Source organism: Hylobates moloch, unplaced genomic scaffold (assembly GCF_009828535.3).
Source record: "Hylobates moloch isolate HMO894 unplaced genomic scaffold, HMol_V3 SCAFFOLD_10, whole genome shotgun sequence".
NCBI classification, from domain to species: domain Eukaryota; kingdom Metazoa; phylum Chordata; class Mammalia; order Primates; family Hylobatidae; genus Hylobates; species Hylobates moloch.
Window position 1 is genome coordinate 93,644,098 of NW_026652285.1, and position 72,089 is coordinate 93,716,186.

Consider the following 72,089-nt stretch of genomic DNA (forward strand, 5'->3'; position numbering starts at 1 on the left):
CAAGGCTATGCTACAAGCAGGCACGGCCAGGTTAGTGGCCCCAGGAGAGGCCAGCAGACAGGGAGACACTCAGATCAGACTGGCCCCATATCATAGGCAAGATCACCTTGCTTGGTCCAGGTCCAACAGCCACCCTAAGGCTAAAGTCTCATGAAGGAAAATGGTGAGCCTTGGGAATTGGCATCCCTTCCCATGCTCCACTGCAGACATTCCCACATCAAACCCTCTGGGCTTCACACATCCTGGAGTCCTGTTCCTACTACCTCTCTAAGCAGTACTCCTTGTCAGCTCAAGTGTCCATGGGGGTCATGGGATCTCAGGCTGCCAGGATACTGGAGGTCTGTGGTAAGAGTGGGCCACTTCTCACCTGTTCAACTCACCCCTTCCCCAGGAGTCACTAGGGGCCAGGAATGAGTGCTGGTGCTCAGTAGCACCATGCAGGGTTCCCAGCTTCCCCTCCTTTCAACCCAGCATCCATGTCTTCCCTCTGTCCACTCTCAGTGTCTTCCCTCTGAAAATCTGCTTGGAGTGTGCCAGTCTTCCCAATGTCCTGGTGTCTCAGTGGCAGATGTTACTCCTGGCTGTGTCTAGTTGGCCATCTTTGTTCCTACACTGCTACTGATTTTTGTATGTTGATTTTATATCTTCAACAAGGACTTACTACTCCCATTTTGTTGTTTATTTTCTAGCTATTTTTTGGTCTTCTCTTCCTTCCTTCCTTCCTTCCTGTATTCCTTTTTTCTCTGGTGGTGTTTTAATTTCTTCCTTTTTATTTTTTGTATATCTGTTATAGGGTTTTTGGTTTGTTTGTTTGTTTTCTGTTGCCCTGGCTGGAGGGCAGTGGTGCGATCTCAGCTCACTGCAACCTCCACCTCCTGGGTTCAAGCAGTTCTCCTGCCTCAGCCTCCTAAGTAGCTGGGACTACAGGCATGTGCCACCACGCCTGGCTGATTTTTGTATTTCTAGTAGAGACAGGGTTTCACCATGTTGGCCAGGCTGATCTCAAACTCCTGACCTCAAGTAATCTGCCCATCTCGGCCTCCCAAAGTTGTAGGTTTTTGATTTGAGGTTACCATGAGGCTTGCAGATAACATCTTATAACCCAGTGTTTTAAACTGGTGACAACACTAAGTTCAAAAACAAACACACTAACAAACAAGCAAAGAGAAAACTAATAAAACCTTTAAACTTTAACTTCATCCTCTTGCTTTTTAACATTTTGTTGTTTTTATTTATATCTTGCTATATGCTATGTCTTGAAAATTTGCTGTAATTATTATTATTTTTGATAGGTTCATCTTTTCGTCTTTCTATTCAAGATATGAATAGTTTATATACCATAGTTACAGTGTTATAATATTCTGTGTTTTTCAGCATACCTACTATTACCAGTGAGTTTTGTATCGTCACATGATTTCTTATTGCTTGTTAACATCCTTTTCTTTCAGATTGAAGAACTCCCCTTAGCATTTCTTGTAGGACATGACTGGTGTTGATGAAATCCTTCAGCTTGGTTTGTCTGGAAAAGTCTTTATTTATCCTTCTTGTTTGAAGGATATTTTTGCCGGATATAGTTTTTTTGTTGTTTTTTTGTTTTTTTTTTTTTGGAGGCACAGCCTCACTCTTGTCACCCAAGCTGGAGTGCGGTGCTGTAATCTTGGCTCACTGCAACCTCTGCCTCCTGGGTTTAAGCGATTCTCCTACCTCAGCCTCCAGAGTAGCTGGGATTATAGGTGTGCACCACCATGCCCATCTAATTTTTGTATTTTTAGTAGAGACGGGGTTTCACCATGTTGGCCAGGCTGGTCTCAGACTCCTGACCCAAGTGATCCGCCCTCCTCAGCCTCCCAAAGTGTTGGAATTACAGGCGTGAGCCACTGCGCCTGGCTTGGATATACTATTCTAATATAATTTTTTTTTCTTTTTGGCACTGTAAATATGTCATGACACTCTCTCCTTGCCTATAAGGTTTCCACTGAAAAGTCTGCTGCTAGATATATTGCAGCTCCTTTGTATGTTATTTCTTCTCTCTTGCAGCTTGCTTGATCCTTGCTTTATCCTTGACTTTTGGGAGTTTGATTATTAAATGTCTTGAGGTAGTCTTATTTGGGTTGAATCTGCTTGGTGTTCAATAACCTTCCTGTACATGAATGTTGATATCTTTCACCAGGTTTGGAAAGTTCTCTGTTATTGTCCCTTTGAATAAACTTTCTACCCTTATCTCTCTCTGTACCTCCTCTTTAAGGCCAGCAACTCTTAGATTTGCCTTTTTGAGGCTATTTTCTAGATCTTGTAGGCGTGCTTTATTTTTTTACATTCTTTTTTCTTTTGTCTCTTCTGACTGTGTATTTTCCAATAGCCTGTCTTCAAGCTCACTCATTATTCTTCTGCTTAATCAATTCTGCTGTTGTGGGCCTCTGATGCATACTTCAGTATGTCAATTAAATTTTTCAGCTCCAGAATTTCTGCTTGATTTTTCAAAATTATTTTAATGTCTTTGTTAAAGTTATCTGACAGGATTATGAATTCCTTCTCTGCGATATTTTGAATTTCATTGAGCTTCCTCAAAGCAGCTATTTTGAATTCTCTGAAAGGTCACATATCTCTGTTACTCTGAGTTTGGTCACTGGTACCTTATTTAGTTCATTTGGGAGGTCATGTTTTCCTAGATAGTCTTGATGCTTATGGATGTTTGTCAATGTCTGGGCATTGAAGAGTTAGGTGCTTACTACAGCCTTTGCAGTTTGAGCTTGTTTGTACCCTTCCACCTTGCGAAGGCTTTCCACGTATTCAAAGGGAATTGGATATTGTTATCTAAGTCTTTGGTTACTGCAGCTGTATCTGCGTTAGGGGTCACCCTAAGCCTAGGAAAGTAACACCATGATGCTTGCAGACTCGTAGTTATACCATCTTGGTGGTCTTGCATAAGTCTGAGAGAATTTCCTGGATTACCTGGCAGAGACTCTTGTTCTCTTCCCTTACTTTCCCCCGAACAAATGCAGTCTCTCTGTCCATGCTAAGCTGCCTAGAGCTGGCGTAGGGGTGACACAAGCACCCCTGTGTCCACCACCGCTGAGACTACACTGGGTCAGAACTGAAGCCAGCACAACACTGGGTCTCACCCAAGGCCCGCAGCAACCACTGCCTTACTACTTGCCATTGTTCACTCAAGGCCCAAGGGCTGTTCAGTCAGCAGGTGGTAAATCCAACCAGGTTTGTGTCCCCCTCTTCATGGCAGTGAGCTTCCCTCCCCAGCACAGGGAGGGCCCACAAATGCTATCTGGAAGCCAGGGCCTGGAGTTGGGAACCTTAGGAATCTACTTGATACTCTATTCTACTGTGGCTGAGCTGGTACCCAAGCCACAAGACAAAGTCCTTCTTTCTCTTCCCTTTCCTTTCCTCAAGTAGGAGTCTCTGCCTATGGTCATCACCATCTCCGGCCCATGGCAAGTACTTCCTGGCTACCACTGATGTTCAATCAAGGCTGAAGGTCTCTTCAGTCAGCTTGTGGTGAATGTTGCCATGCCTGGGTCTCTCCTTTAAGGGCAATAGGCTCCCCTGTGGCCGAGGACATGTCCAGAAGTGCCATCCAGAAGCCAAGGCCTGGAATTGGGGCTGCCAGGAGCCCACTTCGTGCTCTAACCCACCATGGTCAAGCTGGTACCCAAGCTGCAAAACAAAGCCTCCTTTAGTCTTCCCTCTCCTTTTCTCAAGCAAAAGGAGTCTCTCCCCATGGCCATGGCAGCTGGGAATGTGCTGGGTCACACCTGAAGCCAACACTGTAATGGAGCTTACTTAAGGCCCGTGTGGAGTACTGCCTGGCTACAGCTGATGTTTATTCAAAAACCCAAAACTCTGAAAACTAAGGCAAATGAAAATTAAAACCACTATAATATACCACTACACACCTAGTAGAATGGCTGAAATTAAGAACACTAACCATACTAAGTGTTGGTGAAGATGCAGAAAACTAGACCTCTCATAAGCTCTTGGTGGGAATGTAAAATGACACCACTATTTTGGAAAAAAGTTTGACAGTCTCTTAAGTTAAGCATACACTTGCCATGTGACCTGGCAGTTCCACTCCTAGGTATTTATCTGAGGGAAATGGAAGCTTATGTCCCTAAAAAGACCCATACGTGATTATTCATACTTGCTTTATCAGTAATAGCCAAAAAGTGGTAACAGCCCAAATGTTTAGGTGAATGATTAAACAAATTATGGTATAACCAGACAGTGGAATAATACTGAGTAATAAAAAGGAATGAAGTACTGATACATGCTACAACATAATTAAACCCCAAAATGATTATTCTTTGAAAGAAGCCAGGCAAAAAAAGAGCACATATGGCATGATTCTTTTTATATAAAATTCTCAAAATATCCACATAGGAAGGAAGTCAAAAAATAAAATACAATTCTTAAAATGTAAAACATGTAAACTATATAGTGCACATTTTTATGTTTTGGCTGCCCAGAATCTGAACACCCTTTTAAAGGAGGAATCCTAAATTTGAGAGGCAGCAGTATCCTTCTGTCCAGAATGGAAGTTGAAATAGAAATTTTCTCTTCCCACGTCTTGCAGCTAAAACATGGGCACATGACCCAAATTACCTGGCATGCTAAGGCCATGCTAATAAGATGGTACTACCCAGGACTATGTAAACTACCTGAGACTTTGACCCTTAAGGGGGTTCAGTTTGGGGTTATTTGAAATGGAGTCAAGGATTAACATTACAGCGGATGTTTCCAAGAGTATGGAGGTCAGTAGTGAGATATTGAGTGTCAGGGTGATGGGGTCAGAGTTGGTGTTCAAACAGATTATTCCTATGGCAGGATCTTATCTGTGCATTTCCTCCCTCAGATCCTATTTCTCTCTCTGCAACTATTTGTAAACACTGTGAGCCACTTCCTACTGTTCTGTAGTAGACATTACTATTACTCACCACTATCCAGTTCTCTCTTCCTTCCTAGCCCTTGGTAGACTCCACTTACTAGCCCTCTTGGACTTGGGGAGGTGCATGTGATAAGTCCAGTTGAGGCACTGAAGAGCCTCTGCGTGATCCTCTAGTGTCTCTCCTGACATGGCGACCAGCAGCATTCCAGATAGTGGGCCTTCCATCATTCTGGGTCCCCAAATGACAATATGGAACAGACTTCCTGCCCCCAACCTTCACTGGCTCTGTAGGATGAGTAAGAAACTTTTCTTATGTGTGTTAGGCCACTAATATTTGGGAGTTTAATATTCTGATCCAATATCCAAGAATTTACCCATTCCATAAATTCTTTCTGTTTAGATGAATCAGGATTGGTTTCTGTGCCCTGACAAATTCAGTTGTTGGTACTATAGTGAGAATTGTAGGCAGCATAGAGATAGGAGTAATCTAGAATTGGTTATCAGGCCTTGTTTGGAGATAAAGGCAATTAAAAAATCATACTAGGAGCAAAGTCACGAAAATGGCAAAGAAGAAACAATCTGGCTTTACTGTCCCCCACAGAAAACCAAAAACAATATCCATTGCCAAGATTATCACTAGCAATATCTCAGAACTCAAAGTTGAGGCTTAGACAATCCGCAGGGCCACAGGGAAGTGAAAAACTTCGAGTATACTGTAAGAGAAATAGGCTTCTCCATCCGTGATACCCCTCCCACAGTCTACCATGCACCAGGTATAGAAAGTTCTTCCCAGACTCATGGTTTCTGCACTGGAAAAAGTGAGATTGAAGCCGGCAGCCAGCTTCACCATCACATTGGGTTCCCTTACAGGAAAATCATTCCTACCTCATCTTACGGGAAGCATTGCGAGTGCCTTTAGGGAGAAAAACTCCTGAGGGCAGCTAGAAACAGAGAGCAGGCAGGAGTACTAACCCCAGCCCTCAAAATTCTGCTCTTTATCTCAGTCAAAGGAGATGCCAAATCAGAGTTGCTTTTCAGCAGCACCACACTGTGGGAGGCACATGCTCCACAGGTCTTCTGGGCATGAACCCCTAGCCAGCCTTCCCACACATCTAGGGTATTCCCTTTAGAACTCTTTGCTCAATCTAGGACCAGCAGTGCTGTCTTAGTCTGTTTGTGTTGCTATAAACGAATACCCAAGGCTGAGTAATTTATAGAGAAAAGAGGTTTATTTGGCTCATGGTTCTACAGGCTGTATAAGCAGCATGGCACTGGCATCTGCCTCTGGTGAGGGCCTCAGCTACCACTCATAGCAGAAGGAGAAGGGGAACTGATGGGTGCAGAAATTACATGGCAAGAGAGGAGGCAAGAGAGAGAGGTAGGGAGGGGCCAGGTTCTTTTTAACAACTGGCTTTATAGCTTTCAAAGGAATTAACAGAGCAAGAAATCACTCATTACTATGAGGACCACACCAAAACATTCATGAGGGTTTTGCCTCCATGACCAAAACACCCCCAATTAGGCCCCATCCCCAACATTGAGGATCAAATTTCAACATGAGGTTTGGAAGGGCCAAATATGCAAACTATAGCAACAGTTCTGAATGTTTGTAAAAGCCGAGGCAAACCTGGGTTTAAGGCACCATCTTCTAGTCCTAAAAAGGAGGCAATGATCTGGGCTTAGGGAACTCACAGGCAGCTGCAAAGAACCTCTAAGGAAACATGCCATAGAGAGACCAAAACAAACCAAACAACAAAGATGGGAATAAATATCTAATTCCTCAATATGAAGCCATAAACAAACATTTATAAGAAACAACAGCAAATGAAATCATGACCTCCCCAAATGAACAAAGCAAGGAGCCAGTGACCAACACTTACAAGAGGGTAATGTGTAAGCTTTACTATTAATTCTACTCAAGCAATTCCAATGAATTGAAGAGAAAGGAATACTTCCAAACTCATTCTACAGACCAGGATTACCCTGATACCAAAACCGGCCAAGGACATAACCAAAAAAAGCAAACTAGAGGCCTGTATCTCTGATAAACATACATGCAAAAATCCTCAACAAAATGCTAGCAACCCAAATACAATAACACATTAAAAATATCATTCACCATGATCAAGTTGGATTCATCTCAGGGATACAAGGATGATTTAACATATGCAAATCAATAAATATGATACATAACATTAACAGAATCAAGAGCAAAAGCCATATGATCATTTCAATAGATGCTGAAAAAGCATTCAATGAAATTTAACATTCTCTATGAAAATAATTCTCAACTAACTGGGTATAAAAGGAACAAACCTCAAAATAATAAAGGCATGTATAACAGACATACAGTTAACATCATACTTAATGGGGGAAAATTAAAAGCCTTTTCTCTAAGAACACTGTCTCCTTTTCAGGAGTAGATGATGCCTTAAGCCCAGGTTTGTCTCAGCTCTCGCAAACATTCAAAGCATTTGCTATAGTTTGGATATAGCAAGGATGCGTACTTCTACCACTTTTATTCAACATAGTACTGGAACTCCTAGCCAAAGCAATTAGGCAAGAGAAAGAAATAAAAGGCATCCAAATTGGAAAGGAAGAAATCAAAGTATCCTTGTTCACAGACAACATACCATATTTAGAAAAACCTAGACTTTACCAAAAAACTGTTTTTGGCATCACACTACCTGACTTCAACATATATACTACAAAGCCATAGTAACAAACACAGCATGGTACTGGCATAAAAACAGAAACATAGACCAATGGAACAGAATAGAAAACTCAGAAATAAATTTACACGTTTATAACCAACTCATTTTTGACAGACACCAAGAACATATGTTGGGAAAAAGGACAGTTTCCTCAATACGTGGTGCTGGAAAAACTGGATAACCACGTACAGAACAATGAAGCTAGACCCCTCCCACCAAATAAAAAATCAAATCAAAATGAATTGAAGACTTAAATCTAAGACCTGAAACTCTGAAACTACTAGAAGAAAACCTTAGGGAAACACTTGAAGACATTGGTTTGTGCAAAGACTTTTTGGGTAAGATCTAAAAAGCATAGGCAACAAAAGCAAAAATAACAAATTGGACCACGTGAAGCTGAAAGCCTCTGAACAGCAAAGGAAACAATTAACAAAGTGAATAAACAACTCACAGAATGGGAGAAAATAATTGCAAACTGTCCATCTGACAGGAGATTAATAACCAACATATGTAAGGAGCTCAAACAACTCAATAGCAAAAAAACCCAAACAATCCAATTTAAAAATGAGCAAAAGATCTGAGTAGACATTTCTTGAAAGAAGACATACAAATGGCCAACTGTTATATTTAAAAATGCTCAGCATCACTAATCATTAGGGAAATTCAAATCAAAACTACAGTGAAATATCATCTCACCTCAGTTAAAATGACTTATCAAAAAGACAAAAAACATTAGATGCTGATGAGGATGCAGAGAAAGGAGAATGCTCATACACTGTTGGTAGGAATGTAAATTAGTATAGCCACTATGGAAAATAGCATGCAGGTTCCTCAAAAAACTAAAACTAGAACTACCATATGATCCAGCAATCCCATTGCTGAATCCAAAAGAAAGGAAATCTTCTTTTGAATCCAAAAGAAAGGAACCCAAAGGAAAGGAAATCTTCTTTTGAATCCAAAAGAAAGGAAATCACTATATTGAATTAATATCCATACTCCCATGTTTCCTGCAGCACTATTCACAATAGCCAAGATATTGAGTCAACCTGTGTCCAACAACAGATGAGTGGATAAAGAACAAGTGGTATAGATACACAATGGAATATTACTCAGCCATAAAAAAGAATGAATGCCTGTCATTTGCGGCAACGTGGATGGAACTGGAGATCACGTTAAGTGAAATAAGCTAGGCACAGAAAAATTTTACATGTGCTCACTCATATGTGGGTGCCAAAAAAATGGATCTCATGGAGGTAGAGAGTTGATTGGTGGTTATTAAAGGTTGAGAAAGGTAGGGGTATGGGAAGATGAAGAAAGGTGAATTAATGAGTACAAAGTACAAAAGTACAATTAAATAGAGGTAATAAGATCTAGTATTTGAAAGTACAGTCTGGTGGCTATAGTCAAAAATAATATATTGTAGCCGGGCGCAGTGGCTCACGCCTGTAATCCTAGCACTTTGGGAGGCCGAGGTGGGCAGATCACGAGGTCAGGAGATCGAGACCATCCTGGCTAACACGGTGAAACCCCGCCTCTACTAAAAATACAAAAAATTAGCCGGGCGTGGTGGCGGGCACCTGTAGTCCCAGCTACTTGGGAGGCTGAGGCAGGAGAATGGTGTGAACCTGGGAGGCGGAGCTTGCAGTAAGCCAAGATTGCACCACTGCACTCCAGCCTGGGTGACAGAGCGAGACTCTGTCTCAAAAAAAAAAATAGTAATAATAATATATTTTATAGTTCCAAATAGCTAGAAGAAAGTAATTGGAATGTTCCCAACATAAGGAAACATGTTTGAGATTACGGATATCCCAATTACCCTGATTTGATCATTATACAGTGTAGGCATTTATCAAAATATTACATGTACCGCCTAAATATGTACAACTATTATGCATCAATAAAAAATCATATTAGTATTAAAAAATAAGTATCTAGAAGCCTGAGGAATATAGTAGTAGACAGCTAATTAAATTATCCCTGCAGTCACATGAAGAAGGTCATTATTGAAGCCAAAGACTTTTGGCATGCTGTGGTTTGAATGTGTCCCCCAGATTTCATGTGTTGGAAATTTAATCCCCAAATTCGTATGTTGATGGCATTTGAAGGTGGGGCCTTTGAGAAAAAATCAGGATTAGATAAGGCCATCAGGTGAGGCCCTCTGATGAGAATGGTGGCTTTATAAGAAGAAAAGAGAGGTCCGAGCTGGCAAGCTCTTGACCTCTTTCCATGTGATGTCCTCCACCATGTTATGATGAGCAAGAAGGCCCTCACCAGATGCCAGCCCCTCTACCTTGGGCTTCCCAGCCTCCAGAACCATGAGCTCAATAAAATTCCACTCTTTACAAATTACCCAGTCTGTGGTATTCTGTTATAGCAACAAAAAATGGACTAAGGGCAATTATGGTTTTTGCTATAAAAATATACAATGATTATGACAACAATGATGACAGCTACCACTCATATAACTCTTACTATGTGCCAGCCACTGTCCTAAGAACTTTGTATATATTAATGAAATAAAGGACATAAATAAATCAAGAGCCAACAGACAGATTAAATGGCTGCATCTAATGGTACTAGAGAGCTTAAATAAAAAGCACAAATTTGAAGTCAAAGTGTCCTTTGCAGAAGCTGCATCCTTCATGTCTTTTGGCCTTCCTCTGCCCCTCTAGCCCTAGGGATGGTTGCAGCTTCTCAGTTTCTTCACTGTCCCTTTTAGCTTCTTATCAATTCCATCATCTGTGTAACCAATTTTCACATGAGAATCTCTCATTTGAAATACCCATATTTTCCTGATTGGACCCTTATTTGATATAGTTTCTAGTACTAGGAGTTTTCTATTATCAGCCTTTGCTGTATAACAAACCACCCCAAACCTGAATGAGTTAAAGCAACAATGCTTTAGCATTTCTCATGAATCTATGGGTCATTTGTGTGGTTCTGTTGATCTGGGCCAGGCTCAGCTAATCTCAGCTAGGGAGCACTCATGGTAGGTCGGTTGGAGACGTGCTGGTTCACATAACTAGCTGTTGGAAAACTGTCATCTGGGGGCAATGCAAAAGGCCATGGATAATAATGGCCATTTATGCAAACTACCAAAAGCCCTGAGAAATAGACCCTCACAATAATTCTAGGATTGCTCACTTATTTGAGTTGGAATACCATGGCACCTCCTTAAAAAGTAGAATAGGGTAACTAGAAATGTTTGGCATGTAGTAGTAGCATAGTTATTAAAATTATCTTATCACCTGTAGTTGTTTGGGAGGAAATGTCAATTGAAGGAAAGACTTTGGGACATTAAGTAGCTTCTGTACTCCATTGTGGTTATAATGAGTGCAAGGTCTATAGGATGGAACTGCTGCTTCTGATTGTCCTAGAGAGCTTATATAAGTAAAATAACAAGTCTAGAAATTTAAACTCTCACCTCAAAGCATGGACACAGAACCAGATGACTTTTATGGTGCCATTTTATTTGCGAGTGTGTGTGCATGTCCCTTTTAGCTCCTTAGCAATTTCACAAGGAATTCCATGTGTGGCCATACTCACACATGGCTGAGGATAAAACCCAGAATATACTTGTGTGATGTACATAAGTAGAATGAAATTCGAATATACAAAATATTCTATATTCTAAAAATCTCCTTTGTTAAAGTTAGAGAATTGGGAAAGACTAGGACCCTCATGTGGGATGAGAACATTTGGGTGGATTCAGATGAATCTGAGAACTTGAAATTCTAAATCTCAAGGTTCCCTTGTCAGTGGAAACAACTCCTCCTAATATTCTGAGGAAATAAGTCTTTCCCTGCTTATAGAGGCTCTTATGATCCCATCCAAGATAGCTGATTTATAGGACGATGCCTATTTTCATTACTTGTAGACTTAATACCTAGAGTTAGACACAGCATGCCCCAGGGAGAGAATTCAAGATCTGCTCCAATAGTACATTAAAAGAATTTCAAGCTCTTGCTAATTTATATTAGTAGGGAAACACATGTGGGAATGGATTATAAGACTGTTAGACTAAGATAAATGGAATATAATATTGGATTGAGCTGAAGTTACTAAAACAGGGATATTTACCTGAGATTCTGGATTTAGTATGTTATCTTACTCGTGGTTCTAGCATTTTCTTGGTTGTTAAACCAAAATTTGAATTCAGTGGTAGTCCACAATTAATGAGATTGAGATGCTATAACTTCCCTGGCATTATGTGAGAAATCCAAAGGTTTAGTTAGGGAGACAAGAATATTGGAGTGACTGAATTTATTATGTTCAGTCCATTCCCCTTCCTGCTGTGTTCTTTGGTTGTGGGTGGGACTTAGAGGACATTTTTCTTCACCAAGTCCTTAAGAAATGAATCAGTGTGAGGAGATACTAAAATAGACTCTGATTTAAATAAAAATGATTTGTTTCTATATTACTGGAAAAACTCTAGGCCTGGTCAGCAGAAATGTAACTTGAGTTGCCACGGTAAGTTATGGTCTCTTGCTATGTTCCCACACCTAAGTCAGTTTACAGAACTTGAATCCCTTGATTGAAGGGAGGCTATGTCACCTTGAGGGAGGACCTGTGGTTATTTGCTAGGACACCTATGTCCTTGGGGGAAATGTAGAATGGACACTAGTTCTGAGTTGACAATAATTTCTAGGGGCTAGAAATGCTGTTGTGGTCTACTGAAGAGAGTGAAGACTTATGGAGAATAGGGGATAAATTGTGCCCTCAATTTATCTCACAGTGACCCCAGTATATAAGAGCCACTGTGTGGTTTTTGCTCTAGTTCCTGAATGTATGGTTGGAATATTTATACTTAGCAACCGGTCAACTATTTACATCTGAACTTGACCCATGGAGAAATGGTTAATACAGTAAAAAGGGCCTAATGGAAGCCAATGGAAAAGGCTCTCCTACTAAAACAGCAAATCAAAATTAATAGCACCTCCCTGTGGAAATTGTAATTGTGAAGATTAGTGCTAACATTTAAAGACTTGAATATTGTGGGCTTTTGGTTCCTAGCACTTGCCTGCTTAGCCAGTATAAAACCCAGATGGAGTCGGAGAATGCCTGTGAATCACTGTAAAGTAAATTAAGTGCTGACTCCAATGGCAGCTACTTTTCCAGTTGTATCTTTGCTCGAGCAAATTAGCATAGTCCTTGGTATTTGGTATGCAGCTGGCAAATGTGTTTTTCCCTATACTGATTAGTGAGGATTATCAAAAGCAGTTTGCTTTCACCTGGCAGAGACATCAGTAAACTCCAGAGGTATGTGAACTCTCCTATGTTGTTGTAATACAGTCCACAGGGTCCTTGATCATCAGAACAGCTCATAGGATACTATTGTTAGCAACAAGCTGATTGGATCTTTTGAGCAGAAAATAGCAAGAGTCATAGTTGTCATTCTAACACAACTGTATACAAAGAGGTGGAAGAAAAACCCCATAGAAATTTAGGGGCCTGACAATCAACACTATGTCTAAGCAGCATGTAGACATATTGCTCTAGACAAGCAAGTTCCTGTGCCTTGCACCACTTTCAACTAAATCAGAGGCACAATGCTCAGGGGGACTCTGGCTATTGGAGGTGACATATACTGCATTTGGGTGTGCCACTCTTATTTACTGAGCAACTGGTAACCATTCCAATTTTGAGTGAGGCCCAAGACAAGACAAGGGTCTACTTAAAGTCCAGTTTGTAGAGCAAGGTCTGTGCCACTTAGCAGACTCAAGTGGCAAATACAGCCACTGGGTGAGGCATTTTGCATGACCCAGGTAGAAGATGAATGCCTGATACATAAGAAATTTACTTGAGCTATGACTCTTCTGAACACCATGAACTTAATGCTGTGTGATCCAACAAACTAAAAGCTTGGTGTATGCATCTGCAATCCATGAAATGGAAGTGATTTATATGAGATTGGAGTTGTGCAGATTGGTAAATTGGTGACAAGAAAGTCCGGGGCCCTTTATGGGCTTCTGAAATAGGCAGAGTGTGAGGATATATGTATCACATGAAAATGCTCACCAAAGGGCAATCACAGCAGAGGAAGCTCTCAATTTAATCAAGTCGATGAGATAATCTATTCTGTGACTGAGTTCAGTCAGCCTTTTTCTACAGCCACCACAGTATTTGCTCAATGGGCCTATATACAAAGTGGCATTGGTGCAGGGATGGAAGCTGTGCCAAGGCTCAGTAAGATAGATTTCCTCTTGTCAGTGATGATCTGGCTATCCCCACTGCTAAACGCCCAATCTGCCAACAGCAGAGACCATGGTGGCATATTGGTTACCTTGGATCTTTTCCATCATGTAAAAGTAGAAATTTGTCCCCCAATAAAAATATATTTGGTAGAGATTTGCCTTCCTTTCTTACAGTTCTTCTGCCAGGACGACCATTTGCAGCTTTATCCATTGCCTCAGACTAAAGAGGCTTTATCCTTTGCCTCAGACTAAAGAGATACATTTTGCTGTGGAGTAAGTGCAACAATAGACTCACACCCACGGAGTCCATTGCTCTTACCATGCAACTCATCACTGGAAGCAGGTCACTTTATGAAATGGTGAAATGGCTTGCTGAAGATTCTGTTACAATGTGAGCTGTGAGACAACACTCTGTGTGGTTGGGTGCTGTCCTAAAGTATGTGGGATATGCCTTAAAATAGTGGCTACTATGTCATACTGTCTTCTCCATAGCCAGAATGCGTGAGGAAGAGGCATGAGGCCCTCTTTTACAATTACACCAAATAACCCAATGGCGTCATTTTTGTTTCCATCTCTTCAAGCTTGGGTTCAGTGGGTTTGGAGGCCCTAGAGCCTCAGAAATAAATGTATTCACCAGGAAACAGAATCATCATTCCGTCGATTGGAAGTTGAGGCTTCCCCTTGGACATTTTGTATTCTCATCATGCTGAATCAACAGCCAGAGGAGTTCTCTGTATTGGTTCAGGGGACCCAATTATCAAGGGTCCAAAATTATCAAGAAGAAAGTTGGTTGCTACTATACAATAGTAGAATGGGGCTATATTACAGCTCAAGGTGTTCACTGGGGGCCTCCTACTACAATTTTGTCCAACAGCCATTGTTAAGGGAAAACTGTGGCAATCCAATAAAGACTCACCAAAGACTCAGGTCCCATAGGGAATACAATTATGCCATTCCACCAGGTAAAGGACAGTATCTAGCTGAGCTTTTAGCAGAGGGAACATGGAATGGGTGATGAAAGAAATGTGATAAATATGAACTTGATCTTGTGACCAGTTATGGAAATGAGGACTGCAGCAGGCATGCATATTCTTCTTATTTATATATTATAAACATAAATATATATTTCTATATGTTAGTCAATTATCTATTTTTTTTCCTTCTATTATTTTAAAATGAGGAATGTTAGTTATTTTTGTGAAAGTTGTCAGGATCAAAATGGAGTCACTTGTGTCAAACCCTAACAACAACAAAAAGCCAGAAGGCTGACAAGAGAGGGCCCTCATGCACACATGCCTATGATAAGAATGATTACAAAGACTCTCTGAAGAGCTCTTACACACAGTTTGCTACATAAGTCACAAGGACAGCTAGCCAGATGCACAAGAACACTTGTCTTATATACAAATAATGAACTGGTATTAGCTCCTGCAATAAGCCCCTGTAACCAAAGTTATCTTTGTTTCAGAACAAATTATGCATACTTCTCCCTTTTACATTTAAAGGCATCCCCTTGCCTCAACCTCTTTCGATATGCCTTTGGGCTCCATAACCTACATATCCCAGATTTGCAAATGCTCTGTATACTCCTGAAAAAACATATTATCTGTGGAGAATCTCTCTCTGTTATTTACACTGATATTCTTTTATTAGTTTAGATCAGAGTTCACAAAACTGTGAGGAGCCAAGTACAGTTCTGATGGAAAGGAACTCACTTCATGTGGGCTTCCTGGACATGGTGAGAGACACTGTGTCAGATGGTACTTTGTGTTCCACCTTTTTGGGAAGAGAGTGTCCATTTGTGCAGAAGTTAATTGAATTCTAGTAGGTGGAAGCACTAAGTCATTTTATGAAAGTTAAGTATGGATAGAATGGTAAAAATGGGTGCTTTGTGGCACAATGATTGAACTGTAGTAGCCATTTGCCTGTTTACTCTTGAATCTTCCATTTTTTCCTGTTCTCTGCTCAATGTAGCAGAAGTCTATATTACCCAGACTCCCTTGCTCTCTGATGATTGCTGAAAAATACTGACAGAAGAGAGGAGGGTAGGAGGAGCAGAAAAGCCTGGATGTCCCCTCCACACCCTCACTATGGGTACCATATCAATTAGTAGCTGAAACTCCTCTCTCTTTTGTGTCACCTCATGCCAGGTAACTTCTGCTAGGTTCTAGCTCTTTCTAGACATCCTACATTTTTCTCCTTCAACTTTCAGGATATTATTGCTTTTATTTAAAAATAATTTTTATTTAAAAATTATGGGTTGCCTCTTCTCCCTTGTATCTCTCCCAAGCTCTTTTATCACCTTCATGTCCAATTCCCTAAATTAAATCCACACTGTTTGAAATACCTAGAATAGTAGTTTCTGCTTTACTAGCTAGACTCTGACTATTGATAAGATGTGTGTGTGCATCTACAACCATCTGATCTTTGACAAACCTGACAAAAACAAGAAATGGGGAAAAGATTCCCTATTTAATAAATGGTGCTGGGAAAACTGGCTAGCTATATGTAGAAAGCTGAAACTGGATCCCTTCCTTACACCTTAGACAAAAATTAATTCAAGATGGATTAAAGACTTAACATGTTAGACCTAAAACCATAAAAACCCTAGAAGAAAACCAAGGCAATACCATTTAGGACATAGGGATGGGCAAGGACTTCATGTCTAAAACACCAAAAGCAATGGCAACAAAAGCCAAAATTGACAAATGGGATCTAATTAAACTAAAGAGCTTCTGCACAGCAAAAGAAACTACCATCAGAGTGAACAGGCAACCTACAGAATGGGAGAAAATTTTTGCAATCTACCCATCTGACAAAGGGCTAATATCCAGAATCTACAAAGAACGTAAACAAATTTACAAGAAAAAATGAAACACCCCCATCAAAAAGTGGGCAAAGGATATGAACAGACACATCTCAAAAGAAGATATTTATGCAGCCAACAGACACATGAAAAAATGCTCATCGTCACTGGTCATCAGAGAAATGCAAATGAAAACCACAATGAGATACCGTCTCACACCAGTTAGAATGGCTATCATTAAAAAGTCAGGAAACAACAGGTGCTGGAGAGGATGTGGAGAAATAGGAACACTTTTACACTGTTAGTGGGACTGTAAACTAGTTCAACCATTGTGGAAGACAGTGTGGTGATTCCTCAAGGATCTAGAACTAGAAATACTATTTGACCCAGCCATCCCATTACCGGGTATATACCCAAAGGATTATAAATCATGCTGCTATAAAGACAGATGCACACATATATTTATTGCAGCACTATTCACAATAGCAAAGACTTGGAACCAACCCAAATGCCCATCAATGATAGAATGGATTAAGAAAATGTGGCACATATACACCATGGAATACTATGCAGCCACAAAAAATAATGAGTTCATGTCCTTTGTAGGGACATGGATGAAGTTGGAAACCATCATTCTGAGCAAACTTTCACAAGGACAGAAAACCACACACCGCATGTTCTCACTCATAGGTGGGAATTGAACAGTGAGAACACTTGGACACAGGAAGGGGAAATCACACACCGGGGCCTGTCGTGGGGTGGGAGTAGGGGGGTGGGATAGCATTAGGAGAAATACCTAATGTAAATGACGAGTTAATGGATACAGCACACCAACATGGCACAGGTATACATATGTAACAAACCTGCACGTTGTGCACCTGTACCCTAGAACTTAAAGTATAATAATAAAAAAAAGGAAAAAAATAAAACTGGGCCGCAATCCTTGTACCATGTACAAGAACCAACTCAAGGGATTAAAGACTTAAATGTAAAACCTAAAACTACAAGAACCCTGAAAGACAACCTAGGCAATACCATGCAGAACATAGGCATGGGCAAAGATCTCACAAAGATGCCAAAAGGAATTGCAGCAAGAGCCAAAATTAACAAATGGGATCTAATTAAACTGAAGATATTCTCCACACAAAAATAAAATGTCAATAGAGTAAACAGACAACCTATAGGATGGAAGAAATCTTCTGCAAACTGTACATCTGAGAAAAGCCTAATATTTAGTATTTATAAGAAACTTTAACAACTTTATGAGGATAAAAAACCCCACAAAAAAGCAGGTAAAGAACATGAACAGACATTTTTTGGAAGTCATAATAATAAAACAAGTTTTTATTATTCCTTCTTTGAAATGGAGGTAAAATACATATAAAGAAAAGCATAGATCTTATGTATTTGCTTGAATGAGATTTGACAAACACGTACATGTGATTGCACAATGCCTAGATGAACATATGGAACATTCATTTTACCTTAGGCTCCTTTCAAATTCAGTTCCAGTTCTTCAGGGGTAAATGTTATACTGACTTCTAGAAACTCATACTCACCTGTTTTTAATCCTTATATAATAAAATTATGTAATAACATAAAATAAATAAATAAATTTTAGGACTTTTTCTATTTCTGTGAAGAATTTTATTAGTGTTTTAATAGGGAATTACATTGAATCTGTTGATTGCTTTGGGGAGTATGGACATTTTAATAATATCGATTCTTCCACTCCATTAATATGGAATATCTTTCAATTTTTTTGTGTTCCCTTCAATTTTTCTCATCAATGTTTCATAGTTTTTATTATAGAGCTCTTTCACTTCTTTTGTTAATTTCTAAATATTTAATTCTATGTGTGGGTATTCTAAGTGGGATTACTTTTTTTCAGATTCTTCACTGTTGGCATGTGGAAATGCTACTAATTTTTGTATGTTGATTTTGTATGCTGCAACTTTACTGAATTTATCAGTTCTAATCATTCTTCGATGGAGTTTTTAGATTTTTTCAAATATAAAGTCATATCATCTGCAAAAAAATTATAGCCATAAACTTTCCAAATTTGATTTAAAATAAAATTATAAACTTACAGATCCAAGAAGTTTAGCAAATCCCCTGAGAAATAAAAATACTAAAGAAACCGCACGTAGGAAACCACAAGGCAGATTGCTGTATTTTGTGCCAGTGGTTCTCACACTTTGCTGCATACTATTATAGAATCACCTGGGAAGCTTGTAAAAATCCCAGTGTCCAGGCTTCACCCCATGCCACCTGACTTGGAATCTCTGAGTGGGGCCCCAGGCATCAATATTAGCTCTCCAAGTAATTCTAGGGTACAGCCAAGTTTGACAACCAGCATTTCGTGCCCCCTATCTCTGAGAAAGAGGCATTAACTCCTGCAAGCAATGTTCCACACATGTGGGTGTCCAGCTGCTTGCCATTTACCTGATAAAGGTAAAATAAGTGAGCTTTTAGTGGGTCCCTGGACAAGCTCTTTACCTGGTCCAGGCTGCCACAGCCCTTACGACCAGTCATACTTTACATATTTCAATGGGTCTGAAGTAGACTGGAATGGTGGTTGAAGAATGTGGCTAGCTTTGATTGGAAACTTACAGCAGAGGCCCACTGAATTCCAGAGCAAGGAACCATCATTTTCCTCTTTTAAATAGGAGTTACTACAATTTTCCCTTCTCTTTCTTCCTTGTCTCTCACTGTAGTGTGTTCGGATATGAGCTAAACTTGCCGTTTATGTCACAGATTGCAGAACAGTCAGACAAGCTGTCTAAAGGATCAAAGGAGAAATGGTTACTATCTGGAGAAGTAGACTCTGAGTAGCCTGGCCTCTGACATTATCTGTGGATTCAGTGGTCTGTTAGGAGAAGGGGCTGTGCTGGAGTAGTATATAACATTTTTGGATCATGGTAGAAGGGAATATTTTGAATGTATGGGAAGAAGTGATTGACAGCCAGACAGCCATAAGTGGAAAGTGGTAGATACTTTTAGAGGGTAGATACCTAGCTCACAACAATATGTGCTTCTCTGAGAACTGCCCATAGTGTACTCATTCTCCAGTAAACATACTCCAGGACACAGCTGCTGGGAGCAGGAGTGGTGTTGTGACTTTTGAGTTTTCTTTCCTAGGAATTTAGAATTTTGAAGGAGGAAACCCTGAGACTGGAGATAGTTGGAACTGAGTCACATTAATGGCAGACCTCTAGGGAGAGTCCACACTTTTCAGTTGCAGAGGCCCCTAAGCTTTCCTGGTTCTTACTCATGGCCTGGTTGCAGTGATATACTGGTAAATTTTTAACAACTGACACTTTAAAAAAGGAAAGAAAGAAGGAAATTAAGGAAAGGAAAAAGAGCCCTGGTTTCTAGTGTTTGTTGACTCCCATGGTTTAAATACTCCCACCACAGCCTATTATCACAGTGATGTCACTGAACAGGGAGTTGGGAAGTATTGTCTATAATAGACTCGCACAAGCCAGTATGAGCTGGCTTCAGCACACCCCTGCTCCCCTGTCAATTCTCCCTTGTATTCACAGAATTCTCCAGTAGTCTCCCAGTAAACTCCTTTTGGGGTTGAGATAGCTAAGGCTTATTTTAACTAATTGTTAAACTCATTTATTTTTACTAATAAGGCTTTTTTTAATAGCCACATCCTTTAAATATTAATTGCCATTTTCATTTGTATGCAAAATTAACATCTATTTCTACAAATGTGCAGTGTCTTCACCAGCTCCGGAAAAGAATATTTTTAATCACTGCAGTCGCTTAGGATAACAGGGTTATCTTTGGAAATTCTTGCCCTCTCGTGTCCAGTATACAGAACTACTTTTGTGTTCTCTAAAGCTGTGAATGTTAGTGGACAACCAGGAGGTAATGCATATCAGTTCCCAATGTTTGTTTATTAATGAAGTCCAAGAAACTCGGTACTAATGACATGTTGAGCTAGATAATTCTTTGTTGTAGGATGGTTTTTTGTTTTTTTGTTTTGTTTTGTTTTGATTTTGGAGACAGAGTCTCGCTCTGTCACCCAGGCTGGAGTGAGTGCAGTGGCACAATCTCAGCTCACTGCAACCTCCGCCTCCTTGGTTCAAGTGATTCTCCTGCCTCAGCCTCCTGAGTAGCTGGGATTACAGAGGCCCACCACCACACCTGGCTAATTTTTGTATTTTTAGTAGAGACAGGGTCTCACCATGATGGCCAGGCTGGTCTTGAACTCCTGACCTCAAGTGATCCACCTGCTTTGGCCTCCCAAAGTGCTGTGATTACAGGCGGGAGCCGCTGTGCCCGGCTGGTTTTGTTTTGTTCTGTTTTTAAGACAGGGTCTCACTTCGTTGTCCACGTGGGAAAGCAGTGGTACAATCATAGCTCACTGCAGCTTTGAACCCCTGGGGTCAGGTGATCCTCTCACCTCAGCCTCCTGGGTACCTGGGACTACAGGCACACGCCACCATGCCTGGCTAATTTTTTTCTTTTTCTTTTTGTATTTTGTGTAGAGACAAGGTTTCGCCATGTTGCCCAGGATGTTTAGCAACATTCCTGGCCTCTACCCAGTATGTAGATAGCACCCACCCCTCCACCAACTGTGACAACCAAAAATACCTCCAGACATTGCCATTGCCAAATGTCCCGTGGGATGGAGAGGAGAGTGATTCCCAGGCTGAGAACCACTGCTGTATGCTGATGAAGCAAATTTATTTTACACATTGCTGACCTTGAAGTAGCACTGAATCCACCAGCTTATGGCACCAAGTTGGAGCTTAAGCCTACAGCCCAGGCTGTAACTCCTGAGTTCCCATACTCCTGAGTTCCCATACTGTATACTACAGGAGGAAAAGTTCCAGGTGCCAGATATCCAAACACTTGCTTTTTAATAGGACACACAGTCTATAATCAAAAATGTAAAACTTTCCATCTAAAGCAAAACGTATCAAGGCATGATTGGAATGGATGTTGGTGCATTCATTCATTTGTTCAGTAAATATTTGTTAAGGAGTACTTCTGAAATACGTGATGCAGTAGGTGCTAGAGCTGATGCAATGGCAGACTATGGCCCTGCCTTTAAGGAGCTAATCATCCTAGAGGGGTTCAATGGAGATATTGTCAGTTATAAGTAAGAGAGAGTCCAATTCCAGCTGGCTTAAACAGTCATGGGACTTCACTGGCCCATGCATTTGAAAAGCCGACAGACAGTGCAGACCTTAGGTAAGGCTGGATCCAATGGCTCAAAGTTGTCACCAGGGCCTGGGTTTCTTTCAGTGTCTCTGCTCTTCCTTTCCTATTGTCAACTTCATCCTAAGGTGGACTTTTGTGCAGCAGCCCCTATTTTTACACGTGTCCTCATTTCTAGTAAAAGTCTTGAAATTCACATTGTTTCGACTACTTTAGGTCACCTGCCCACCCTTGAATCAATAGTTGTCACCAGAGAAATGGAAAGTCCTGATGGATTGATTTAGCCAAGAGTACTTGCTTCAAGCATGGCACGTTTCCATAGAAATCACATAAATTCCCTGAAGGAGATCAGGGATTGCTGAGAAGGGAGAGAGAGCACCAGAAATGCTGGGTGAATATGAGGTGGTCAGCCAGCCCTTTGCACACAGGCTCTGCCAGGTGATTTCATCTGGTCCCAAAGCACCATTCCTGTGGATTTCCATGAAGGTCTTATTGTAGCACTTTGGGCTTCATACCTGCTGCTTGCCCCTCTGAAACCTCATTACATCCACTGTTCACAGTGACCCCTTCTCTCTTTTCAACGCTCAGTTCAGAGTCAGATTATTTGAGGCTTCTTCCACCTTCCTGAGCCATCCTTTCATACTCCCTTAGCCCTGGTACTACCTACGCCTCATACCTGGTCAGGTTTCATGTTCCTGCTTCTCCAATTTTAGACTTACATTTTGCCTTTAAAGAGTTTGGGGTCTCCTAAATCCCCTCTCTTTAATGCCTAACAAAGGCATTGAGAGTGTTGATGTTGATTTCTTTGGTATCTCCAATTTCAACAATAAGATAGTTAAAGTGTGTGTGTGTGTGTGTGCGCGTAAAACAGAGTGAGAAAGAAGTATGGAGCTGTGGAAAGAGCATAGGATTTATAGTAAGATAATCTATAGGCAGACAGTCCTGGGTTTAAATCCTGGATCAGCACTCTTTCAGATCTCAGACATTCACCAGTGGATCCCTACTTTACTCTTTTCTTTCCTTAAAAGGTATGTATAGTGTGTTACACATTCACTTTCTATGAGTTTTCACGCTTGTGAATATGCAGTCATGCCAGTGTTATTTGTTTACATTAGGCACATTTAACAAACAGTACATTAAATCAGTGCTTATAAATACTGCCTTAGTTGAGGTTCCTGATAGTGGTGGCTTTGGCTAAGAGAGAGCAAAGAGGGACAAAGAGAAATCCTTCAGGCCTTGAACACATTTTTCCCCTTTCGGCTGAATGTGGTTCCCAGATTTGAGGTGGAGTGGAAGGAGGAAGTATGGTTTGTTTCTTCCACCTACTCCTCTGCCTGATCACACCTCCTGAAGCCCTGCCCTGATATAACCGCTCAGTGCATGGCCATGGTGCTTACATTAGCCCTCCATGCACAATGTAAAGATAAGAATGATAACAATATTTTATTTTTTGAAATAGGGTCTCTGTTGCCCAGGCTGGAGAGCAGTGGTGCGATCTCGGCTCACGTAACCTCCACCTCCTGGGTTCAAGTGATCTTCCCACTTCAACCTCCTGAGTAGCTAGGACTACAGGCACACACCACCACACCTGGCTAATTTTTGTATTTTTTATAGAGACGGGGTTTCGCCCTGTTGCCAAGGCTGATCTCGAACTCTTGGAGTCAAATGATCCACCTGCCTTGGCCTCCCAATCTGTTGGGATTATGGGGGTTGAGCCACCGTGCCTAACCGATTTTTTTTTAACATGATGCTTTTAAACTTACTTAATGCATTTGGGGCAGGTTTAATGCATGAAAAGTGGGAGATGGTAGAGGCCTGGGAAGATACATAGTTGTGCTTTCCATGATATGAAACATGGCCCTCTGAATGCACTGTCAACACATCTGTCCTTGTGAGTTTCCCTGCTTTGAGCCTCAGTTCAGTCACTTACCACTTACAAAAAGTTACTTGATGGGAGAGCTATTTCTCCAGTCTACTCCTTGATGTCAACCCTCCAAGTTGGGGTATGATGGGCTGAGGAACGCTGAGGTTTAGACTAGCTAAGCGGTGGGACCAGCTGATGACCAACTGTCCTCTGATGAAGCCCACATCAGTCACCTACCACTTACCACTTGAGCCGAGGTCGAGGTCGAGGCCGTAGTGAACCATAATTACACCACCACACTGCGGCGTGGGTGACAGAGTGAGACCCTGTCTCAAAAACAAACAAAAATTTGGGAATCTGAAGTCTGTTCTATTTTTGTAATAGTGGACACATTTTCAGAAGGGCATGAAGACTTTTCTGAGTCTAAAACATTTCTGGACCTCATCTTCCTCTTTTATGAAATGAGACTAATTCTCCACTACGAGGTAATCATGCCCTGTTGCATATTCAGTGCATCTCACTAAATTAGCCTGGTCATCTTTAAATTTTTTAGTGTAAGTACACTGCTGGAAATCTAGACTTTCCCACTTGACCAGATATATCCCCCAGAGGTCAGGACTAATAATCCCCAGATATGGTGATGGCATTGTTTTCTTCCTCTGACCTGATGCCCCACCCTGAACTTTAGGGGCAAGCCTTTCCCTAATGATTCTTTCACTGGCAGTTCATTATTTCAGTGCATTGCTGTGGAAAACTCTATATAAGTATTTGTTGCTTAAAAGTTGGGGAATCCCTTGGACGGGCATGGTGGCTCACGCCTGTAATCCCAGCATTTTGGGAGGCCAAGGCAGGAGGATCACTTACGCCCAGGAGTTTGAGACCAGCCTAGGCAACATAGTGAGACCATATTTCTATAAAAAAGTTTTTTTCTTAATTAGTGGGGCGTGGTGGTGCCTGTAGTCCCAGCTACTCAGGAGGCTGAGGTGAGAGGATCACTTGAGCCTAGGAGGTCGGGGCTACAGTGAACCATGATCACACCACTGAACTCCAGCGTGGGTGACAGAGTGAGACCCTGTCTCAAAAACCAACAAAAATTTGGGAATCCCAAGTCTGTTCTATTTTTGTAATAGTGGACACATTTTCAGAAGGGCATGAGGACTTTTCTGAGTCTGAAAACCTAAAATTCTCTAATTGACAATTTTGCATATCTTTGGGAGGAAATGCACAATCCATGACCAGACCAGAATATACTGAGAAAATAATTTATTTAATTGTAAATTGGGAAATCTTTTTAAAAGTTTAGTAATAACGATTAACAAGATGATGAATTTGTCCACTGGAGATTTAAACTTTAATGAAGTTTTTTAAAAACATCAAGAAATTCCTTTAAAAGTAAACATTAGTCCTTTGCTCCAAACTTTCAGACTAGATCATTTCTTTGGGTCAGGACTTAAAAACCCTTAAGCTCTCCCTACTCCAGACTGAATCCAAGGCAACCTGACTAATAGAGAAGCAGGAGTCTTAACTAATGTGTGATCTACTTTTTCTTTTTCAAAACCCTACTTTTTCCTTTTCAAAGCCCACTAATTCAGGGTTTTTGTTTTGTTTTGTTGGATGTGAGATTTTCTGGCAAGAAATGAAGTAGGAGGCACAGTGAAATGGTCGAGAAAAATCTAAGTTTCATTTTATCAAAGAAGCTCATTGCAGTATACATCAGGCTAGTGCAATGGCTCTTCAAATAAATTGCTTGAAAATGGAAACAAATGACCTAGACTGGAACACAAGCAAAATATAAATATATGTGCATAGGTACATGTTGCCTCCTAACTCCCTTTACATTGATTTGGCTAATTTTAAATAATATGTAGGATTTCACAGCTTCTCTTAGAGAAGGGAATTGAATGTTAAGCTGTTCAGTCACGATAACTAGATCTCCCATTGTTATGGCTCATGCTTCTGTTACAAAATCAATTAACCATTTTGCCAAGTATGTCTAATTGTTACACTTCCATAGTGCAGATGGAGCAGGAGAAAACAAGAGGTTACTTGATGGGAGGGCTGTTTCTCCAGTCTGCTCCTTGATGTCAGCCCTCCAAGTTGGGGTATGATGGGCTGAGGAACCCTGAGGTTTAGACTAGCTAAGTGGTGACCGAGTGTCCTCTGATGAAGCCCACATCCTAGAAATGGAACTGCTTGCAAGCCTCTTCAGTCCACTACAGGCCTTTGCCTTCTCTGACACCATGCACATCTCTTTGCTAAGGATTTGAAGATGCAAGCTGCAGAGTCTGGTAGACTGAATACCACTTAGGCAACACAAGAAACATCTTCCGTTCAAGTCCCTGAACATAGGGTCAACGAGATTGGAAATCACCCACACTTCGTCCCATTCAGTACCTGGTTCTGTGATGTATTTAAGCACTAACTCCATACCCTAAATGCCCTCAGAGTGGCACTGCCCCACAGTGATTGGCTCCTCTCTTCCACTCTCTCTTTGCTATTTCATGGCAAACTCACGTTGAGGCTTTGTTTTGACTTCATGCTGGGCACCTTGGCTCATTCAGGTTCCTTGGGACTCTGATCACGCACCACCATGATATCTACTGGGACACTCCACCAATCTTTCTCACAGAAGCCAAGCAACATCAGATGGGAAAAGGACGGACTACAGATGGCCTGAAGCAATCTGCTATTGAAGCCTTTTGAGGATTGCCAAGGCAAATGATGTCTTTACTGAGAGCTCTGCTGCACAGTAACTCCATGTTGCTTTAGACCCATCAGAAATAGGCAGACATTGAACTCAAGGGACAACCCCTTACAATCATATCTTGCTGCCAAACGCTTCCCTTAGCACCCTTTTCTCCAGATGTTATCTGGCATGTGTAGAGTGTTTCTGGCTTTATCTCTGCCTACGACAAGTTCTTTTTGGTTCAGTTGATAGTATTTTCCCCAAACCCAGAATAGATAAGAAATCACTGGGAATTTATACCTGATTACCCTAGATTCATTCTTCCACATTACAAAGCCCCAAGTTACAAGGAGGAATGGTATGTTTTTGCCATGTTGGTGTTTCATTAGTATTTTTTGACGTTAAAATTAAGTGTTACTTTTCTGAGGAAGTAGCCAGAATACTTCTCTCTCAAATTCAGAAATTTACTGGCACAATTTGAAGCCAGACGTTATTTCTAACCAAATTACACTCTTTTGTCTGCCACGATCGCTTGACAGTTTTAATATCTGAAGGCAGGCCTATATGATAATCCCAGCAGTATTTTAAGGATAAGATTTTAGAGGGTTTGTTGAGAAGGAAATACTTGTTTAGGTGGCTTTCATCATGCCACTCGGCTTCTATGTCATTTTTCTTGTCCAAGAGGATTCCCTTAAAGCACTCCTGGGTGATGTTGAGAACCTGAATGGGTGTTCCTCCAAAAATGGCTGCATGGTAATAAAAATCCCCCGGCCAAATGGAATGTATGCTGCTGACTCTTTCCGCCTCTCCTAGGTAAAGTCATTGGGATCTGCCTTGTACCGCCAGGCCTGTAGCTGAGCCACTGACTGGCCTAGGGTCTCCACCCCAAAATGGTCTTGGAAGACCTGGTCCACATCCATGCAGAAGAGGAAGTTGACCTCGTGTTGGATGTGGGCCAAGATGTGCTCCCCAGTGATCTTCATACGCATTTTGCTGATGTCTTGCCACCTCTTCTCTCGCTTGACCTCAAACACTTTGAAGGAATGCAGAGGACCCAGCTCTATAAACAGCACCTTGGAGACATCATCCACCATGATGTAAAATATGACTTTGTGGCCGACCATGAAGTACCTATTAGCAGATGTTATGAACTCCTCCAATTAATGCTCATTATATCTGAAACAAAGAAGAAAAGCAAAACATTTACCCTCTGGGATTCCTGAAAGAAACCACATGCTGTTATAATCATCTTGTCTATATTTTATGGTTAGTAGGAGAATGATTTCTTCCCACCCCAGGTGTGTTTTCATGTTAGTGTAATACCCTGGCTACTCTCCACCATTCAGTCACTCAGTCCGTGGGGAGCTGGAATGACTTATCTGACTGCCAATTTTGGAAGAGCAACTAGAACTAGACATGCACTACCCTATCCTTTCTCTCCTCTGGCTCTTAGGAGCCAGCCAGTCCAAGAGAGCATGTGTTCTCAACTGCTGTGGGTTTTACAGGAAGCTTAGTACAGGATCTATTCTCACATCCAGAGGCCTGTAGGTGCCTGGATGCTTAAGTCTTTCTAACTTTGGGGGTTAAATATTTAGGAGGCCCAGGGCTTGCAGATATAAGCCACATTCTTCAATGTCAGCTTTAACTATAATGAAGGTAGTATTTACCACCCTCTGCCGGAATTCCTTACCCCTTTGTCCAATTTACCAACTGGTTCAGATTTTGGACAGTCAAAGGTGGTACTAGTTCTTGAGCTCCATTCAAAAGCCCTAACATAAACCCCAATGTTGCTACTGCCAGACGAGATACAAGGGTGATGTGACCCTTGGATCTATTGGGGATGCATTAAGCCGAAACAGCAGCACTCTCTTGTCCTCTGTGATACACAGAATGAGTTATGAGATCTAGATCTGCTTTCATGTTACATAGTTATCCTATGAGCCTCCCACTAGTCACTTAATACACCAATCCATTGTCCACACAGCATCATCCAAAATACTAGTCCATCCAAATACTAGAATGAGCAACTTCTGATTTAACCTTATTTTAACTAGTTTTTCTTTATCTTAAAAAAAGGACTATGTTAGCAGTAAGCCACATTTGGTGGCTGAGTAAACACAGATGAAAAGAGAAGATAAAAAAATTAAAAGAAATTAAAAAAAGGAAAAATAAGGACTTTTTTTTTAGAGAAGTTTTATGTTCACAGAAAAATTGCGCCAAAAGTACAGAGTTCCCATACACCTCCTGCTCCCACATTTGCACAGCCCCACCCCTCCGCTATCAACATCCCTGCACCAGAGTGATACATTTGTTACAATCGATGAAGCTACACTGACATATCACTATCACCCAACATCCATAGTTTACATTAGGGTTCACTCTTGGTGTGGTACATTCTAAGGGTTTAACAAAAGTATAATGACATGTATCCACCATTATAGTATCATACAAAATAGCATCACTGCCCTAAAAATTCTCTGAGCTTTGTTCATTAATCCCTGCCTCCCCGAACAATCCTGAACAATCACGGACCTTTTTACTGTCTCTGTAGTTTTACCTTTTCCAGAATGTCATATAAGCACACAGCATGTAGCCTTTTCAGTGTGGCTTCTTTTACTTAGTAACGTATCTTTTCATGACTTGATAGCTCATTTATTTTTAGCATGGAATAATATTCCATTGTCTGGATGTGACTTAGTTCATTTTTCTATTCACCTACCAAAGGACATCTTGGTTGCTTTCAAGTTTTGTCAATTATGAAGTAAAGCTTCTGTAAATATCCATGTGCAGGTTTTTGTGTAGACATAAGTTTTTAACTCATTTGGGTGAATACCAAGGAGCACGATTGCTGGATCGTGTGGTAAGAGTATATTTAGTTTTGTAAGAAACTGCCAAATTGTCTTCCAAAGTGGCTGTACCATTTTGCATTCCTACCAGCAATGAATAAGTGTTCCTGTTGCTCCCCATCCTTGTCAGCATTTGGTGTTGTCAGTGTTTTGAATTTTGGCCATTCTAGTAGGTATTTAGTGGTATTTTAACTATTTATCTATTCATTTGAAAAGCATTGCATGCCGTCTCCCATTGCCAGGCACGGTGGCTCACGCCTGTAATCCCAGCACTTTGGGAGGCTGAGGCAGGTGGATCACAAGGTCAGGAGTTTGAGACCAGCCTGGCCAATATGATGAAACCCCATCTCTACTAAAAATACAAAAATTAGCTGGGCGTGGTGGCTCGCACCTGTAGTCCCAGCTGCTTGGGAGGCTAAGGCAGGAGAATTGCTGGAACCCGAGGCAGAAGTTGCAGTGAGCTGAGATGGTGCCACTGCACTCCAGCCTAGGCAACAGAGCAAGACTCCATCTCAAAAAAAAAAAGAAGAAAAGAAAAACATTTTATTGGTGTCTTCTGTAAGCCCAAGCTATAGACTATTTGTGAAGCTATGCTATGGAGATTACCAGGAAGAGGAAGAATAAGCCAGATGGCTTAATACAACTTGGCCAAACCCTAAACACATGTGGATTGAATTTAACGTGCTGATCACACTACTGGCCAATCATGCTGTTTTGTGAGTAATAATGAATGGCACTTCTTTTCGCTTTTTGTTGCTGCTTGGATTCCCTTTATTTGTTACCAAAATAAAGTGTGCTTTTAATGTTGGCATGTGGTAATCCAAGGGTTTATAGTATTGATTTTTTAAATGAAGAGAATATATCTGAGGAATATAAAAAGGGACTTCAGTGTGGCTCTGTGGCTAGTGGCCAGGAAATCCTTCAGTATTCTGGGACTTCGAGAAAAATCTATTGTGCCCTAAATCTTGGGAAACAATACTGGGGTGGGGTGAGGTGGGGTTGAGTACAGGAGAGATTAATTGTGAGGTTTCACATTGTTTAGAGATTAAAGCACTGCAGTTGGCTCCATGCATTGTTGCTTGAAAACAAACCAAACATTACACCTCCTAAAAGTACAAATCCACTTGTAAAAATTTATTGCTGCTGAGTACAAACAGTCCTCCCTTGTCTCAGAGCTGAGGGCAGAGTGCTTTCACCACGATGTGCAGTTTACAGTTTAGTTGTGCAGAATTGGAATTGGATGGCTGAAGCCATTGTGGGGCATTGGGCAATGTTTTGTTCTTTTTGGAAACACCAGGATCAAATCAATCTGCAACGTGGCTGGGTTATCCCGTTTTGTGCCAAAGGATTAGGTGAGCTGGGTGGTTCACCTAATCTAATTAGGTGGCTTCCAACCTATATGAGTACAGCTTCTTCTAGTAAACATGTCAAAACTCCACAGTCACCTTTCTGTGTTAGAGAGACCACATAGGTCCCTAGGATCAGCACATTCAGTGACATTAGAACTTGATTGGTATTGTTAATGACAGAACAGTAATAGCTGCTGGGCTCTGGGTTGGGGAAGGTTATCTTTGGAGAACTATCAGATCTTTACAGAGCTCTCTTTTAAGCCCCACCTTGGCAAAGCTCAGATCAACCTGAGCCTTCAACTCTCTTTATACAAGGCAAAGGAATCGACTTTCCATGAAACTTCTTCAGAAGAGATACAGAGGGAAAGGCCCAGAGGGCAGAAAAAAGAAACGGAAAATTGGACTTTTAGTTTTATTTTGAAAAAAAAAGGAAAATCTCCAAAAAAAGCAAAATGGATTATCTTTAATAACTAATATTAGAGCTAGAACTTTCTTTCTTTTCTTTTCCTTTTTTTTTTTTTTTTTGAGACAGTCTCGCTCTGTCACCCAGGGGCGCGATCTCGGCTCACTGCAACCTCCGCCTCCCAGGTTCAAGGGATTCTCCTGCCTCAGCCTCCCAAGTAGCTGAGACTACAGGCATGTGCCACCACGCCCAGCTAATTTTTTGTATTTTTAGTAGAGATGGAGTTTCACCGCGTTAGCTAGGATGGTCTCGATCTCCTGACCTCGTGATCCACCCACCTCGGCCTCCCAAAGTGCTGGGATTACAGGCATGACCCACCGCACCCGGCCTAGAGCTAGAACTTTCAAGTAAGAATAATTGTAGTTTTTCTGCATCATATGTTCTGAACAAGGAAGTTGAAACTGGAGCCTATCCAACCTTTGGAAGAGCAAGCTCTGACCAGCAAATCTTCTAGGGCCAAATCCTCCATGAGAGAAAAAGTAGAAGTGATCTGAGGAACCCATGGAAGAGTGGTCAGCTGTGTTCCAGTGTGGAAAGCCACTGTGCTTAGGTCACTCTGCACCTAGAACCTGCTATAAATCTCTCTGTAGTTGGTCCCGGGCCGTAGAGCATAGGAAAAAGAATGATGCACTCTGGGCTGTCTAGCAGCTAGCACTTGTGGAATTTCTAAAGGAAGCCATGGTGGTCAGGGAGGAGGTGGTTGTGGGTATGCTGTTGATCCTGGGCTTGGTGGGTGGAGCAGACATGTTTTCCTGCAACCCAAGGCCCTCATTTTGAGGTAGGAATGAGTGGACTTACCTACTATTATTTTGTTCTCAGCATTTTAGGGCCTCAGCAGAAAGGAGACTGTACCAGTTCCACGAAAACGCTCTCCTATCTAATAAATCAAAAAATCATGGCTGGCCTCCATCAGTTCAGGAGTCTCCACACAAATGTTTTGACAGTGGAACAAGAAACAGTCAAGGACAGTTTTATCAGTGACACCTACCTTCCAATAGCAAAAACCATCAGCTCCACGGTAATTTTCTGTTTGGCATAATAATTTCCTAGGATGGCTTTTTTGTACAACCGGCGCCTTCCATCTGGTCACTGTCACAACCTCTGGGTGTTTCCTGGTGATAAAACATAGAGTTCTCTGAGTCAGGGCAGCTTTGCCATTGTGGGGCAGAGACTGTCCAACGATAAGGGGGGTCAGCTATGATCTGCAGGGACTGTCCTTGAATCCTGACTGTAGCCTAACCCCAAACACTTGGCTGGGAGGTGTGCCATTTGCAGGGGTAGCATCTTCTGGGTGAGGAAGAGGAGGCTTTGGCTCAGGTGCCTCTGAGGGCTTTTTTTTTTTTTTTTTCTAAGACAGATCCCACTCTGTCACCCAGGCTGGAGTGCACTGGCGGGATCTTGGCTCACTGTAGTCTCTGCCTCCTAGGTTCAAGTGATCCTCCTGCCTCAGCCTCTCAAGTAGCTGGGATTATAAGCGTGCCCCACCACGCCTGGCTAATTTTTGTATTTTTAGTAGTGATGGGGTTTCACCATGTTGGCCAGGCTGCTCTTGAACTCCTGACCTCAGGTGATCCACCAGCCTCAGCCTCCCAAAGTGCCAGGATTACAGGTGTGAGCCACTGCGCCCAACCCTCTGAGGGCTATTTTGGGGGGCCCTTATGAGGCTCTTATCTCTACATCTCATACCTTCTTACCTCTTCTACTTTATTTTTTCTCTTCCTACTTCTAAATCCCTTTCCCTACTTTCCCAGCCCCTTCCTAGGCTACTAGTCGCACCTTTGGGTGTTATTTATCCCTGTGGATGTCATCTGATCCTAAGGAGATCCTAAGCCTTGATACAGGCGGATGAGAGAGTGACATTAGATTCAAAAGAGAAAAAGCTGTTTCCATTTGCCTTTTGCTAGAAGAGATATCTGGGTGGGAACCTGGTCATTGGCCAAAAAGGGCCCCAGATTAAAGGGATTCTGATGTTACTGCTCACTTTACAAACAAGGAGACAAAGGCGCCAGAAAGGAAGGCACTTGACAGAGGCCCAGCAAGGCCAAGACTGGAGCCTAGGTTTCTGGCAAGGACCTTCTCCTTAGACCAGGAGCCTCTTTACTAGGAACACAAAAGGGGTGAGAGGGAGGGCGCTTTGCTGTGCTCAGAGAGCTTGAACGGGACTTGGCAAGGCCAACACAAACACAGGAAGCTATAACAAAGCACAAAACCCTGAAGCCCTGAAGGGTAAATGCAGAAAGCACAGAGCCGCAGGGGCCCCAGCATGAGAGTGGAGCTCCAGGCAGGGGGAGGCTCTGACTCCCTATTGGCGCAGGAGGTGGCTGCATTTTCCCCATTGGGAAGCAGAGACTGGCACAGGGTCATTTAGATTCAAACCCCAGTATGGGCCTGGCACCCTGCTTGGCATTTGCTTCTACTTTACTGGATTCACTGTGGGCAGCATCTTGGTTCAACCCCAGGAAGGCAAGTGACTGGGGCAAAGTCCTGGTGATCCCTGCTGGCTGCACTGCTGTGGCCCTGGTGAGGCTGTCAGGGAGAGGTTAGCAAATAACTTGAGCCCGCACGGCCAGTGGAGGCCTGGGTTTTCACAGAACCGCCCTACCCATCAGCAAAGTTGGGTTTTTCCCACAGCGAGGCTGATGAGTACAGCTGGGTCATCCCCTGCCTCATCCCAGCCTCAGAGTGGAAAAGGGGCCTCAGTAGACTCTCCTCTCAGGCCTCCGGTCCCTTGTCCCCAAATGCTGCACCCTGTAGTTCTTGAGGTGACTCTGCCCTCCCACCCCAGCCGCAGGCCTCACATCTGGTCTCCTTCCCAGATTCCACCACAGCTGGAACTGGCCTGCTTCCTACATTTCATCCCTAACGCTGAAATTGCTCCAGGTTTGTCCAGATGGCAGACAGGTGAAACACTTTCAGGGTGCTCTCCTGGTTCACCTCATCTTGTCTGGAGTCTCAAACTCTAAGACTTAGCTCTGCCCTCAGCACCCCAGGTACGCCTGCTGCATGGAAGACACAGTTGCCCTTGGTTTCCTTCAATCATGAAAGAAGCTACTGTGCACTCTGCACCAATCTGTGCCAGGCACCCACCACATACACTTTCTCATTTAGTCTCTGCAACAGCCCTGCAATGTATCATGTTCATGGTCCAGGTAAGAAAACCAAGTCTCAGAGCAGCTTACTATCTTGTCCAAGGCCAAACATCTGGTCACTAATGATGCCAGCTAACACACACTGAGCAATTCCTTTGGGACCAAGCACTGTGCAAAGGGCTCACCCTTCTGAGGTAGGTGCTATTTTGATTCCCATTTTATCAGTGAAGAAAATAGCACAGAGAAGTCAAACAACTTGCCTGAGATTGCACAGCTAGTAGGGGTTAAAGCCGGGATTGAAACAAGATCATCTGACTCTGGAGTCCATGCTCTGAGCTGAACTACCACGTACACTATTTCTTATATGCCTTTTCTTTCCTCTGCTGATGAAGTTGGGGTTAAAACCCAGGTTTGTCCAGATCTAAAGGTAACCCTATTTCCACTTAAAAAATAAGCCGGGCGCGGTGGCTCATGCCTGTAATCCCAGCACTTTAGGAGGCCAAGGCAGGTGGATCATTTGAGATCAGGAGTTCAAGACCAGCCTAGCCAACATGGTGAAACCCTGTCTCTACTAAAAAAATACAAAATTAGCCAGGCGTGGTGGTGCACACCTGTAATCCCAGCTACTTGGGAGGTTGAGGCAGGAGAATTGCTTGAACTCAGGAGGCAGAGGTTGCAGTGAGCCAAAATCGTGCCACTGCACTCCAGCCAGGGCAACAAGAGTGGAACTCCATCTCGAAATAAAGAAAGAAAGAAACAAAATAAAATAAAAAGTAACCATTTTTATTTGCATTGGCATTTTTGTCAATTCAGACTGAGAAATGATGAGCCTTTTTTGTTGTTCTTTTTAGTAGCTTGCATGGTGCTTTTAGTTCTATAAAACTCCCATCTTTGTTGAATGACGAGATTGCAAACCAGAAACCAAAAACCAAAAAACACCCACATAGCTATCTTATACTTCTGTAACCATTTCTGAACTTAGAACTCTCTTATTCGTTACACCTCATTCATTGCATCTTAGTTTTAGCTTGTCAAAGATCTTTTAGTAGCTCTAACATAGCCCACTAGCTAAGTCTTATAACTGTGTATAAGCTGGACAGTTGGTAATATTATTTTTAAAAAAGGAAAAGGAGGAATAGGTATACTTATTTAATACTTATTGTGCACCAGAGGCTAAGTGCTTGACTTTCATTCTCTCATTTGATCTTCATGACCATTCTATGAAGTGGGTGATATCATCATTCCCATTTTGCAGATAAAGTGGAGGGTAGGAAAGAAGGAGAAGGGTATGGAGCCTTTTGCCATTTAATTTATATAAAAGACCCAAATGGGGTGCCTGATCCCCCGACCCACATTTCCCAGTTCCCTGCTCTATACCAGGTCATCCTGCTAAGCACTGAGATGGGAGAAATGAGACCCAGTCCTTCCCCTTGAGAATCTCGCAGTCCCAACAGGTGGTCCGCCTGTTACACACTCCTCAACCGCATGATCACTCAGTCCAGGTCTTCTAGAAGGAATGAGTCAGAAAACCAGAGTCCAGTTTAGTTATTTGGATTCCTTCAAGCCGGAAGAAAAAGTAGCAACATTAAAAATTAATGTTGAATTAAAAATTAAAATATTCTATTTCCCAGCTGTTAATTATTTGATTCCACTGACAATTCCAACAGGTCAGTGACCCTGACTACAAAGCCACACAACAGCCTGAAAATGCAGGCAGCTGGGGAGAGGGGGGCAGAGGGAGAATGAGATCAAGATCAGCTTCCTGGATGAACTGCTGCATCAAGGAGTCTTAGTCATCAAAACCCACAAAACCCCCCAAAAAAGAAGTGACGGAGGGCAGCTCACACATGTGAAAAGCTAGTCTTTGATAATGGCAACTGCCAGAGAAGTCCAAGATCACAAAGATGGGGCACAAAAAAGAAAGGAAAAAGTGCCAGGAAAGAGCTGCTCAGATGCTTTCCTTCCACATGGACATGCAACGGTGTGACGCCAGTGTGAGGAGTTCCACAAAAGCTTCCCCCAAAATAAAAGGGCCCCCTAACCAAATCACACACCTCCCTAGGTTATTGACAGCTTTTAAATTTTATATATTTATTTATGGCACATTTTGGTACCCAAGGGGTGGGTAGAAGAAGAGTTAAAATTCTTTTTTTTTTTTTTTCAGACGGAGTTTCGCTCTTGTTGCCCAGACTGGAGCGCTGGAGTGCAATGGCGCAATCTTGGCTCACTGCAACCTCTGCCTCCCGGGTTCAAGTGATTCTCCTGCCTCAGCCTCGTGAGTAGCTGGGATTACAGGCATGGGTCACCACACCTGGCTAATTTTGTATTTTTAGTAGAGACTGGGTTTTGCATATTGGTCAGGCTGGTCTTGAACTCCTGACCTCAGGTGATCCACCCACCTCGGCCTCCCGAAGTGCTGGGATTACAGGCATGAGCTACCATGCCCAGCCGGAAGCATTAAAATTCTATGAATCATGGAGTAGGTTAAAAAAAGATGTGGAATACAGGCGATCCTCCCACCTTAGCCTCCTGAGTAGCTGGGACTACAGGCATGCGCCACTGCATCTAGCTAATTTTTTATTTTTTTGAAGAGACAGGGCTTCACTAAGTTGCCCAGGCTAGTCTTGAACTTCTGGACACAAGCGATCCTCCTGCCTCAGCCTCCCAAAGTGCTGGAATTACAGGCATGAGCCACTGCGTCCAACACAATCATTATTGACTGAATTCCCTCTAAGCAACAGCAGGCTGGCTAGACAAGGACGCAGAGAAAAGCTGATGGCAACATGAACAGGGTTGGCATGGCGGCTGTCGAGTGGAGAGAAGGGGATGAAGTGGAAAGGATTTCGGAGGAGGAATTGACAGAACATGCTAATGAATTAGACTGTGAGGTAGACAGAGGAAAAGGTCTCCCAGACTGTGTGTCTTGAGCCATTTACTGGGATGGGAAATGAGGAGAACAAGGGTGGGGTGAAATTGAGAAATCCATTCTGGCCATGTGAGACATGCAGAGATGTCAGGCAGGCAGGTAGACACAAGTCACAGCTCAAAGGCAAAATCTGGGCTAAAGATTTAAATGTAGGATGGTATCTAATCTCACTAATGGTACCTAATGCCATGAAAATGGATGAGAGCACATTGGAAAACGGTGTATAAGCTGGGCGTGGTGGCTCACGCCTGTAATCCCAGCACTTTGGGAGGCTGAGGCAGGCAGATCACCAGGTCAGGAGATTGAGACCATCCTGGCTAACACAATGAAACCCCATCTCTACTAAAAATACAAAAAACTTAGCCGGGCGCAGTGGTGGGTACCTGTAGTCCCAGCTACTTGGGAGGCTGAGGCAGGAGAATGGCATGAACCCGGGAGGCAGAGCTTGCAGTGAGCCGAGATCGCGCCACTGCACTCCAGCCTGGGCGACAAAGTGAGACTCCATCTCAAAAAAAAAAGTATATAAAGAACAGAGAAGAGGATGCTGGACTTAGCTCCTATAAACTCTAATCCCTGACAGCTGGGAAGAGTGAGCTGCCTCTCTAGGGAGATGGTCACAAATGAGGATGTGGTGTCATGGAAGCAAAGTGACATTGATATGGAAATATGCACAATATACTGTGGTTTTAGGTAGTTTACAGAAAAGGATACTTTTTTTTTTTTTTTTTTGAGGCAGAGTTTCGCTTTGTTGCCCAGGCTGGAGTGCAGTGGCATGATCTTGGCTCACTGCAACCTCTGCCTCCTGGGTTTAAGCAATTCTCATGCCTCAGCCTCCTGAGTAACTGAGATTACAGGCGCCCACAACCACTCCCAGCTGATTTTTTGTTTTGCAATAGAGATGGGGTTTCACCATATTGCCCAGGCTGGTCTTGAACACCTGAGCTCAGGCAATCCACCTGTCTCGGCCTCCCAAAGTGCTAAGATTACAGGCGTGAGCCAAAAAGGATACATTTATACAAAGTGTATTTATTTGTTCATCCATTCCTTCATCTAATCATTCATTTATGCAAGAAATATACTTAGATGCCCTGAGAAGACTTAAATTTGGTGCCACTTCAAACCAACATTCTTTAAATAATCTGCTTGTGTCCAGAAGCAGTGGCTCATGCCTGTAATCCTAGCACTTTGGGAGGCCGAGGCAGGGGACCACTTGAAACCAGGAGTTCAAGACCAGCCTGGGCAACATGGCAAGACCCCGTCTCTGCAAAAAATACAAAAATTGGCCAGGCCTGGTGGCACATGCCTGTAGTCCCAGCTGCTTGGGAGGCTGAGGTGGGAGGATCGCTTAAGCCTGGGTGGTGGAGGCTACAGTGAGCCATGATTGTGCCACTGCACTCCAGCCTGGTGGCAGAATGAGGTCCTGTCTCAAATAAATAAATAAATAAAGGATAAGATAAGATATATTAAAAATAAATATCTGCTCCCTATTCATCTGGAGATGAAGCCATGCAAGGGGAAGAGTGAAGAGGGTGAAAGCTGGTGACTGTGGTCTGTCCCTCCTCTCTGCCCCCAATCATTCAGCCCCAGCCCCACCTCCCAAGTCCTGCTCAGCAAAGCACAAGTGCCACAGTAAAATTGCCCCATTCTCCTTAGAAGGGCCTTTGGGGACCATCTCTGGCCCATCTAGCCTGTCCCTGGGGGAGTCTCATTCCCCCATCTAAGGGGCTTTATCAAAGCAACAGTGCTTCCATCTTCTCACATTTCTATGAGTGGTTTAGCATTTCAGAGATGCCTACCCTGTTGTGCAGATCATCAAATGACATATGGGAAGCCAAAATTCCCATCCCTCCACACTGGCATGGATCCATTATCCCCAAACAATAAGAGAACTTGCCAGAACATATTCAGTCTTTCCAGAGCCCAAGCTCCTTCACAATGGGATAGATGCTATTTTCAGGCTGGGCATGGTGGCTCACACCTGTAATCCCAGCACTTTGGGAGGCCAAGGTGGGAGGCTCACTTAAGCCCAGGAGTTCAAGAGCAACCTGGACAACATAGTAAGACCCTGTCTCTACAAAAGAATTAAAAATTAGCTGGCCGTGGTGGTGCACACCAAGCCTCCTTACTCAGGAGGCTAAGCCTGGGAGGTCAAGGCTGCAGTGAGCCACGATTGCACCACTGCGCTCCAGCCTGGGTGACAGAGCAAGACCCCGTCTCAAAATGAATGAAAATTAAAAATTAAATTAAAAAAAATGATGCCATTCTCTCCTGATTACTCTGATGATACCTCATTGCACATCTCCAGCACATACCATATGCCAAGCTCAGGAGCACCCTGTGACTCTGTCCAGATGTCCCATAAGCACCTGCATCCACATGCATTCCTAATGGAGGTCCCCACCTCCCCCAGCTCTGAGGCCTGTGTCTCCTCCAGTCCCTTTTCTGGCCAATGGCACCGCCACCCACCAGTCTCTCAGGTCTCAAAGTCACCCTGGACAGCTTCCATGTCCTCATTCCCAGAACCACATCCTTCCGGTTGATCCTGCCTCCTACCAATCCAGGCAAATAATAGTTTTACAGTAACGACCCCATAAGACCATGAACTTCTCAAATACGACCATGTTGATTGATTTCTCCTGTCTCCTCTCCCTAACACAATGCCTAGCACAGTGTTTTTGACCATAACTCACAGTGAGAAATATACTTTACATTACAATCAAATAGATGCACATATACATATGTCTACTGTTAAAGGTCTAATATGCTAAGGCTCTTTCTCCCAAATCAGGAGTGTTTTCAATGGCCCTGTTGCCTCCACTATCACACCACCCCCTGCAGGGCCATGGATTTGCTGCACAGGGAGTGAGGCCACTTTTCTTACTTTGGATTAAACCAGTCCCGTAGCCGAAGCTCTGTTGTGTCATTTTCCTTTCTTTGGTCTCCTGTCTTCCTTTTTCTTTGTCTATGCCTTCTTCCCCTTGTTGATAATTGTGGATCCTAAGCACAAAGGGAAAGTAAACCAGGTAAGGCAGGGAAGGAGACTGTGGTGGTCAGAGAACTGGTGAATATCTTGTGGAAATGTGTTCCAAGGCAGATTATGCATGCACTAAGTGAACTGACCAGAAAAAGGCTCTAGGCGCTAAGCTTTATTCACAAAGACATATTTTTGATGAAAAGATGGAGTACTCAACTCATTACCCTTCCAAGTCAGCACAGTTAACAATTTAATGACCCAGCAACCCTCAGGTTATTTCAGGGGGGGTGAGGGAAACTTGATAAGACAATTCTTCTAAGAACATTTTAGTTTATGATTGTCTTTCCTGCAATCTAAACTTTAGCCCAGGCCAGGCATGGTGGCTCATGCCTATAATCTCAGCAATTTGGGAGGCCAAGGTGGGCAGATCACCTGTCAGGAGTCAGAGACCAGCCTGGCCAACATGATGAAACCCTGTCTCTACTAAAAATACAAAAATTAGCCAGGTGTGGTGGCGGGCACCTGTAATCCCCAGCTACTTGGGAGGCTGAGGCAGGAGGATCACTTGAACCCAGGAGGTGGAGGTTGTAGTGAGCTGAGACCACGCCATTGCACTCCAGCCTGGGCAATAAGAGCAAAACTCCATCTCAAAAAATAAAAATAAATAAATAAACTTCAGCCCAAGCCTCAGCCCCCAAGTTAACTGAAACAAAACAAAACAAAACAAAAAACTTATTTATCTGGATGTGTTAGTGCATGCCTGTAGTCTAGCTACTCGGGAGGCTGAGGCGGGAGGATCACTTGAGCCCAGGAGTTTGAAGCTGCAGTGAGCTATGTTTGCACCACTGCACTCCAGCGTGAGTGACAGCGAGACCCTGTCTCAAAAACAAAACCAACCCTCAAATGTCCTAGTCCCACTCACAAAATATTCTTCATATAATTTCAATAAGCAAGAAAGATGAGTGACTGAGAAGGTCATGAACATGAAACCATTGTGTGTGGACCCTCTGCAAGCACCAGGTGGATGGGCAAACACTGACGGCTGTCTGATCGCCTTACCCATTGTTAAACCAGCTCAGAAACCACCAGCCCTTCTGAGCACTGCTGTCATCAACTTCTGGGTTTCTAAGAAATGAAAAAGGTTACAAATATTTTTACAAAATGTGGTGTCCCCAAACTTAGGGTTTCCAAATTCTTTCTATAGCCATTACTTTAAAAAAATAAAAAAACTTAAAATGCCAATTTATAAAACAGACAGAAATGAGACACTCTAGCTGAACGAGAGAGAACAGACCTGAAGCTCCCTCAATCTCTCCTCCCTTGGGTAGCCCCCAGCCCTCAGCTCATCCTGGGGGCCCTAGAGGAAGAGAAGGGAAAAAGGGGCTGGAGTGGGGGTGGTATTAATGCATAAACCTGAGTTCTAGATCTGCCACTTACTGGCTGTGTGACTGTGATAGGACATTTTCCCTCTCTGAATTTTGACATTCTCCTCCAAAAAGTATAGTTAATAATACTAATAACAGACCTACCATGAAGGTAATTTTGAAGACTGAATGAAATAGCATACATAAAAGAGCTTTATGAGTTGAAAATGACTGTAACAAGTTATAGGCTTCATGAAAAACCAATGCATGTTTCCATGTTTCTTTAGCTAAAACCAGCAGAATTCAGATTGTTGTAAAAGTCTAGAGAAAAATTCGGGTTGCCCAAAGGTTAGCAGTAACAGCCTCAGGAAATCTGAGGGTGGCTGAGCAAGAAGTTCAGGAAACTACTTAGAAGCCACGGTAGCCACCCATTTGAGAAAGTTTCCACGCTCTCATTCATTGTGAAAGTCTCTTCAACGTGGGGGGTCAGGCACGGTGGCTCACGCCTGTAATCCCAATACTTTGGGAGGCTAAGGCCAGCTGGTCACCTGAGGTCAGGTGTTCAAGACCAGCCTGGCCAACACAGTGAAACCCCATCTCTACTAAAAATACAAAAAATTAGCCGGGCGTGGTGGCAGGTGCCTGTAATCCCAGCTACTCAGGAGGCAGAGGCGGGAGTATTGCTTGAACCCAGGAGAAGGAGGTTGCCGTGAGCCAAGATGGCACCACTGCACTCCAGCCTGGGCGAAAGAGCAAGACTCCGTCTCAGAAAATTAAACAAAAATAAAAAGAAAAGAAAGAAAAGAAAAGGTGGGGGCCTTCTGGAGGATGGGGAAAGAGGAAAGTCCAATAGACAAATACGGTGGTGAGGTAACTCATGAACAGACATAATATTATGAAACCTGTTTTAAAGCCTATTAACTCTTGGAAGTGTTTGAGATGGCTTCCAATACATAGGTACAATAAACAGAAAAACAACACAAGAATAAAAAACACAAGAGAGAACAGAAAGAAGTACATTGATTTAGTCACCCAGGTATATATTTTCACATGACCTCAGTCATCCCAAAGAAAAGTTTCACCTTTACTTTCATTTCAGAACTGAGATACTGGATGGGTGGATTTCAGCAAATTTCCAAGGTCACATGACATGTGGGCATAAAAGCCAGGATTTCACACCAGGGGATAAATTATATCAGAAATGAAGGCTGGGGTAAGTACAAGCAGTTAAGTGCAATACTTTGCTCTGAGCTTTCTGACAACCAACCCAACCATTGGAAATATAAAGGTTTAGATGGCTCTTATTTTCTTTTCAAAAAATAAGAAAAGAAAATTTTAATGATACACACTAGTTTCTCAAGCGGCTCAAATTTTTTTCCTGATGTTTATTCTTAGAGCAATTTCTTGCATGGGTCTTTATATAACATTTAAAGGGCAGAATAATAGACAATATCTCTCCAGATACTTTCTATCAGCAAGACAGGAATGTTCCCCAAATGACACTACTTAAGAGAACTTTGAGGAGAACTGAGGGCAAGATACAACCCATGGTTCTATACAGATAAGTCTACGGAAGCTGCAGAAATAACATTCCAGATCCCCAGGGATCCACCCACCCATCACTCCGACTTTGGCCGAACACCATGTCTGGTTGCCATGTGAAGAACAGACTGTAGGGGGTGCCAGAGTGGCTGTGGGAAACATCCCCTAGAAATCTAGAATTCAAAGCACTTATTTTGAGTGATATATCCACAAGAAAGAGCCTTCTGGGCTAAAAGCAAAAGAGAAATAAAAACATATCGTGTTACTTCTAATTCTGAGAAAGACGATTTTGTAACCATTATCACTGAGCCCGGGGCTGAGCTAAGAGCCTGGGTTTTAGCTGCTTCCCGGTTTCTACCTTTGAGACATAACCAATGACATCAGGAGGCTGGAAATTTCCACGTCAGGATCTCAAGGGGAGACGTTTTCTGCAAAATCTCAAATTGTGTGTTTGTGTGTGTGTGTATTGTAGAAACAGGGTTTTGTCATGTTGCCCAGGCTGGTCTCAAACTCCTGAGCTCAAGAGATCCACCCCCGTTGGCCTCCCAAAGTGCTGGGATTACAGGTGTGAGTCACCACGCCTGGCCTCAAATTCTGTTTTGTTTTTTTTGTTTGTTTGTTTTTTAAAAAAGAAGACAGCTCTCCATTGCAGAGATGGGTCCTCTCCTACCACCTACTCAGGTGCCTGGTGATGACGAAGGCCCTGAAAGGATGGAAATGCCGTGGCCCAGACATCCTTCCCCCAGGATTTATCTTCCTCCAGAGAAAAAAGCATCAACTGCAGAGCCTAATGCCATGGCCAACTCAGAGTCTTCTGTAGAACAGCCCCAAAAAGCATTTCTTTAACTAATGAAGGCAGTGAGACTCTTAAGCCCCTACAAGTGCTGCAGCCTAGCACTCAGAACCCTACCTGGCACTCAGGCCATGGATTTATAGATTCAGGTTCACCGACTTTTCATATCTCCTCAACAACCCTTCTCCTTACCCTCCTCTCCAGAATCCTTCAACAGCACAATGATCATAGCAATATCCACATTGCAGTGGCTTTTAAACATGTATTCATGCTTTAAGCCTCCACTCAAATGCCATATTTTCAATGCCTTGCTTGGTATGATCCTAGCACAGTGCCTGGTACTGTCTGATCGCCTTATCTATTGTTAAACCAGCTCAGAAACCACCAGCCCTTCTGAGCACTGCTGTCATCAACTTCTGGGTTTCTAAGAAATGAAAAAAGTTACAAATATTGAGTAGTGGATACCCAATAAATATTTGTGAATGAATGCAGAACAGTGGATCCTCCTCCAAGCCAAACATAATTTTTGCCTCCTTGAACTTTTTTTTTTTTTTTTTGAGACAGAGTCTCGCTCTGTGGCCCAGGCTAGAGTGCAGTGGCACGATCTCAGCTCACAGCAACCTCTGCCTCCTGGGTTCAAGCAATTCTCCTGCCTCAGCCTCCTGAGTAGCTGGGGCTATAGGCACACACCACCATGCCTGGCTAATTTTTGTATTTTTAGTAGAGACGGGGTTTCACCATGTTGGTCAGGCTGATCTCGAACTCCTGACTTCAAGTGATGTGCCTGCCTCAGCCTTCCAAAGTACTGAGACTCCATCTCAAATAAAAACAAAAACAAAAACAAAACAAAAAGAATCGGAGGTAATGCATAGCAAGGGTCCTGGCACATGCCCTCAATAACTACTTATTGGCACATGCCCTCAATAAGTAGCTCTTATCATGATCACCACCATCATGAATATTTCATCATAATTTTGAAGGCTTCCTCTATTTCTCTAAAATTCGAAGATTATTTTTTCATCCAGCCTGAAATCAAATGCTATCCCAGATGATATTCTTTCAATACGCTTTACTGTCAATTCTTCTATTTACTAATTGGTTGACATGTTTGAGTTAGTTATTTTTAATCCATTTTAGCTTAGTGCTGCCTACCTGTGTAAGGTTTGTGTCCGCAGCTCACCTCAAGCTATTATGTGGCCAATTCGTAAAGTGGCAAAAAAAACAAAAACAAAAAAGAACTCCTCCCCTTGAAGTTTCTTGCAGATGTTCAAGTGGATTCTGCACATCAGAGGATGTTGTGGCCAGAGTCCAGGTGCCAGACGATTAGCCTGAAGAGCAGCCAGAACCTGCTCTGGCTACCATGCAGAGAGAGGGTGCCCAGAAAGTAACCCTCTTTCTGAGAGGCTGGTGTATACATGCACGTTTGAGCCTTTGGCTCAGTTATGCACGTACAACTCTGGCTACAATTCCAAACACCAAAGTTATTTAATCAAGTGTTCAAACTCAGAGCTTGAAGGTTATCCAAGCAGACATTCCAACTCCAGGCAGGAACCCCAAAGGGTACTTGTTCTTCTGTTGGACTCTTCCAACTGCTAGAGCTCTTCTATTTGCCAAAATCTCCTTTCTTGTTCTGCCCTCTGGAACAGATCATGATGATGATGACTGTTATGAAGTGAATGTTGTATCTCTTCAAAATTCATGTGTGGAGGCCCTGCTCTTAGTGTGATGATATTTGGAGGTGGGGCTTTTGGGACATAATTAGGTTTAGATGAGGTCATGGGAGTAGGACCCCCATGAAGGAATTAGTGTCCTTACAAGAAGAGGGAGAGGCAGTAGCTTACTTGCTCTCCATCACATGTGGATACAGGGAGGAGGTGGCCATCTGCCAGCCAGGAAGAGCCCTCACTGGGGATCTTGGACTCCCCAGCCTCTAGAACAGACAGAATTAAATTCCTGTTGCTTAAACCACCTTGTGGTACCTTGTTGTAGTGACCTGAACTAAAATGATGATGAGGAAGAGGAGGAGGAGGATGACAGCTAGCATTTATTAGTGTTTATTAAGCCCTAGGCATTGCTTCCCAGTGCTTTATTCACAATAACTTATTTAATTCTCCCAACAACCCTATGAGGCGGGTACTGTTATAATCCCTCCCCCAACTTTTTTTTTGAGACAGCGCCTCACTCTGTCACCCAGGCTGGAGTGCAGTGGCAGGACCACAGCTCACTGCAGCCTCAACCCCCCCAGGCTCAAGTGATCCTCCCACCTCAGCCTCCTGAGTAGCTGAGACTACAGGTGTGCACCACCATGCCTGGCTAATTTTTAATTTTGTTTTTGTAGAGACAGGGTCTTGCTATTTTGCCAGGGCTGGTCTTGAACTCCTGGGTTCAAGCAATCTGTGTCCTCTTTGGCCTCCCAAAGTGTTGGGATTACAGGTGTGATCACCATGCCCAGCCTATTATCTCCAATTTTTAAAGATAGGGAAACTAAACAAGAGCAGAGTGGCTGAGTAACTTGCCCAAGGGGCAGCCTAGCTCTAGAGTCTGAGTGGGAAACGTCCTCAGCCCTCAGTTGCCTAAAGAGTTCCAGGGTCCCCACACCAAACTCTGAGTCATCTCTTCTTTGAACTAAATCCCCTCAGTTTTCTCAATTCAAAAGACCTAGTTTCCAGACCCTTTTAACTTGATCACACTCTAGTTTGCCATGTTTTTCTTAAAATGAGTTGTGCAGAATGAAACAAAGCAACATTCCAGAAGTGGTTACATCTGTGCAGCACCGCAGGGACTAATGGCTCCAGCATTCGGAGATTTCTTCTGCTACTGATGCATCTAAAGGCACAGTTCCATTTTTAGTAACCAGGACAGTCCTCCTAGCTCATCAAATCTTAGAATTTAAGAATCAAAAGAGGCCGGGCACAGTGGCTCACGCCTGTAATCCCAGCACTTTGGGAGGCTGAGGCGGGTGGATCATTTGAGGTCAGGAGTTCGAGACCAGCCTGGCCAACATGATGAAGCCCTGTCTCCACTAAAAATACAAAAATTAGCTGGGCGTGGTGGCATACGCCTGTAGTCCCAGCTACTCAGGAGGCTGAGGCAGGAGAATTGCTTGAACCTGGAAGGCAGAGATTGCAGTGAGCCGATATGGCGCCACTATATGCCAGCCTAGGTGACAGAGAGAGACTCTGTCTCAAAAAAAAAAAAAAAAAAAAATCAAAGGAGATATTTGAATGTTAATCCATGCCATCTTGAACTTGGGGGCCACTGAAACACTCCACTATGAAAATATTAATGGTACCAAAATAGCTCTGTACAACTTAATTGTACAGTAGATTTTTTGAACCTTAAGGCTGAGCTTTTCCAGTCTTTTGAGTCAAAGGCATCAGGCATTTCTGTGGCTGCTTGTGAACACTGCTGTCAGAAGCCTCTCCAGCTGGAATCTCCAAGGCATTGTAGTTTCAAAAGGCACAGAGGCAGCTCATGTATTTGGGGTGAATCCATAGATGAATCTGAAAACTTAGAAATGCTTAACTCATTTTGCTTTTCAAAGTTAAACACACACACACACACACACTCTCTCTCTCTCTCTCTCTCACTCTCTCAAAGATTTTAGCCAGGCACAAATGAATCACCAGGAATTCAGCATGTATTTTGCAGCAGAAGTCAACAACTGAAGTTACTCCTTTAAACTCTGCAAATATTTCAGGATTTCAAAATTCAGGGTGGATTTCTCATGGAATTCCTGTCGGAAATTTCTTAAGGTAATTTCCGTATTTGATCATACAAGTTATTTAAAATTACATTGGGCTTAATTTGATCTCATTTTCTCTGGATCTAGCCTACTGTTACAAAAATTATGATATTAGGAACAAGGCAGGAAGGAAGATAAGTAGTTAGCCAGAAGTCATTTGGGAGAGCTAATGATTTTAAAGACAGTCCAGAATTAGGGATTCAGGAAGGGTGGAATCCCTTATTTATGGTTTTAGTTAATCCTAATTTCAATTCAACCTGGCAACTCGGATGATACTAGTAGGTTAGAATCATAGCAGTATTTTCATCCACATCACTTCATCATGTTTCATAATTGCCTGTTGATATATTCCCAAAACGATCACAGTTGAGACAACCAGCGTTGACAGAATTACTTTTCCTTTGACATTCATTATTTTCTCCTGGGAAAAAAGAAGAGGGGAGAAAAAAAGAACAGATTAAATAAATGAACTTCAGAGTGAGATGTGGTTTTTAAAAAATGATTTTACCTAATTCTTTTTTTCAATTATTATTATACTTTAAGTTCTGGGATACATGTGCAGAACGTGCAGGTTTGTTACATAGGTATACATGTGCCATAGTGGTGCACCCAGCAACCATCATCTACATTAGGTATTTCTCCTAATGATATCCCTCCCCTAGCCCCCGACCCCCTGACAGGCCCCGGTGTGTGATGTTCTCCTCCCTGTGTCCCTGTGTTCTCATTGTTCAACTCCCATTTATGAGTGAGAACATGCAGTGTTTGGTTTTCTGTTCCTGTGTTAGTTTGCTGAGAATGATGGTTTCCAGCTTCATCCATGTCCCAGCAAAGGACATGAACTCATCTTTTTTTATGGCTGCATAGTATTCTATGGTGTATATGTGCCACATTTTCTTTATCCAGTCTATCATTGATGGGCATTTGGGTTGGTTCCAAGTCTTTGCTATTGTGAATAGTGCTGCAATAAACATATGTGTGCATGTATCTTTATAGAATTATTTATAATCCTTTGGGTATATACCCAGTAATAGGATTGCTGAGTCAACTGGTATTTCTGGTTCTAGATCCTTGAGGAATCGCCACACTGTCTTCCACAATGGTTGAACTAATTTACACGTCCACCTAATTCTTTCTAAAAGGATACATTTAGGATGATCTAACTAGAGCTGAGGAGTCTGTTCTACCTTAAATTGCATAGACCTGCAGTGGCAGATCAGGCCAATTTGGTTAATAGAGGAGGCTGCCTGCATTGGGAAGGGTGCTAAGTCCACATTGGGGCTCAGAGGGGAGGTATCCCTATCTGCCATGGATGTGGGAGACAATGGAAGTACCTGTACATGGTTCCCAGGGACTCCAGTTGCCTCCCAAGTCTGATCGCCCCACCTTTCATCTCGTGACTGTGAGGAGCCACCCCATCCCCAAGCTCCATGCCCTTGGTATACTGAGAACACATTCCCCTGCTCAGAGGGGAAAATGACCCTGGGTTTACAAGCTAGGCCTCATCCACTTCCCAGCTACCCCCAGCATAGCCCCATCACACTCACAGGCAGGCAAAAAAAATTGGTGCACAGCAGGTGCATAGATATTTCCTGATCGCTGCATGAAACTGCTTAAAAAAGCAGGGGTGCTGTGTGAAGAATAGCAGGCCAGGAAGTACTTCAATGTGGGTTATCAGGGAAGGCTCACTGTGTAGGTAAAAGTAAAGTCAGTCCCAAGGGATAAAGAGGGATGGAAAAGGATGAAAAGCACCATAAGAAGGAATGAGGCTATTTTGGGAGCAGCATCTGTAACAGGCTGACAGGTGAAAAAACTTCTTGTATTTAAACAGACAGCATTAAAGAAGAAAAATACACTCACCTCAGCATGGCTGGATCCAAGGAGGGGTGCTAGTTGGCAACAGGATGGCGGACAGGGCAAATAGACCATGAAAGGCGTGGGAGGGAGGGAAAGGAGCCACAAGCACCTCGGAAGCCAGAGAATAACCAGATTTAACTTCATGCAGAGATGCTTGCCTGTGTGCTGGGGTGTGAGGGTGGATCAGAGCTGACAGCAGCGTGGAGAGTGAGGTGGTAGACTACTCTGATGGCCAAAACCAAGGGGTGGCTGTATTGCATACATGTTTTTTTCTTGGCTATATGTTATGACGTTTTCACATCTTCAAAAACCTCTCTGGCTGGGGAGATAATGTCCTCTTCTATGACTAGCCAGTTCTTAGAGATAGCCAGGGCTCAGCTAGAAGCATGCCTTTGATATACAAACAAACCAATCCTGAGCTGTAGATCTTCACCCGCCCTGCACACCCCAGGAGGCAATATGACTTGGCCTTAAACATCCCATCAGGGCCAGTCACCAGACAACTAGGGGCCATCCCTAGACCTTAAAGCCCTCCGCAATTACTCAAACTAGTCCATCCTAAACTGTTCACCCTGCACTGTCTTTCCGATGGAAACCCCAGTAAGGGCTCTGGCCTCAGTCTTCCCCTTGCTCCCTGTCTTCTGTCTCCTGACTACCCTCGTGTCTTTCCCATGTGGTCCCATGTGGTGTGCTGTGCCTACTGTTTTTTGGACCCGTGAGCATAATAAACATTATTTTTTCCTGAGCCTTTCCTGTGTCTCCTCTTGTGATCACACTGGACTGACCATCACAAAAAAGAATACAGAACAGTGGGCTGTGTTAAAAAGGAGGTAGAGAGATGGAAAGTGGTAGATTAATCAAAATATACCTTGGCAAGAGAATTGATAGGATTTGGCTGGTCATGTAGGTGTCAGGGACAAGGGAGAGGAAAGAAGCAAGGTTTCTGTCTAAGCAGTCAGGTGGACAATTGTAGCATTTTCTGAGATGGGTTGGATGGAAGATGAATCGGTTTGAGGGATAAGAATCATGAGTTCCCACTTGGACATGTTAATTTTGATGTGTCTACACTCCTAAATGGAGATGACAAGAGGCAAATGGACATTCAAGTCTGAAGTTCGACAAAGATGTGGGCTAGACATGCAGTTGGAAGAGTTGTTCACATATGGAAGGTAGTTAATGTGAAGGAAATGAATGAGGCTGTAACTGTCTTTGCAAAATTATAACTAAATAAATTATGACAGTGAAAGACATCAGACCTAACCAATACCATCTTGCTTCTAACCTCTAACCTGTCATCCATTCCTGAGCATAGGCTTAACTAGCCTTCGGAAGGAATTTAGTTTATAGTTTAAATAATAGCCCTTCCCAAAAGCTAAACTGTAAAATGAATGAAAGGTCACCAGCCACCAAGTTAGAATGAGAGGGGCTGGAATTCTAAATATTACCAGCCATTATTCTGGAGGTCGTAAGATTTTCCGGGAGACTGATTTGAGTAATAATAAAACTTCGGTCTCCCGCACAGCTGGCTCTGTGTGAATTATTCTTTCTCTTTTGCAATTCCCCTGTCTTGATAAATCAGCTCTGTCTAGGCAGCAGGCAAGGTGAACCCCTTGGGCGGTTACAAGGTTACCTTGTGAGAGAATATAGAGAGAGGAAAAGGAAAGAAGCTGGCCCTGGGCTGAAGCCTGAAAATGTCAACGTTTTGAAGTAGGATTGAGAAGAAGCCCAGGAGGGAGGAAGAAAACCAAGACTGTGGACCTCTGGAAGCTAAGAGGAGACAGTGGCCAGCTACACACCAAATGTCATTGCTTTGTGAAACCACATCCTACCCCCGCCCAACCAGCAGCTGGGTTCCCCTTCTCTTCTTGGGCTCCCCCTGTCTCTATTCACGTTGCTGTACATGTTGTTTTTGGAGGTGGCTCTGCCTCCAGTATCAGTTGGTCTGTGAGCTTCCTGAGGGCAGGAGGTGTGTTTTATTCAACCCTGAATCCCCAGTGCCTCACATAGAGCACACGAGGCACTCCATTAATGTTTGCTGAGTGAATGAAATCAAATAAGAATGATACTTAAATTTGTCCTCTGGACACAGGTCATTTTCCAATTCTTTTCAAAGAGATTTCTTAGATGATTCCAGACTCAGATCTCATACCTTACAAACCCTTTATTATGAAATCCAGTTAAAGAAGAGAAAGAATGGGATCTTCAGAAAGTGAGCTCTGTTTGGAAACAAAAAAGCCAGGCTGAATTCAATGTTATAACCTAACTTCCAGCTTTCCACACAACCATGATGGGCAGTATTCCAGAGACCCTGAGATGATGAGTTTGCTGGGTAAAGCTCAGTCTCAGGCCTTTTCCCTCTAAGTACCATATGAGCCAGCACATACAGCCCCAGGCCCGTGGCAAAGTCAGAAAAGGTAGATGGCTGCAGGCAACTCATCCCCCACTGCTGAGAAAAGCCACTAGAGTCTGCATCCGAAGCACTAGCATTGAGTGCTGGAAAAGTCTTGGTTTCGGGTGCGAAAACCTAAAGCTGTGGCCACCTCTCTGTGCCGATGTCCTCACTTCCAGAGAAGTGTGGATGGTGGTAGCCACAGGCTTTGGAGTGATGTGGGGATGTGAGTCTCAACTTTGACAAAAGAAGCTGTGTAACCCTGAGCAGTGGCCCTCATCCACAGCTCCAGAAAGCTCTGAAAACCAAACACCTTTCAGTAATTCAATTGGCATCAAGGCCCTAACTGACATGAGGCCATTTATAATCTTTGTCCCACTGGCTGAAACTGTTTAAACATTTCTATGCATAAATATTGATGTATTTTATTATGTGGTGCTGCTGCACCAGGAATGTTATATATGATACATAATCCATGTCCAAAAAATTCTGAATTCCAACACATCTGGCCCCAGGGTTTCAGATAAGAGATTGTGGACCTCTACTGGATCACATTAAATTAACAGTGATGACTACAAGAGATAATGTTGTCCATAAAATATTTAGCACTGTGCCTGGCATAGTATAAATGCAGAAGAAAAAAAAAAGTCCACTAGTTCTTATTACTGATATCCATAAAACAGGCTGTTGGGAGGATGCAATGAGATAGCACAGTGCCTGGTACTTAGCAAGTGCTCAAAACAGATTTGAAGGAAAGAAAGGAGGGATTTGGAATAAGAACACGTTATACAATGAAGTGCAAATAAATGCAAATGAAGGACTCTAAAGGTTTACCCATCTGTTCTGTGTTGTAGCCTGATTAAGGATGCCTCAGAAGTGAGATGTGACTTTGATTCTCTTTGATCAAGCCCCAGGTGCTGCTACAACCCCCTGTGTGTGCCGAGGAGGCAACAGAGAGGCTGGCTGTGTGTCCCAAGCCTTGCCAACCCCACCTGCTGAGGATCAAATGCAAATTATAAGGAACGTTAGGCAGGGAAAGGTGAAAACTCTCACGGTTGGAAACATTGGCACTTACATCAGGGATAGCCCAAATCAGACGTACCTCCAAATCCCCGCTTCAAATACACAGGTGTTTATGATTTTTTTTATGCCAAAAATTAGCATCAGAAGCAACCCTAGAAGCCCACTTCTTTCTGGAGCTCATCTATGGCTTGAATCTGCCTGCTTTTTTGCTGTGGTCAATCGTTACTCTTGTTCAAGACTTACAATTGGATGGCCAGGTGCAGTGGCTCACGCCTGTAATCTCAGCACTTTGGGAGGCTGAGGTGGGTGGATCACTTGAGGTCAGGAGTTCGAGACCAGCCTGGCCAAGATGGCAAACCCCTTCTCTACTAAAAATACAAAAATTAGCTGGGTGTTGCGCCACGTGCCTGTAATACCAGCTACTTGGGAGGCTGAGGCAGAGGCTCCATTGAGCAAAGATTATGCCACTGCACTCCAGCCTAGGTGACAGAGCAAGACTCCATCTCAAAAAAAAAAAAAAAAAAAGAAAAACTTACAATTGGAAGCCATCCAAATGAGCCAATTTTGCATCCTTCAGCAAAGCACTACAAATAGGCAGTGACGTGCTTCCTGGAATCTGGAATCCAAGCCTCCAGGGAGGAAAGGTTGGCAGGGTGGCCAGTGGGTCTTTTAAAACATTTTTATTTTTCTCTCTGGACAAAAAAATGAGGCATTTGGCAGCCATTGTGGTCTAAAAGTTCTTCCCTTGTGTGTTTGTCTCTCTGAATTTTCAACTATGTAATTCTGAAGATTGGTGGTTCACTATCCTACCCACCAGTAAGAAACATGGGTTTGGGCCAGGCACAGTAGCTCATGCTTGTAATCCCAGCACTTTGGGAGGCCAAGATGGGCAGATTGCTTGAGCCCAGGAGTTCGAGACCAGCGTGAGCAACATGGGGAAACCTCCTCTCTACAAAAAGTAGCTGGGTGTGATGGTGCATACCTGTAGTCCCAGCTACTGGGGAAGCTGAGGTAGGAGGATCACCAGAGCCTGGGAAGGTCCAGGCTGCTGTGAGCCGTGATCAAGCCACTGCACTCCAGCCTGGGCGACAGAGTGAGATCCTGCAAGAAAGAAAGAGAGAAAGAGAGAAGGAGAGAGAAGGAGAGAGAGCAAGAGAGAGAGAGAGAAAGTAAGAAAATTTGTTTTTAAATTCTCCTTTCAAGGGGTGGAGCACAGAATTAGGACCTGCCAAGTATTAACACCCTGTCTTAAGTGGGAGAGTAGAACCCTGATGTCCCCTGGGTCCCACCCCTCAGAGGACTGGGTGCCAGCCCCAGTTGCACAGCCTGCAATGGTTCAGAGCCCTCCTGCCATCTCTCAAACCCTCTGCCTTAATAATCTTGTACTTTCTCTCTGAATCCATCCTATGGCCCCAGACCATTTGTAGAACTCAGTTAACCAGAAATCAGTGCCTGCACTGCTTCCCAAATGCAAGCACTCTCACCCCCATTCCTGGAATGTGTGCAGATTATGCTAAAAATATAGAGGCATTTTGCAAGACAGGGTCACGTTGTACAGCCTGTCATTTCTCCACCTTCCTCACTCTACCCTCACCCTCCTCCTTTTCTGCTTCTGTTTCCCTGGAGTGTCAGACAGACTTTTACATATGGCCCATAAATGAATTCTTCCCTACCACCCACCTCCAATCCTTCTCACACAGAACAACACACACACCCTCTGAGAATCTCACAGTTCCACCCCAACTGGGCAAAGTCAAGGTATTCCTTCCAAACAGAATTCCACTCTGAAAGGAATTCTAGCAGATCCTATCTTCTCCATCTCACGCCAGGGGAAAAGGTGAACCTCTCAGCTGAATGCCATGCACTCAGAGGCCATGGAAAAGCTATTATCACGGACAGCAGGAATCCGGCAGGGTGAAAGTGGTGGCAGGAGAAACCAAGCCTTCTCTGCAGGCTCCACCTCTCTGCAGGCTAAAGAATTCTCCTCCCAGCCTGAGATTCCTACATCAGGCCCCTAGAGCCCACCCATCCTCCACTTGAGCCTTAATCACTTTCAGGCTATTGTGATGGGTCCAGACTGGCACGGGCCCTGGCTCCCAGTAGAAGCATCCCAAGTGTCAGAGCCATTTGAACCACAGCAACTCCATCTTGAATGGGAGCTGGGTAAAATAAGTCTGAGACCCACTGGGCTGCATTCCCAGATGGTTAAGGCATTCTAAGTCACAGGATGAGACAGGAAATCAGCACAAGATGCATGTCATAAAGACCTTGCTGGTAAAACAGGATTCAGTAAAGAAGCCGGCTGAAACCCACCAAAACCAAGATGGCGATGAGAGTGACCTCTGGTCGTCCTCACTACTACACTCCCACCAGTGCCATGACAGTTTACAAATACCATGGCAATGTCAGGAAGTTACCCTATATGGTCTAAAAAGGGGAGCCATGAATAATCCACCCCTTATTTAGCAAGTCATCAAGAAATAACCATAAAAATGGGCAACCAGCAGCCCTCGGGACTGCTCTGCCTATGGAGTAGCCATTCTTTTATTCCTCTACTTTCCTAATAAACTTGCTTTCACTTTATAGATTCGCCCTCAATTCTTCCTTGAGTGAGATCCAAGAACCCTCTCTTGGGGTCTGGATCCAGATCCCCTTCCTGTAACACAAGTGTTTGGGGTGAACAAATGAGTAAGGAGAGTTCTGAGGCGCTCCAGTTCTGCTCTGCCATGGATTCATTAACAAACATGGACTAGGCTACTGTGCACCAGAGGGTTTTTGGAATTGGAGATGCTTTAGTGAACAAGATTATCATAGAGCTTCAGTTCCAATGGGAGTCAAGAGACTCAACAGAATATATAATGTCAGGTAGTGACAGTGTTACAAAGAGAAGGAAAATAGGTAACGGGATGGGGAAGGGTGCAGTAATTAACCGGGTATTAATGACCTTGGACAAGACTCTAGTCTTTAGTCCTCCATATCCTTGATTATAAAGGAGAGTGTTCAGCTCCAGCATTCCAGGTAAAAATCAGGCTAAGTGCAAAGACTCTTAAATCAGCAGAGTCCTAGATGCACACCTTGGGCAAGTTACTTTAACACTCTGAGCATCTATTTACATATACAATATGGAGATTCTAACACCCTCCTCAAAGGGTTCTTGAAAGCATACTGTGCCCATGGTCTGTTAATGCTCCACACACAGTACCTATAATAATGATGATGCTTTTTAATGGGAGAGATTCAGAAATGCATGGCTGAGACCTTGGTGTGAAAGCAGGGCTGTGAGTTCATCTGAGAGGGGAATCTTGATGGGCAGCATCTCTCAGAACAGTCAGGAGCAAGTCCACACACCAACTGCATGTTGTGATAAAGTCAGCTCCATGCCCTGCTCTATCCCGGGAACACAGCTCTGACCAGACCGGCTGCACCTCCATTTGCACCCCACCCCACCTCCCTACTCCACCCCTGCCCCACCCCTGTCCCCAGCCTTGTCATAGTCCTGCAGGTCAGCCCCAGCACCAACACAGGGCCAGCTTTCTAAACTGGCGTCACGAGTTTCTCTGGCCTCAGACTCCTTGGCCCAGAAAAAAGTCCTCTGGAGCTAAGATTCCCCAGTAGCCTTCTCTGATGGACCCAGGACGTGCATGAGAAATCAACCTCAGGGATGTCAACCTCATTTTTTAAGAGGGCAGTTCTTTTAGCCACATAGAGCTCACCTTGCTGCAGTGACCTACAAGGGCTCCTTGGTGTGATGATCAAATGATAGGATTCATCAACTATCACTTCTCAGCCTTTTGGCTCAGATCATGCATAGGAACCACCAACCAATATGCACTGAGTGCAGAGGCTGACTTACCAGGAGCTAATGAAGCTTAGGTGTCAGGGTCCTCACCTGCACAAGCCCCCTTGCAAGACTGGGCCTGATTTCCCATTAGGGTGAGCATGAGAAAGCCCCAAATGCTTCCCAGAGGTAAAGAGTGTTGCCTTGCCTGGGAGAGTCACTCTCTAGCCTCAGTGCCTGTCCAGGGGCTGCAGGCTGAGCTGGGGTGCTGACCCATTACCTGCACACCCACCTAGGTCCCAGGAACAACCTGTCCCAGGTGGACCTTGTTGAGCACCTGGGCCCCTCCTCCTTTGGCCTCAAGAAGGAGATGAACTACACACTGCTCTTTTTGCTCCCTGCTCAGGGATCACTATGATCCAGGTCTCACAGCCACCTCGTGCTCCACCCAGGTTCGGCTGGCTCACTGTGCCTAGCAAGGATCCAGGGCTGAGTTTTCTCATGATCTGGCTGGAGCCACCTGAGAAACTGTCAAAAGACTTAGAGATGTGGCATCACCAATAACAAATTGGGAAGCTAAAATAAATCCCTCTAAACTCTCAGTAATAAAAATCACCCATTGATTAACCATGCCACAGGCAAAACTGATTTATCTGTCTTTTCTCTTTTATTGGAAATGATTCTAGAAAACTGTTGTCAGATAATGTGGCAGTCAAAGAGTACGTAGCCCAAACATGACAGGTGTATCAGACAGTTAAGTAATACTAATCATTGTTGTATTATTTTTACATCGTTTTCTTATGTCATTGTTTTCTAGATTTTGTTATATTTGGAATGTTTGTCAGTCTTTGTTATTTGTTGTGATATCTCTTCTCATATTCCAGATATTTACTTCCATACCTAACATTGCATTTGCAACCTTGCTTTTTTTTTTTTTGAGATGGAGTCTCGCTCTGTCACCCAGGCCGGAGTGCAGTGGCGCAATCTCAGCTCACTGCAGGCTCCGCCTCCTGGGTTCATGCCATTCTCCTGCCTCAGCCTCCTGAGTAGCTGGGACTACAGGTACCCACCACCAAGCCCGGCTAATTTTTTTTTAATTTTTAGTAGGGACGGGCTTTCACCATGTTAGCCAGAATGGTCTTGATTTCCCGACCTCGTGATCTGCCCGCCTCAGCCTCCCAAAGTGCTGGGATTACAGGCATGAGCCACCACGCCTGGTCCATTCTTTTTCTTAGAAGCCTCCCCAAATGGAATCAGCTTCAAATCGTGCAACACCTGGATTTTCCCCAGTCCAGCCAGGCCAGGCCAGGCCCTGGGCGAAACCCCTTTTCAGGAGTCTCTTAGTTAAGCCCCATGACAACCCAGTGAAGTTACTCTATTATTATCCCCATTTTACAGATATAAAAACAGAGCCTCAGAAAGGTGAAGTAACTTGCTTAGTGTCACATAGCATAAAGTGGTGGAGTTAGGGTTCAAATCCAGGGAGCCAGGCTGTAGTGCCCTCTCTTTTAACCGCTCTGTTGCTCTAGAAAACATGAAGGCTTCTGCATGGGTTAATCGCTGTGGGGCCAGCTCTTCCTTGGACCAGCTGGTGAGCATCAGCTCAACTGTCCTAGCATTTCCAGGCACCTTCTGTGTGCCTGGTATGGGGTGTCCTCACTCACAGTATCTTGTTTATTCCTCATAATGGTCAGTGCGGTGGCCTTAGTGTGGCTTTTTTAACTGAGGAAACTGAGCTTTAGCAAAGCTTGCTTGCCAGAGATCACTGGGCATGCCCAGAAGTCTTGGTGCCAGATTAAAAATGCCTGCCTCCCAGGCCCAGCCCTTGGCATAGGGATGGTGCTGGGTGTAAGGAGGAAGAGTGCCTTATTATCCTAAAACCTCAGTGAGCTGGTGGGTCTTACAAGGAAATGCTTCCATGGTACAATTCATGGGGAAGCAGGAGAAGTGCATGGAAGGTTGTCAATGGTTATGTTTTCCATTATAAGGGTCAGAGTAAACAGACACAAGAAAATAAGAGACAGGTCTCAGACTAAATACATGGCCCACTGTCGCTCCAGCCATCTCAAATGGAACGACCTGTTCTCTGAAGTATATCTTACAGTGCTTTCTCTCGAATCCCCTTTGGGAAATCTAAAGGCTGGATCCAGCCAGCTTTTCCTTGCTGCCTTGTCTAGAAATCACTGCAACGGTTTTTCCCAGAGAACCAAAGTAAGATACATGAAAGACGCTACACAGTCCTGAGAGAGCTCTGCCTCCATCCATAACTTCACCCCTGAGCCCCAAGACTTGCCCCCTGCCCCTGCATTAACACCTTAAATGCCAGGATGGGTTCTTAGACCAATGGGTCAGAATAAGGAGCCTAGTAAGAGATCCACACATGTGTGTGACAGAGGAACACCAGATCAGTGGGAGAAAAAGCAGACTCTTCAAAAAATGCTGCCAGACCTCAAAGAATTGAAAGCAAGTGTGCAAACAAAAGCTTAGACAGGAAAGTTCATGGCATTGCTATCCACCATAGCCGACAAATGGAAACAACCCAAATGTCTACCAACTAAAGAATTATAAACAGACCGGGTGTGGTGGCTCAAATCTGTAATCCCAGCAGTTTGGGAGGCCCAGCCAGGCGGATCTCTTAAAGCCAGGATTTCGAGACCAGCCTGGCCAACATGGTGAAACACTGTCTCTACTAATAATAACAAAAATTAGCCAGGTGTGGTGGCGAGTGCCTGTAATTCCAGCTACTCAGGAGACTGAGGCACAAGAATCGCTTGAACCTGGTAGGCGGAGGTTGCAGTGAGCCGAGATCATGCCACTGCACTCCAGCCTGGGTGACGGAGTGAGGCTCTGTCTCATAAACAAGAAAAAAAAAAGAATGATAAACAGAATATGTTTTGTTTATTTATTTATATTACTATTTTTTTTTTTAGATGAAGTATTGCTCTTGTTGCCCAGGCTGGAGTGCAATGGTGCAATCTCAGCTCACCACAACCTCTGTTTCCCGGGTTCAAGTGATTCTTCTGCCTCAGCCTCCCGAGTAGCTGGGATTACAGACATGCACCACCACGCCCGGCTAATTTTGTATTTTTAGCAGAGATGGGAGTTCTCCATGTTGGCCAGGCTGGTCTCGAACTCCTGACCTCAGATCATCAGCCCACGGCCTCCCAAATTGCTGGGATTACAGGCATAAGCCACCGTGTCCGGCCAGATTGTGGTATATTTATACAGTGGAAAATTACTCAGCATCAAAAGGAATGAAGTACTGATTCATACCTCAACATAGATGAACCTTGAAAACATTGTGCTAAATGGAAGAAGCCAGGCACAAAAGACCACATATTGTAGAATTTTATTTATATAAAATATCCAATAGCTAAAACTGATAGACAGAAAGGAGATAAGTGATTGCCAGGGGCTAGGAGGAAGGGAATGAGGAGAGACTGCTTCATGGGTACAGGGTTTCCTTTCGAGGTAATGTATAGCACTCTGGGACTAGGTCATGGTGATGCTTACACAGCATTGTGAATGTTCTGAATGCCACTGAATTGCACACTTTAAAATGGCTTAGCCATTTGAAATGTGAATTTGATATTACATGAATTTTAAAGCATTGCTGGGCAATTGGCTATTCATACAAAAAGTAAAATAAAATTAGATCCCTAACATACGCACACATACATACCCATATAATAGATGGACAAAAGACCTAAAGAAAAAGAGAAGTTTTGGCCAGGCACGGTGGCTCATGCCTATAATCCCAGCACTTTGGGAGGCCGAGGCGGGCGGATCACCTGAGGTCGGGAGTTCAAGACCAGCCTGACCAACATGGAGAAACCCCTTCTCCATTGAAAATACAAAATTAACTGGTTGTGGTGGTGTATGCCTGTAGTCCTAGCTACTTGGGAGGCTGAGGCAGGAGAATCACTTGAACCTGGGAAGCAGAGGTTGCAGTGAGCCGAGATCACACCATTGCACTCCAGCCTGGGCAACAAGAGCGAAACTCTGTCTCAAAAAAAAAAAAAAAGAAAAAGAGAAATTTAAAAACTTTTAGAGGAAGGCTGGGTGCGGTGGCTCACGCCTATAATCCCAGCACTTTGGGAGGCCGAGGTGGGTGGAACACGAGGTCAGGAGATCGAGACCATCCTGGCTAACATGGTGAAACCCCATCTCTACTAAGAAATAAAAAAAAAAAAAAAAAAAAAAAAAATTAGCCGGACGTGTTGGCAAGCACCTGTAGTCCCAGTTTGGAGGTTGAGGCAGGAGAATCACTTGAACTTGGGAGACAGAGGTTGCAGTGAGCCAAGATCACACCACTGCACTCCAGCCTGGGTGACAGAGCAAGACTCTGTCTCACACACACAAAAAAAAGACCAGCCCGGCCAACAGAGCAAACATAGCAAGACCTCATCTCCACAAACAAAAAAGGCTGGGCGCGGTGGCTCACACCTGTAATCCCAGCACTTTGGGAGGCCGAGGCAGGCGGATCACAAGGTCAGGAGTTCAAGACCAGCCTGGCCAACATGGTGAAACCCCATATCCGCTAAAAATACAAAAATTAGCTGGGGGTGGTGGCGCGCACCTGTAATCCCAGCTACTCAGGATGCTGAGGCAGGAAAATTGCTTGAACCCGGAAGGTGGAGGTTGCAGTGAGCCGGGATCACACCACTGCATTCCAGCTCTGGGCGACAAAGTAAGAATCTGTCTCAGAAACAAAACAAAACAAAACTAGGCGTGGTGGTGTGGGCCTGTAGTTCCAGCTACTCCAAAGACTAAGGTGGGAGGATTGCTTGAGCCCCAGAGTTGGAGACTGTAGTAAGCTGTCATCACACCACTGTACTCCAGCCTGGATGACAGCAAAATGAGACTCTGTCTCCAGAAAAAAAAAAAAGGAAAAATATAGAAAAGACACCTTTACAAATTACTAGGCAAACTCAGATTGAGAGAAGATATTTGCAACCTAGATGACAAAGAAAGGATTGGTACCCAGAATATATAAAAAAAAAAAAACTTCTGCAAATAAACAGGGGAAGACAAATATTCTTCCTAATTTTTACACCTGACTAAAGTCCTAGATGACATGTCCCTGGGTCTGGGTCCCTGTATATCCCCTCATGGCACTTATCACAACCATAGGGATATGGCTTTTTGTTTAGCAGCATATCCCACTAATCAATGGCAGACACATCTGACCTGGCATCCCAGGGCCTGGTGTGTGCCTGGCACACAAGAGAAATAGATAGGTGTGTGTTGACTGGATGGAGATATGGGTGGGTGGACAATGAAGAACATATAATGGGATCCTTTCTATGTCTGCCCCGCCTAGATGGCAAACCTATCCAAAGGGGACGCCCTCCGCAGTGGTTCTGAAGCCTAGTTCTCAGCCCTCCTTAGAATTTACTCTCGCAGTTACAATACTGTTTGGCTCCAGTGTTGTTTGGATTCTGGAGTGTGCCATTTAATGGGAAAGTGGGATGGAGTTGTATAGATCCAGGCTTTTGTGTTGCTGTTCTAAGCAGGGGAGCTGGTTAATATGTGTTGCTCTCCTTTGGTGCTATTTGGCCCCAGGGTTCTTTGGAGTCTGGGGAGGTTTGACCTTTAAAAATCAAACTGTTGGCCTGGCACAGTGGCTCATGCCTATAATCCCAGCACTTTGGGAGGCCGAGGGGGGCTGATAACCTGAGGTCGGGAGTTCGAGACCAACCAGCCTGACCAACATGGAGAAACCCTGTCTCTACCAAAAAAATACAAAAATTAGCCAGGCGGGGTGGCGCATGCCTGTAATCCCAGCTACTCAGAGGCTGAGGCAGGAGAATCGCTTGAACCAGGGAGGCAGAGGTTGCGGTGAGCCGAGATCACACCATTGCACTGCAGCCTGGGCAACAAGAGCAAAACTCTGTCTAAAAAAAAAGAAAAATAGAAAGAAAAGAAAAAAGAAATAAAAATAAAAATCAAATTGCCAGGCCAGGCGAGGTGGCTCTAGGCCGTAATCCCAGCACTTTGGGAGGCCAAGATGCGTGGATTACCTGAGGTCAGGAGTTCGAGAGTAGCCTGGCCAACATGGTAAAACCCTGTCTCTACTGAAAATACAAAACATTAGCTGGGCATGGTGGCACACGCCTATAATCCCAGCTACTTGGGAGCCTGAGACAGGAGAATCGCTTGAACCCAGGAGGCAGAGGTTGAAGCGAACCGAGATTGCGCCACTGCACTCCAGCCTGGGCGACAGAGCGAAACTCAGTCTCAAATGAATAAATAAACAAAAACAAAAAAAAATCAAACTGCCATGGAAACTACTTTACCCAAAATTTTGGTTCACAGCCTTCATTGGATTATCTACTGGGGCAAACAAAGTAAAACCGGCGAGCTTGTATTGCTGTCTCATGGCTACAGTTTCAAGCTATTGGATCTTTCTTTGTGTCCGTATATACATGTCTAGATGTGTTTATTTGTATGTACACTTACTGTTATACCTTGTGCCTACCAAACTGGCTTATAAGTAAAAGAGTGCTCATAAATTAACTAAATAAGTCTAAGCAATTTGCAAGTTCACATGACTTAAGTATAACTTTAGTAAACAAGCTGGTTTTAAAATTATTGGTAAAATAGAAATGCCTTCAGAATTGTCAGCATACATTTTTGTCTGGACTTTATATTTGTCTCTGCTAGATACTTTAAATTGTCAGAGTTTGGCATAGAAAGTTATAAAACTATAAACCCAGCCAAAACAAAATGATGTTGGTTTGGGTGCCTTTTTTTTTTTTTTTTTTTTGACAAATGAGAGTTAATTTAATACTATTAGCTAAATCTTCTGAGTTGTTGGCAAAAATAGCTATGTATTTAACTTGGAGATCCTTACTTATGTTTAGGTGAGCACCTGATCTTCACTGGCTATTAAAAACATGGTTAGGCCGGGAGCAGTGGCTCATGCCTGTAATCCCAGCACTTTGGGAGGCCGAGGTGGGTGGATCACTTGAAGTCAGGAGTTCAAGACCAGCCTGACCTCTGCCTACTGGGTTCAAGGGATTCTCCTGCCTCAGCCTCCTGAGTAGCTGGGACTACAGGCACATGCCACCATGCCCAGTTAATTCTTGTATTTTTAGTACAGACAGGGTTTCACCGTATTAGCCAGGATGGTCTCAATCTCCTGACCTCGTGATCTGCCTGCCTCACCCTCCCAAAGTGCTGGGATCACAGGCATGAGCCACTGGAATATTCTTAATTCATGGCAACGTGTTTCTTTGCATACAGTCGAGCAGCATCATTTGGGCTGCTCAAGGAGAAAGAACCCAGAAACCTAACATGCCAACAAAGGGTAAGAATTTCTTTTTCTTTTTTTTTGAGATGCAGTCTCACCCTGTTGCCCAGGCTGGAGTGCAATGGTGCCATCTCGGCTCCCTGCAGCCTCTGCTGCTGAGGTTCAAGAGATTCTCCTGCCTCAGCCTCCGGTGTAGCTGGGATTACAGGTACCTGCCACCACACCCGGCTAATTTTTGTAGTTTTTAGTAGAGGTGGGTTTCACCATCTTGGCCAGGCTAGTCTTGAACTCCTGACCTTGTGATCCACCCACCTCGGCCTCCCAAAGCGCTGGGATTATAGGTGTGGGCCGCCACGCCGGCCTAGGGTAAGAATTTCCTACCAGTCGGACTTCTGGCCCCTCTCTCTCTGTGCAAACTGGTTGAATGACTAATAAAAGATTATAATAATACTGGGAATGTAAATTTTTGTAAACCTTTTACATGTTTGGTAGCCTTCCCAGGATCAAATTTCAGCTCTGAGGTTGTCTTTTTTTTTTCTTTGAGATAGAATCTCGCTCTATGGCCCAGGCTGGAGTGTAGTGGCATGATCTCGGCTCACTGCAACCTCCGCCTTTCATTTTCGATACATCTCTGCTTTTGTTGCTTCATTCTTTCCTTGCGTTGTTGGTGCATTTTGTCCAATTCTTTGCTCAGAATGCCAAGAACCTACACACCCTCCACCGGTAATGCTTCCTTTTTTTTTTTTTTCTTTTCTTTTTTTCTTATATGGAGCGTCTCTCTTGTTACCCAGGCTGGAGAGTACTGGCTCCATCTCAGCTCACTGTAACCTCCACCTCCCGGGTTCAAGTGATTCTCCTGTCCCAGCCTCCTGAATAGCTGGGATTATAGGTGTGTGCCACCATGTTCGGCTAATTTTTGCATTTTTAGTAGAGACGGGATTTCGCCATGTTGGCCAGGCTGGTCTAAAACTCCTGACCTCAGGTGATCTGTCCACTTCGACCTCCCAAAGTGCTGTGATTACAGGCTTGAGCCACCGCACCTGGCCTAACACTTCTGTTAAGCCCACCTGGAGCCTACTACTGGTAGGCCCTCCCCAGTGACTTGGATAACCACCTCTTGCATTTCTTGCATTTCCTCTTCCCATCCTCTCACCCTGTCCTCCCTCTGTCCTCCCCTTTCTTCCTCAGATTCTCCATGTCAGAAACACCAAGGTGAGGTGGCCTCTGGCAGTTAGGGTTTGGAATGCATCTCCAGAATGTTCTTGGCAGGGAAAATGCCCTCCTTGAGATCTTGGTGGGGAAGAGAAATGTCAGTAACAGTGAGCTGGGAGGCAGGGGGAGGCTCAGTGTCCCCAAAGTCCAGTGAGCCTTTTTCACAGAAATACCAGATAAAGGAAGTGCAAAACTTCCACAGAACCAGAAAAACACACAGCCCGGGAACCCTGAGAGATGGCCAGTCCCAGCTCTCAATTTGTAGATGAGGAAATGAGATCCAGATGGCAATGATTTCCTCACAATCACGAGCTTGGCATTTGCAGAGCTAGGATTCGTTCCCATAGCTCTCTCACTCGCTCCTCAGCCCCAGGCAGGTGGGGAAACTCCCAAGTCTTGGGGGCCTGGGGGGAGGTGTTTTAAAGAAGTTCCCAGGAGTGGTAAGGTTGGTCCAGAGAAGCAGAAGGGAACGTGAGAGTAGAGTCTTGGAGAAAGTGGAATGAACAGACAGCATTTGGAAGGGCTGTGAGGCAGGGAAAAGTACGTGTGCCCAGGCACGGGAGAAGGACGGTGAGATCCCTGCAGGAGGACATTGGGCTAGAGAGGCCAGTTGAGGAGTCATAGCAGGGAGGCTTGGAAAGGGAAGACTAGGGGTTTGCATTTTACATTTTTTCCTTTTTTTTTTTTTCTTGAGACGGAGTCTTACTCTGCCTTCTAGGCTGGAGTGCAGTGGAGCAATCTCAGCTCACTGCAACCTCTGCCTCCCGGGTTCAAGTGATTCTCCTGCCTCATCCTCCTGAGTAGATGGGACTAAAGGTGCCTGCCACCACGCCCGGCTAATTTTTGTATTTTTAGTAGAGACAGGGCTTCACCATGTTGGCCAGGCTGATCTCGAACTCCTGACCTTGTGATCCACCTGCCTCGGCCTCCCATAGTGCTGGGATTACAGGCATGAGCCACCATACCTGGCCTGTAAACCTTTTTACACTTTCAGATTGTTGTTCCATGAGAATGTCTTATCTATTTTTAAAATTAAGTACATAAATACAATTTTAAAACACAAATTTAAAAAAGCTAACGTACCAGGTCTTCTCGAGAGTTTGCATGTTATCTTCTGGGCATTAGAAATAAAATTTGTATGTAGTAGAACAAGCCTAGCTTCAGATTCTTTTTTTTTTTTTTTTTTTGAGTGCAATGGTGCCATTTTGACTCACTGCAGCCTCAACCTCCCGGGCTCAAGCGATCCTCCCACCTCAGCCTCCTCAGTATTGGGATGACAGGTGCATGCCACCACACCTGGCTTTTTTTACATTTTTAAGAGACAGGGTCAGGTCAGGCACGGTGACTCACACCTGTAATCCTAGCACTTTGAGAGGCTGAAGTGGGCGGATCATGAGGTCAAGAGTTCGAGACCATCCTAGCCAACATGGTGAAACCACATCTCTACTAAAAATACAAAAAATTAGCTAGGTGTGGTGGCACATGCCTGTTGTCCCAGCTCATCGGGAGGCTGAGGCAGGAGAATCGCTTGAACCCAGGAGGTGGAGGTTGCAGTGAGCCGAGATCGCACCACTGCACTCCAGCCTGGGCAACAGAGCTAGACTCCATCTCAGGGAAAAAAAAAAAGAGAGAGTGACAGGGTCTTGTTGTGTTGCCCAGGTTGGTCTCTTTTTTTTGTTTTGAAATGGAGTCTCACTCTGCCGCCCAGGCTGGAGTGTGATGGTGAGATCTCGGCTCACTGCAGTCTCTGCCTTCTGGGTTCCAGCAATTCTCCTGCCTCAGCCTCCCGGGTAGCTGGAATTACAGGCAAGTGCCACCACGCCCAGCTAATTTTTGCATTTTTAGTAGAGACGGGGTTTCACCATGTTGGCCAGGCTGGTCTTGAACTCCTGACCTCAGGTGATCTGCCTGCCTGGGCCTCCCAAAGTGCTAGGATTATAGGCATTGGCCACCTCGACCGGCCCCCAGGCTGATCTTGAACTCCTGGGCTCAGGTGATCAATCCACCTCAGCCTCCCAAAGTGTTGGAATTACAGGCATGAGCCACCACATCCCGTCCTGGCTTCACTTTCTCTTCCTGTAATTCCAAACTGTGTGACCTTAGGCGAGAATGTCACTTAATCTCCCTGAGCTTCAGTTATCTTATCTGTGCATAATGATTTCTACTCTTAGAGATTTGTAAAGAATAAAAAATGAAATAATGCGTGTTCTTGCAAAAGAAGCTCTACATACAATAAGGCACCAAATAAATGTGAGCTCCTATCATTAATTATAGAAATGGATATAATTTATGTGTTTGAATTCTTCAGTCACTAAATCCTACAGGAATGGATGCTCCTGCATCCCCCCTCCCACCTGCAGCCACAGAGCTTTCTCTCTCCATTCAGCTCCTTGCACAAAGGCCACTTGGGAGCATTTGGCCTCCCCTGATCACCCCATTTAAGTGACGTCCTCCTCCATTACACTCTTTGTCCCTCTGCCTACCTGGATTTAGGTTTCTCCCCAGAGCTTAGGAGCTCCGACTTTCTGCTGTGGATTTATGTGTCTATTATCTGTCTTCCCAGGAGGGCAGGGATTTCCTGTTGTTCATTCTTGCACCCTCAGCTCCCTGGTAATAAATATTTGTTAAAATAATGACAGGATGAATGAACCATCACTTCCACATGCAGGCAGGCCTTTGGTGATCTTTCTGACACAGTCACATCTCCCTGTTATGTGTTTATGTGTCTATGAATGAATGAGCAGAAGAAGTGAAGATGTGAGGCTGGAAGCTACAGTAGCCGTCCTGTGACAGTGAAGTTGACAGAGGGGAAGAACAGAAACCCATCAGTCCTGGTTGGTGCTGTCAAGCCGCCAAATTACCCACAGTGGGAAGCAGCCCACCTCTGACTCCTGCATGGTTTTTTTTGTTTTTATTTTATTTTGAGATGGAGTCTCACTCTGTCACTCAGGCTGGAATGCAGTGGCACCATCTCGGCTCACTGCAACCTTCACCTCCCAGGTTCAAGCGATTCTCCTGCCTCAGCCTCCCGAGTAGCTGGGACTACAGGCACACATCACCACACTTGGCTAATTTTTGTTTTGTTTTTGAGACAGAGTCTCGCTCTGTCGCCCAGTCTGGAGTGCCGTGGCACGATCTCCGCTCACTGCAGGCTCCGCCTCCCAGGTTCATGCCATTCTCCTGCCTCAGTCTCCCGAGTAGCTGGGACTACAGATGCCCGCCACCACACCCAGCTAATTTTTTGTATTTTTAGTAGAGACAGGATTTTACTGTGTTAGCCAAGATGGTCTCGATCTCCTGACCTCGTGATCCACCCACTTCGGCCTCCCAAAGTGTTGGGATTACAGGCGTGAACCACCATGCCCCAGCTAAGTTTTATATTTTTATTTTATTTTTCAAGACAGAGTCTTGCTCTGTCGCCCAGGCTGGAGTGCGGTGGCGACATCTCGGCTCACTACAACCTCTGCCTTCTGGGTTCAAGCAATTCTCCTGCCTCAGCCTCCTAAGTAGCTGGGACTATAGGTGTGCACCACCACACCCATCTAATTTTTATATTTTTAATAGAGATGGGGGTTTCACCATGTTGGCTAGGCTGGTCTTGAACTCCTGACCTCAAATGATTCTTCCTCCTTGGTCTCCCAAAATGCTGGGATTACAGACGTGAGCCACTGCACCCGGCCTTGACTCCTGCATGGTTAAGCCATTTCGAGTTCAGTCTTTGGTTCCCCGTAGCTGACACACTCCTAAAAGATACCTTTGTGCTGGACAGAAATATGGCTCCTGTCTGGCAGCCTTGGATCTTGGTTGTGGCAGCTGATGCTGGCCTGGTCCAGCCTCTCCAGCTCAGGACTCCAGCTTGCCTGAAGGGCAACAGCTCCCTTATCTGGGCACTTACTTTGAGCTGGCTCCTGGTCATTTGTCTCTGAGGTTAGCCAGGCCCTCAAAGACCCCTAGGTCAGTGCTATAATAGAAGTTGCTTGAATACCATACCTCCCACATCCCATCCTGGCTTTTGTTAGACAGGAACATTGTACAAAGCCTGACTGCCCAAGACAGTTATGCTAGGAGGTGAGAAGCTAATACCTTCAAGCAAGGAGAGAGGAGACAGAGCAGAGAGGAGGAATGAAGGCGATTCCCCAAGACTCACCAGAGTTTGGGGCTCTGGGAGTAGTGGAGGCTGGTGCCCTGTTTCATTGCAACACCCTGGGAGGTGGCAGGAGTCTCCTGGTGTCCCTAGGAGGCTGTGGCACACATCACGGCTTCCAGTCTTAGCCACAGCAAACACTGCCCCAACTTTGTCCAATAACAGCTGAGAGTTACCCATTAGCCTTTGGAAAACAAGGTGATGCATGTGGATAGTTATGATTTGTAAATACAATGGAATAATTAAATCAAGCTAGTTGATGTATCCATCACTCAAATACACAACACTTTTTCTTTGTGGTGAGAACATTTAAAATGTACTCTCCTTTTTTTTTTCTTTGAGATGGGGTCTTGCTCTTGTTGCCCAGACTGGAGTGCAGTGACACAATCTCGGTTCACTGCAACCTTGGCCTTCCCGTTCAAGGGATTCTCCTGCCTCAGCCTCACAAGTAGTTGGGACTACAGGTGCCCACCACCACACCCAGCTAATTTTTGTTTTTGAGACGGAGTTTTGCTCTTGTCGTCCAGGCTGGACTGCAATGGCGCAATCTCGGCTGGCTGCAACCTCTGCCTCCTGGGTTCAAGCAATTGTCCTGCCTCAGCCTCCTGAGCACCAGGGATAACAGGTGCCCACCAGCAAGCCTGGCTAATTTTTTGTATTTTTAGTAGGGACACGGTTTCACCTTGTTGGTCAGCCTGGTCTCGAACTCCCAACCTCAGGTGATCCACCCACCTCGGCCTCCCAAAGTGCTGGGATTATAGGCATGCGCCTAGCCAATTTTTGTGTTTTTTAGTAGAGACGGGGTTTCACCATGTTGGCCAGGCTGGTCTCGAACTCTTGACCTCAGGTGATCAACCCGCCTCAGCCTCCCAAAGCATTGGGATTACAGGCATGAGCCACCGCGCCTGGCCCCATTCGCCTATTGATGAACTCTTGCAATCAGCTCAAGCTGAGTTCCTAACTTGGCTGTGCACAAGACAACAATCCTCATAGCAATGGCAGAATGCTGTTAGCATTGTGTTCATTCCAGAAACACAATGATCTCAGGGTCTCAGGGTAAACTTGCTCAGGGTCAGTGCACTGGCAAATCCCAAGATTTGAACCGAGACCTCCTGACTCAGAAACTCCTACCCAATATGTAAGATCCGCATGTTAGGATCTTCCTTCCTTTTCGTTGCTGCTCTTGTGAGCACCTACTGCGTGATGGACCTTGATTCGAGCCAGGTTTTGTTTTGTGTTTAAATGGAGCAGCATCATGCTTCTTGCACCTGAGAGCAAATTCCTACCCTCCCCACATACATTATAGTCCACAGGACGCACCCTGTGAGGTGGGTGTAATGATTCCCATTTTACAGAGGAGGAAACTGTGCAAAGAAAAGTGATTTCCAGGCCAGGCGCGGTGGCTCACGCACTTTGGGAGGCCGAGGCGGGCGGATCACGAGGTCAGGAGATCGAGACCATCCTGGCTAACATGGTGAAACCCCATCTCTACTAAAAATGCAAAAAATTAGCCGGGCATGGTGGCGGGCACCTGTAGTCCCAGCTACTTGGGAGGCTGAGGCAGGAGAATGGTGTGAACCTGGGAGGCGGAGCTTGCAGTGAGCCGAGATTGTGCCACTGCACTCCAGCCTGGGCAACAGAGTAAGACTCTGTCTCAAAAAAAAAAAAGGAAAAGAAAGAAAAGTGATTTCCAAAGTTGTGTAGCCCTAAGTGCCAGAGTGGGCTTTGCCCAGGCCTGCAGGACCCCAAAACCACAGCACAGAGGATAGCTTCAAGCTGCCACAAATAAGCTGGCAGCAGCTGGCCTCGGGTCCATGGCCACCCTGCCCAGTCCCCTTATGTTCTGTGACAGTTTTGATAGAGGCCCTCCATTCAGATCCTCATGGGTGCTGTCTGGTCCCAGGCAGTGGGACCTGGTGTTCCTACACAGTGGCCTGGTGCCTGGGAGACAGAGCACATTTCCAGCGTGCTCCTTGACAGCTAGGAGACACCCCTGGTTGGGTGATGGGGAGGCTGGGCAGAGTGGCAGCCAGCAAGGTGGAGTGATGCCAGCTGCTCAAAAGCAGATGCTGGAGAACCTTCTATTGTAGCGTGGTGGCCTCCAGGCCTGGGGCCAGACATTCCCAAACAATGTAAGGGCCAGTATAGTGACCTTTGTCATCAAGTTCTTCTCCAGGGGATATCACCCATGATGTGTATTACCTGGACCCCACCCCAATTCCACCAAACCAGAGCCCCTGGGGTGGGGCCCTAGCATTTGTGATTGTTTAACTTCCTGAGTAATGCTGGGTCATACTCTCATCATACATCTCAGGGTTTAATGTGTCCATGACCTATCATCTATTTTCTTCCCAATCTGGTACTTGAATCCTTTCTATAGGATTTTGCCGTATCCACTTACATACAGTTTTACACACTTAACTACCCTCCCTCAAAGTGTTGGGGACCAGCCGACTCAATCTGCTATATCTGTTTAGTAGAATATTACGCAATCAGCAAAAAGAATGAGTCTGATTTATATGGCTGATGTGGGAAGTTGTTCACGATACATACTGTTAAATGAAAAAAAGACAGACACAGAATAAGGTACAATATAAACCTATTTTTAAAGTATATTTATAGAGGGTCAGGTACAAGGGCTTATGCCTGTAACCCCAGCACTTTGGGAGGCTGAGGTGGGAGGATCACTTGAGTCCAGGAGTTTGAGATCAACCTGGGCAACATAGTGAGACCCCACCTCTATTTACTAAAAACAACAACAACAACAAAAACACACCATGGAATACTATCTATGCAGACATAAAAAAGGATGAGTTCATGTCCTTTGCAGGGACATGGATGAAGCTGGAAACCATCATTCTCAGCAAACTAACACAGGAAAAGAAAACCAAACACTTCATTTTCTCACTCATTAAGTGGGAGTTGAACAATGAGAACACACAGACACAGGGAGGGGAATATCACACACCAGTGTTGTGGGGTGGGAGACTAGGGGAGGGATAGC

General features: G+C 44.1%; 1 protein-coding gene across 1 annotated transcript; it reads right to left on the reverse strand.

Moving 5' to 3' along the window:
- Window positions 1–26,795: 26,795 nt before the first annotated feature.
- GGTA1 (glycoprotein alpha-galactosyltransferase 1 (inactive)) lies at window positions 26,796–47,842 on the reverse strand. Its single transcript, XM_058445922.1, is given in 10 exon segments — window positions 26,796–27,109; window positions 27,112–27,515; window positions 31,986–32,063; window positions 32,065–32,109; window positions 39,894–39,951; window positions 39,954–40,009; window positions 41,046–41,111; window positions 43,080–43,121; window positions 47,768–47,788; window positions 47,790–47,842. Coding segments are annotated over 10 exon segments (1,137 nt in total).
- Window positions 47,843–72,089: the final 24,247 nt, after the last annotated feature.